This window comes from Arachis hypogaea, chromosome 1, assembly GCF_003086295.3.
Source record: "Arachis hypogaea cultivar Tifrunner chromosome 1, arahy.Tifrunner.gnm2.J5K5, whole genome shotgun sequence".
In the NCBI taxonomy this organism is placed as follows: domain Eukaryota; kingdom Viridiplantae; phylum Streptophyta; class Magnoliopsida; order Fabales; family Fabaceae; genus Arachis; species Arachis hypogaea.
The window spans coordinates 24122730-24194818 of NC_092036.1; the positions used below are offsets into that span (position 1 = coordinate 24122730).

Sequence of the window (72089 nt, forward strand, 5' to 3'; positions counted from 1 at the left end):
GTTTATCACTTGAGTTAAAGTTTCAAACTTTCACTACTCCTTAGAAATGGGGCTTGACCATCATGCAATTTGTGGTCTAAGAAGGCTTGGCTTTATTTTTAGCATTTCACTTTTCTTCTTGATTATTTCAAGCTGGATGCATCATGGGTTAGTTACTGAAGGTAAAAATGTTGAGCATTTTCCAAAGCTGCGCTGACATATTTATACTTATGAAGAAACAATAATGAACTGACATTGATATAATCTCCATGTTCTAACAGGAAGAAAGACTCACAAACAAAGTGGTTTTCACCAGGTAGAATATACTTTGGATGTGAAGTGTATGTGTGCGTGTTTTTTTTTTTTTTATATTATTATTTCTTCTATTTTCTTCTATTGTTTAGACCATGTTCATATTGCATTGAAGGAATTTATACTAACAGGTAGATGAAGAGGCCAGGCACATTCTATATTATTAATCTACCATTTTATTTTAAAAAATATTATTTTTACACTAAAATTAACTATCAAAATCATTCATCATATATTTATATAAAAATATATATATATATTGTTTAATTTATTTTTAATATATATATTTTATATTTCAAAATATATTTTATATTAGTAATTAATTTTAATATATATCTAACATGGTGTTTATTTATTTGAATATCTATAACAATAACTAATACAAGATTAGCCAAAACAACAAATACTAATTTTTTCGATAAATAATTTTAATTTAAATTTTAAAAATAACAAAAATTTCTTATATATAACTGAAACAAGAATATTGTGTGCCATACAAATTTTGTTGTTAAATTAATTATCACATATTTGTATATAATTATATATATATATATTATTTAATTTATTTTAAATATATATTTTATATTTTAATATATATTTTATATAAATAGTTAATTTTTTGTGTACTCATGGTTGGAATTGAAAATACTAATCTCCAACCTTTTAGAGTTCATATAGACGTAATGGTTAACAATTGTCTGTAAAAAACATTGTGCTTCTTTTTATATATAAGTAGATATAATAATAGATTGCATAAATAAGTTATACATTAGTTAAAATAGTTCTTAGGTGAATGTACTTCACTAATCAATGAAATAAGTACAGTATATATATATACCTAATCATTACTCTATAAATAAATAAAAATTTCTCTTTTTGCCCTTGCCTTTTTCATATTAGCATATAAAGTAGAAAAATTTATTAGTGTCAAAAGTTGAATAATAATTATGATGATTTATGCAGGGAGTAATAGAGGAGGATAATAAGATACTGAGGGCACAAATAGGGTCAAAGCCACCAAAATGTGAAAGAAGGTGCAGTTCATGTGGACACTGTGAGGCAATTCAGGTGCCTACTAATACTAACCTCCAAATTCAGAAAGGGAACATAAATCCTCCAAAGCTTTTTAAAATTGCATATGCAAGAGGAGATGATAAATCTAATTACAAGCCTATGAGTTGGAAGTGCAAATGTGGGAACCTAATTTTCAACCCATGAAATAAAATTATTGCAATATAGCTCCAAAGTAATTTCTAGTTTCTGTTATGTAAATGAAAAAGGATACCATGTCAATTCTGTATATGTAAATTCAATTTTAAATTGTTCTTACTTTCCAAGTTCCTGCCTGTGAGGAACAAGGCTTTTGTTTATTTATGTTTATTAGGTCGAGGAACAAACTTTCGGTTTTGTTTGGATGAGGTTGTAAAAGATTTTTTTTAGCAAACTAATTTATTTTAAAAAAATCTTTAAAAAATAAATATAATTTGATATTTATATTTTTTTGTTTTTAATATTTTTAAATTTTTTAAAATATTTTTAATATTTAATTTTTGAAATAAATTTCAATTCTATTTCTACAATTAATTTTTTTTAAGGTCCGTTAATCAATTTGGTTTTTTTCCCAATAATTTCATACCATTTCTCACTACCACCCCCTCTTCGATAAAACTGCAACCATGAAGGCCATGGAAGTTCAAATAAGAAGGATAGAAAGAGGATAACGTGATCATAGTGTATCAAAACATTTAAAGTGGAGATTTACTTTGCTATAAAAAATTTAATGAAAGAAAATGTTCAATAATATACAAATTAAAATGTGTAGTAGTGAAGAATGCTCATGTACGAGATCTACATTTTGGTTCTTCTTTTAAAATAATAAATAAATAAGCAAGAGATCTGCTACTTTAGGTTAGTATCCATGATTTCAGAAATGAAGTAGCACGTCGCTATCACTTACTCCCACTAAATTTTTAAAGTGATGTTGAGATTTACGCTGTCTACTCAGATGGTTCCTAAAATTTTAATTGCATCAATTATATTTTTAAAACTAAAAAAATTATATCCTAAAATTTTAATTGTATTAATTACGTCTCTAAAATTAAAAAAATTGTATCATATTACTCCTAATTCATTTTCTGTTAACGACGCGCTGACGTGATTCAATAGCATAGATCTTTGGTGATATGAGTCATCTCATGATTTGACCACATATAACAGTATAATGACGTATCGGTCAACGACACGTGGCATGCTGACGTGGATGGTTATGCCACATGTTACAATGCTATTTTGCCACGTGTCGGATTATACCACATATCACAATGTTATTTATTCTCGTGTCATCCACTATGTCATTATTATATTGGCACCAAATTGATTCCTTACAAATGACTCATTTTAGTTCTTAAAATTGAATGTCATACACTAAATTAATCCCTTTATCAATTTATTCTCTTTTTTTTATAAATTCAAAATTTTTAATATCTTTGAATACACTAATTTTAATTTTATTTTTTTACAAGTTATTTAAATACAAATACTTTTATAAAATGTTTTAAAAATTTTAGTTTTAATTATACAATTTTTTTCTACAATATTTTATTAAAAAAATTATATGAGATATTGATATTGATTTAGTAAAAAGTGTAAGTTAAGAGTATAATAATATTTCTTAATACAAACTTTTTAATATTTAATACCTTAATAAATATTTTAAGAATACTTGATAAGGCATTTGTTAACTAATATAAATTCATTATTCCCATCCGTTTTAAGAATGTTTGATTTCTCATATAATTGACTTCTCACTAAATTAATAAGATAAATTTATACTATTAATTATAATAATTCATTTTATCTATAACTTAACTAGGCAGACTTTTCATATATTACACTATTAATTAATATAAGCACTTATTGTAACAATAGCTTGAACAATATTAAAATAAATACAAATAAACACAAGAGGCAATAATAAAATTTTGAATTTAGCTAACATGTGCCCTATAATAATACAAATTAAAATTATTAATTAAAAAATTATTATAAGAAATTATATAATAAAAAATATAATTAAAATTAGTGTATCAAAAAAATTAAAAATTTAAATTTACAAAAAAATAACAATAAACTGATGAAGGAACTAATTTGGTGTACGACATTCAATTTCAATGACTAAAATGTGTCTTTTGATGCAAAATAAGAAACTAATTTGGTGCATATGTAATGATGACATAATGGATGACATGTGGACAAATAATATTGTGACACGTGGCAAAATAACATTGTAGCACGTGACATAACCTTCCACGTCAGCATGCCACGTGTCGGTATCATACCATTACACGTGGTCAAATCATGAGGTGACACGTGCCACCAAAAATCCATGTTATTGAATCACATCAGCACGGCATTAACAAAAAACAGGTCACAGATTAATATTGTCAATTTTTCTAATCTCAAAAGACATAATTAATACAATTAAAATTTCAAAAACAATTTTAATACACAACAATCTTAAGAACTACTTTGAAGATGTAATCCACTTACTACAGCAAACAGAAATGAATGTGGCAAAAGCAAGAAAGTTAATAAAACTTGTAATACTAGTAGTATGAATAAGCTTAGTGCACATTATCACAACTTATATTAAATTACGGTTCAGTAATATTATTTTTTAATTTCTATTATCATCATAATTTGATATAGTATCAAAAGGGTAAATTATGAAAATCGTCTTTTGATTTTTGAATAAGCTGATAAAAATACTCTCTACTTTTAATAACAATAAAGTATTATCAAAATATTATACAATATAAAAATTAATTAAAAAGAATTTTTTTAAAAAATAGAAAACAACTTTTATATTTAACATACTATTTATATATTTGATTAAAAATTTTATAAAAATATTTAAATAATTATTTTAAAAATATATTAAAAATTTGACATTATCTGTCCTAAAAGAAGCTAAACTGCTAGCCAGTTGCAGCATCAGAGTATTAAAAATAATAAAAAAATAAAAAATTTAAATTTAAAAATGAGTTACAGAATAAATTTCCTGAGAAGTTATGCAACCATTACATGTAATGTAATCCGGTAATTGGAGACTTCATCTTTAATTTGACTTCACAATAACCTAAGGGCCACATGAAAGACCAATAACTATGACTTTCATCTAATAATAGTGTCTGCTGCTAAAAACGACAACACAGAACACAAACGAACCTCCAACATAAAAGTCAATGCAAATATAACGGATTCTGTCGTTGTTGCTGAAAACTAGAGTTGAGAAGGAGCGGCTAAAAATGAGGTTTCTCATGTTTTTTCAAGATATAGTGGGCGAATTCCAAATTAAGAAAGCTTTTGGGTTTGTAATTTTTTTTCATTTTGAAAAACAAATTCGTTCTTTGTATTATTTTTAAAAACAAATTAAAATGAAATAGATGAGACAAATTGTATTTCCTTTAAAAATGTTCTGAAAATGGTGTAATATTCGATTGAAGTGGTTTTGAAAATCCAAGCAAATCGATTAATTTAAGTTTAACCAATAACTCATCACCAAATTAATACAGTTCAATTCATGGCCACGGATTTGTTATTCTCACTTTTATGTGGGAGTAAGATTAACCAACATAAAATTATTTACAAATTAGACTCTTTTTTTATTTTTGAAAAAATCAATAATTAAAATTTGTCTCTCTATTTTTTACTTTTTACACATTTTTTTTCGTTCAATCAAAATTTTTAAGAGATGAATCAGTTACTTCTGCTAGGATTTATCATTCATTCTTTATCCTTTTCCAGACGAGACAATTCTTTTTAGCATTCCTCCTCCCCCTTCTCTTTTTATATATTGCTGCTTTGTTCTTCTTCCTCACTACTAACTCCGGTCTCGGTCCTTCTCTCGCACCTCTGCCCCTTGCGAACTAGCCTTTTTAAGGTGCAGTTTCCCACTTTTCTTAGGTACTTAACATATTGTCATAATTTACCTCTCCTCATTACTCTCTTCCGATAGACAACCTCTACTCCACACTACATTTGTTATGCTTTTTCTTAATCTGCATTTTATTTGTGTATATTGATTATATTCTGATATTTGCAGAGCTTAAAAAGAACAAAAAAAGGTTAAATTAATTTAAGTTTCGGGCTTGAAATTCCTCAAGGAAGAGAGAAAATTCCTAATAAACAACTTAGTCTTACAAATGTCATTTTCATGCAGAGTATTGCACATTATGCAAAAAGATGCTCAAGAAGATCCTGCAATATTTTTCGATACGCTACATGCAAGGAGACTAGTTAATCAGGTTCTATGCCATCCTTTTGGTGTTACTTGGTGCGTAAATGCAATCTCGTGTTTTTTGAAAGAATAAGTTACAATTTCATCTGGAACCGTAGGTTCTTAAGGCATTTGAAAATAAATTTTCTAATTAGCAATTATGGTTCGTTTATTTATTGTTTTTTGTTCTCGTGTAGAAGCTGGTTTTGATATGATCTTGTATACTGTTAGGTGGATAGAAAATTGGTTAAGCAGACAGTGATGACATCAATATATGGTGTCACGTACATTGGTGCGCGGGAGCAGATAAAGAGGAGGTTGAAAGAAAGAGAATCCGATTTAGATGACGACGAACTCTTTGGCACTTCTTGTTATGCTGCAAAGGTGAGAGGGTGACAATAACTCTATATTATAGATATATATTATCCTTGTAGCATAACATGTATTGCTTGTTTAATCTCATTTCCTTCTCAGGTCACCTTAACTGCCTTAGAGGAGATGTTTCAAGGTGTAGGGAATATTATGAAATGGCTTTGTGATTGTGCAAAAGTATATTACAATCTTCCTTCTACCTACATGTGTGATGCACATATTCTGATTCTTGTTTCATTTTTTTGTTGTCGTCGTTGTATTAGTAATAGAATTGGTATGACAATAACCTTGAATAGGTAATTGCATCTGAAAATCAGCCAGTCTGCTGGACCACTTCTCTTGGACTTCCTGTTGTGCAACCTTACCGGATACTTGGAAGGCATATTGTAAGTATAGTAGAATTTCCATGAAATATACTTCTCAGGATATGTTTGGATGGAGGATTATCGTTTTATTCTTTCAATTTTTAAAAAAGAACTTCAAAATATTGTTTACTGTAAACCTCAATTCGTCATCCCTTCCAAAATCTTCCATGCCAAATATACCCTCAAATTATGAGTTTATGGCTTTATATAGGTTAATGCTATTATTATGTGATGGGTTACAGGTCAAAACTTCACTTCAGATGTTGACATTGCAACGAAAAACAGATAAGGTAAGCTTAACATCATGTATAGATATTTGGATCATTTACTTCGGAGGCAATTAGATTTTATCTATTAACTATTTTATGCTTTGCCCAAGGCATCCCTATTGATTATAATTTATAAGAAGTTATGATATGAAAATAACACCAAGATTCAAAACATAGGGAAGCTAAATAACATTGAAACTATTCAGAAATTTGTACTCCTTCAATGACCCAAATAATAGCTTAGGATTTAAATTTTTAACAATAATATGAAATTGTTTTGTTCTATAAATGTTCTAGGTCATGGCAAAGAGGCAGAGGACAGCATTTCCCCCAAATTTTGTTCATTCACTTGATGGTACTCATATGATGATGACTGCAGTGGCCTGCAAAAAAGAAGGCTTGAATTTTGTAGGTTTTTGCTAGTTAGGTTCTTCCCATTCAGATTTGATTTATAATTATTAAAATGCTTACAAGGAATGATTTCTGTTCATACATTTAGGGGTTCATGACTCATATTGGACGCATGCGTGTGATATGGATAGAATGAACAAAATACTCGGAGAGAAGTTTGTTGAACCCTATGAGACCCCAGTACTAGAAAATGTATGGTTTAGATGTTAACGTCATTTACATGATATGCTATTATTTTTAATATCTGGTATTCTTGGGAATATTTGAGGGGAAATTGATTTTATTATCTTTAGTTTCGTTGGTATTTTCATACTTGCTTGTGTAATTAAATAGTGGATACTTCTTTAGGTATTGTGCTTTATTTTCTACAACTTGAAATCTGGTTTGAATTTCGCAAAAAAAAAAGAAGGGAAAAACCATTCTATGTTTTTAGTAAATGGGGAAACTTATGTGACTAGATGCAAAGGTTGATATTAATGGTTAATTTAGTTTATTTTATATTTTTATAAATATCCTCTTTGTAATTTCTAGGTTACTGCTAGATCTGTTAACCTGTTCTTATTTGTGAGCAGTTACTGGAGAGCTTCCAGGGGTCTTTCTCAACATTAATGTTCCCCCCATTACCGGAACGGGGAGACTTCGACCTAAGGGAAGTTTTAGAGTCACCATATTTCTTCAACTGATCTTTCTGCAGCCCTCTGTAGGGCATGGACTCTTTCTTTAGGGTTTATTGACTGCATTTTGAGTTATTTCGGCATGTGCATAATAGCAACAACAGTTCTTCCGAATGCGTTTGGGATACAGGCCGTTCCTCAGTGACATTATATATCTTTGAAGGAATCCACGGTCTTGAGGAGGACTCTTGTCTGGTATGATAATATAAATTCACTCGTCCCACTGGAATTTTTGAGGGTATATACCTTAACACCAGATAGAAGCTTTCGTAGCTTTTGCAACCATGATGCTTTCAAAAAAAAAATAACCAAGGGATAAAGCTTGGCATTGCTAGTTAGTGAGTGTAGTAGTTATTGATTTCAAGAATTTAGGAAGAGATCTGTAAATAAGTTCAGCTCACAAGTCTCCATGAAATTTATTGTGGACATTATATGCACCAAAAATAGAAAAAGAATATGAGCCCTTTTTAGCTCGTGAAATTTCAGAGACCAGATGAAGTACTTATCTTTCCTTCCTTAAATAAACATCTTCATGCATATGGAAAAACAATGAAGATTTTTCATAAGCATCTACATTTGCAAACCACCTTTAACATGATGAAATATTAAAATGTCATTTCCCTATCACAATGGAGCCCTCCATTAATCCTCTTAATACCACATACCTACTTCAAATAAACCTTTTACAATGGCAACAACAAAATTGTTTTCCAAATGACTCCATTCTGTACTTCAAAAAAAAAAAAAGAAAAAAAAAGAGAAAGTCACTTGTTAGTAGCATTTTGATATCCTGTGGCTGTACCAATGGTAAAGTGCATCTCAATTTGCCATGTCTGCTAAATACACTACTGTTGTAACTTAAACACCAAGTAACCTCATCGTCATCCTTCCACTTCTAGTTGATAAAAGGACGCAGGTCAATGAGTTGTCCAACCAACTCTGCAGGTTCAATGAATCTTACCAGGTTCTTCCAAATCCTCCCTCGATATCTATTATTTCTTGAAATCGGCAACGTTATGCATAAATCTGCTCAGTAGCCATATTTGTCATTTAAAGAAGTTCGTCCATCACCTGATTGTCCTGCACACACGATACAGGAAAATATGAACATTCTGAAAAAATGACAATTCAATCATATAGTAAGGACATTGAAACCAATTATGCTTACCTTGAGGGGGAACCCATGTGTCATCTGTCTGATCGTTCAAAATTGATGATTTTTCAGGCCCAAGCACTCTTTTAGGCTTCCTCTTCTCCTCATCTTGGTTTTTCACATCATCAGTTGCATACAATGCCCTTTTGTGCTTTAATAATAAAGCCACAGCATCCTCAGACATTTTTTCACCCACAGGAGCAGAAGTCGATTGCCGAGTGACATCATTACTATTTGCACCCGTCATCTCAACTTGTTTTCTTTTCCTTAAAATCAGACCAGGAGCAGCAGACTCAATATTAGATTCTCTAATCTTTGCATCATCACCTGAACCCAAAATTTTGTTCCTGTCCTTGTAGTCAATGAACTGGTTGGACTCGTCCGTATCATGCAAAGGGGCTATTGGTTGTTGGTTATCATCTGTAACCCTGTCCTCTACAGCCCCAAGCTACTGGGGCTTTGGAACCGTGTATACAACATTATCACCCTCCACTTTGTCACTTCTAGGTTCTGACTTGTCCAAATCCATAGTTGCATCTCCACCAGGTTTCCCTTCTTGTATGGAGTTATCTGCCTTTGCACAAGTGTCACTAATTTTCTGGGTTTCCACAAGTGGTTTCTTGTTATCGACCATAGTACAAGGTTCAATGATTTTCTGGGTTTGTGCTTGTGGTTTCTTTTTTATGTTAGAGGCAACTTCTTGAGATTTGTTTGATTTGGGTTCTTGTGTTTTTAACTCCCTTTTCTTGACAGCTTCGCCTGTTGGGTCAGCAATCTTCAATAAGTAGTAAATCCTATCCAACTCGGACTAAAGAATTGACAACTCCTTCTCAAGCTGCACACTTTTGTCTTGAACTGACAGCAACAAAGAAATCAACAAGGATAAGCTAACGTGTGCTAATGAAACGTCCAATTTAAGACTTGTAATTGCACATGAACGAGACAACTCATTTTCTAGTATTACTTCCAAACACATCAAAGCACACAATTGCATACAATGAATATGTGCAAATATAAGCAAGCAGCCAGAAAAAGCAAACAAATATCACTCTTATCAAGTTGGGATGAAAGTCCAGACATGTAAGCATCAAGGGAATCATCAACTTCATCTTGTTTGGCAGACTCTGATGACATTTTATTCTTTTCAATTATAAGCAACTCTTTCTTCTCATTCATCTCCTGGATAATGGCATCTTTTTTATCCAGAAGAGTATCAGCAGTCTCAATAGATTGGTTGTCACCAGGCTTCTGGCGAGAAGACGTTTTCTTTGTGCGGTCAAAAAATTCATCATCACCGTCGCTATACAATGCAAGTAATAACCATAGTGCTTTTAGTTTTAGTGCATCACGTTATACATATGGTATATATAAACCAAGATAGCACATGAAATATCATATTTGCTCCATAGTCTAAAATAGCAGCTTCTCAAAAAGGAGATAAAAGCATGTAAATAGCATTAAGCAGTTCAGATTATGAGTATATCCTCTGTCAAAAACAAAAAATCCTAAAAATCACAGCATGTCACAAATTATGTGAGACCCAAAACCTTAGAAAAAGGGATATCATGAGCTAATTTCAAATTCAGTATTTCTGTAGCTTTAATTTCAAATATTTCTTTATTAAAAAAAATTAAAGCAAGTTTTGATTGATCGAATTTAAAAATAAATTGAGATTTTTATCCAATTTTATAATTATTGGATTTGAACATTTTATTGAAAATAATTTGTGAAATTGATGAACAAATTAGTATTTTACACATTATTATTGTTGGATTAGAATTTACTTCTAATTATTATATTATCCCTATTTTTAATTGAAATTACAAAATTACCCTTGTACCCAATTTTACCCTAATCCTATAACTCAACACACACAACCCTAACCCTAAAACCCTACCCGGTTACCCGGTTCCCTTGAACCAAAACACACAATGCGCACCTAACCCTACAGTAGCAGCAGCTGCAAGCTGAACGAAGGAAAGAAAGAGGGGGAAGCAGGGGAGGGGTTCCGTGGAAGCAGATTGAGGGAGAAGAAGAGAGGGGGCGATCTCTAATTGTTGAATGGAGGAGAGCGAAGGGGACCTCGCTGCCGTGCTCAGCCCACTGCGCCTCGCCGCCAGTGCCGTCAATGTCACCATCGATGGAGGAGAAGGGAGAGAGCGCTCGCGAGGAGCTGCTGCAGAAGCCACCGCCGTGCATCCTCGTGCCGTCGCTGGAGATCTGGCCGTCGTCGTTGATCATCCTTGCGCCGCGTCGGAGACAGAACTACGAACTGAAGGGAGCGCGACCCACAGCCACCAACAGAGAAGCAAGAGTGCGGGGAAAGTGAAGCCACCACTGTCACCGTCGCCTGTGGAGCCGCTGCCGCACTTGACCTCCATTGCTGTTGCACTTTTACCGCCGCCATTCTTGCCGCTGGTAAGCTGCGTCGGAAGGAAAGCGCCGCCGCCGTGCCCTGTTAGAACTTCTGGAGCCGCGTTGGAGCTTGCTGCGATAAAAAAAGGACGAGATTAGGGCTAGCGCTTTTGTGCCTGGTAAGGTCCTACAACAGCTGCTGCTCTTGCTCCATTTTGGTTTATTCTGCCTCTGTTTAATGGTTATCCTTGGTGCCGTTCTGTCCGTTAGAGCTGTTGTTGTCGATTTGGAGTTGCTGCGGGATGGGGCCACTAGGAGAGTATTGCTGCTACTGAACCACGGGCTCTGCGGCCGAGACTCTGCCATTGAAGAACACTCTTCCAGTAAGGATTTTAATTGAGGTTTCTATCTTTTTGGATTTCGAGAAGGTTTTAATGCTGCGTGGTTTTTATATTTGATCCACCAGAGCTTCTAGCTGCCGCCGGAGCTGTTGCCGGGCCTATTCGAAATCGTAGCTGCCTAATTGTATTATTTCAGTAAGAAATTATGTTTCGAAAAGTCTCGCGTTAGTTTTCGGTTGTGTTTAGTTAATAAATGAGTTTTGGTAACGTGGGGTCGAGTCCTGATTATTATATGTTGTGATTAGTGTTGCTATGGTTATTGCGAAAGTGGCTGGGAACTGAGGTTTTGGTTGCCATAGATTTTGAGTTGAGGCGAAAAGGACTCTGAGACGTTTGAGTTATGGATTTGCGTGTTGAGGTAGGGGTGCTTTCCGAAAACTATAGTTTATTATTGGAATTATTATATATGGATACTGATGTGATGCAACGTGTATTTGGTAATTGTATCAGCCTTATGTATTATTTGATTGTCTCAAAAGCTTATGAATGTTTGTTGGCTGTGCGGCTTTGTGAAATGGAATGTTTGTAGTTGATTCTTTAAATATTTAAAATTTGAGTTTAATCCGTTGGGGATTAATTTGAGCTGAGTTGACTCTCTTGATAATGTGAAAGATAGAATACTCTTAAAATTAAGCCTGGTTTGCTTTAATTGATTTGGTTTTGATAAATGATTTGTTGCTTAACCGATTCTTTAAAGCTTTGGAAATGAGTTAAATCGGTTGATATCGAGTTGATTTTGAAATAATTTCCTTGAGATATGCCACTGAGGCGACTGTTGGATTTACCTTGTTTTTGAATTGATTTCTGGTTTTGAGTTGTTGAAAAGGAATGAGGAACGATTTAGTTGGAACCCGAACCGGGTGGCAAAGTCCAAGTTTTAGGGGAGGTGCTGCCGAAATTTCTATAAAATCAGAGTCCTTATTGAAATGTTGTTTGGAAAAATGTTGAGTTAAAGACTTCAACTATTTTATTTGAATTATCAAGAAAAGGATGATTCGTGCTTTTGAAATGAGTTATTAAAGTGGAAATTGTGATTTAGTCTTGCTTCTTAAGAAAGGCCTTGTATCTCTTTCAGGAGAAGGTTATTTAGATGAAACTTGTATTTTAAAGCTGTTTGAATGTGAAAAGGGTTTATGCCTTTGAATTTGAATTGGGGGTTTCAATTAAAGAAGTTTCAATGACTTTGAAAGAACCTGAATGCCTATTGACAAGTTTCATTTTGAAATGTTTTGAGAAATGTTTTAAGTACTCTTTGAGTTTTGAATTCTTGCAAGACTAAAACAATTTTGAACAGTTGAAACGTTCTAGAAATTATCATGGGGTTGAAGTTGGTTTTGCCTAAGTAAAGGAAATGGCTTTGAAAGAAGTAAATGATTACATGACTCGGTTTGGCTTAGATCCTATTTTATTACTCAAATCGGAAAGCCAAGGTTTTAATGATTTTAAATGAATTTGGCGGAATGAGTTATGTTATTCTCCCTTAAAGACTTGGGACTCTGCCGGGAAACTTTTGGTTATAAAATTCCATTGTTGGATGGGTGATTTTGAATACTTTGAAATAAATCCTTAACTTGCCATGGTTTTGGAAGTTTTGGAAAGAGAATGCCAAGAGTGGCTTTGTTTTAAAAAGGGAACTCACTTTGAGTAATTTTGGCTTATGAGCCTGAGATGATTTGAGAAATGAAATTTTTAAAGCCAAAACTGAAAAGAGTTGAAACTTGATTTCAAAGTGAATGAATTGAGAAGAGTTATTTATGGCTTAATTGCCGATTGATGAATTTGATAATGTTGAATGGTGGAAGTGCTATTTTGTTATGAGCCGGAAAGGCTGTGTATGCTATTGATTTATGGCTGATTTTTGAATGAGTTATGAGCCGTATGGCTGGCTATGAATTATGAATTTAAGCTGAAGGGCTGTATTTATTGATAAATTGGATGGTTCTAGATTGAACCATGAGCCAGATGGCTGAGATGGCTGAGATGGATGTTGATCCATGGCTGGAACTGAATGAATATATGCTTGAGATACCTGGGTAGTAGCAAGGGTTGTGGTTTGTCCCACTTGCTCCAGGTCAGAGACTGTGACGCCTGGGTAGTAGCGGTAGTAGTGGTGATTCCACTCGCTCCAGGTTGAGCTTTTAAACACCTGCCAGGGTAGTAGCCGCAGTAGTGGTTATTCCACTGGCTCTGGGTTGAGCAGGTAGTAGCAATGGGGTTGTAGCTCAAACCTACTTGCTCTGCGATGGGTGTTTCTGTCCATGGTTAGCTACCAGGACGTGTCGGGTTGGCTATAGAACCGACAGATGATATCATCAGCCACTAGGAACAGGCATGCATCATGTGCATCTATGTGACATTGTTTAGGTGTGCATATTGTACTTGGTTTGCCTTTGTGATTAATTGCTAATTGTTCTACTTGCTGTAACTGTTTGTTTGTGCTTGAACTTCCTATCTGTGTTTGCAATTGGGACTCTGTTGGATTGTGGTGATTTGGTTGATGGTTGAATTGTTTGGACCTAGGGCCGTGGTTGAAATGATCTGGACCGATGGTTGGTTTCGGTTTTGTGTTTCTGATTTGGAAAAGTATGAAAGGCTATTTTGGTTCAGCATAGATAAACCCTTTTGAAAGGCTTTTGATGTTTTTGAGAATTGAACGGTTGCTCTTTCAGAAAAGATTTCTGACTTTACTTTTATTGAAAACCGTTGTTTTTGAAAAGAGGCATAAGACGGTTAATAATCACTGGTGCGGTTATCTTCACGTATCCTATTACAGTAATTCCCAAAAACCTTCTATTGAGAACCCTTTCGAGGATGATGTTCTCACTCCCTACATTTTTCCCCTTTCACGATATGGGTACAGAAGTCTCGAAGAATATAGTTAGTTGTGGTTGAAATGTTCTGTATTGTTTTACATTATTATTTATTGTACCCTCACCTCTATCTTGAGATATTCTGTAAGAGGGATAGGAATTATATTGGATACTGCTTGTAATATTATTTATAAATATATGTATCTATATGGATGTATCCTTTATGAGTTTTTGTAAGTTGTATGGTATGCATGGACGTACGTTGTATAGAAAAAGTATTTTGGGAGCGGTTTTGCGGTTTAAATTTTTAAACAGGCTCATATTTTAGTATTAAATAGTATAAGTGTCATCGTAATGTCTGAGCTATCAGAGTAGCGTAGCCGGAAGCGTGAGCTTTGGTAGTTAGGATGTTACATTATGGTATCAGAGCAGTCCTTCCTGTAGAGCCTGAGGAATGGAGCGATGGTACGCGCGAAATTGTGATCAATACTTTTCACAAATCAAATAATCCCCGGTAATGAATCCAAAAACTTGGTGTTCAATACCATGGCATAAACACAACTTCGCACAACTAACCAGCAAGTGTACTGGGTCGTCCAAGTAATAAACCTTACGCGAGTAAGGGTCGATCCCACAGAGATTGTTGGTATGAAGCAAGCTATGGTCACCTTGTAAATCTTAGTCAGGCAGACTCAAATGGATATGAATGATGATATACGAAAAAAACATAAAGATAAAGATAGAGATACTTATGTAATTCATTGGTAGGAATTTCAGATAAGCGTATGAAGATGCTTGTCCCTTCCGTCTCTCTGCTTTCCTACTGTCTTCATCCAATCCTTCCTACTCCTTTCCATGGCAAGCTTAAGCAAGGGTTTCACTGTTGTCAGTGGCTACCTCCCATCCTCTCAGTGGAAATGTTCAACGCACCCTGTCACGGCACGGCTATCCATCTGTCGGTTCTCGATCAGGCCGGAATAGAATCCAGTGATTCTTTTGCGTTTGTCACTAACGCCCCGCCCTCAGGAGTTTGAAGCACGTCACAGTCATTCAGTCATTGAATCCTACTCAGAATACCACAGACAAGGTTAGACCTTCCGGATTCTCTTGAATGCCGCCATCAGTTCTAGCCTATACCACGAAGATTCCAGTTAGAGAATCCAAGAGATATTCACCCAATCTAAGGTAGAACGGAGGTGGTTGTCAGGCACACGTTCATAGGTGAGAATGATGATGAGTGTCACGGATCATCACATTCATCAAGTTGAAGAACAAGTGATATCTTAGAACAAGAACAAGCGGAATTGAATAGAAGAACAATAGTAATTGCATTAATACTCGAGGTACAGCAGAGCTCCACACCTTAATCTATGGTGTGTAGAAACTCCACCGTTGAAAATACATAAGAACAAGGTCTAGGCATGGCCGAATGGCCAGCCTCCCAAAGAGGGTTCAATCATAAAAACATGATCAAAAGCTTCAAATACAATAGTAAAAGGTCCTATATATAGAGAACTAGTAGCCTAGGGTGTACAGAGATGAGTAAATGACATAAAAATCCACTTCCGGGCCCACTTGGTGTGTGCTTGGGCTGAGCATTGAAGCATTTTCGTGTAGAGACTCTTCTTGGAGTTAAACGCCAGCTTTTATGCCAGTTTGGGCGTTTAACTCCCATTCTTGTGCCAGTTCCGGCGTTTAACGCTGGAAATTCTGAGGGTGACTTTGAACGCCAGTTTGGGCCATCAAATCTTGGGCAAAGTATGGACTATCATATATTGCTGGAAAGCCCAGGATGTCTACTTTCCAACGCCGTTGAGAGCGCGCCAATTGGGCTTCTGTAGCTCCAGAAAATCCGCTTCGAGTGCAGGGAGGTCAGAATCCAACAGCATCTGCAGTCCTTTTTGGTCTCTGAATCAGATTTTTGCTCAAGTCCCTCAATTTCAGCCAGAAAATACTTGAAATCACAGAAAAACACACAAACTCATAGTAAAGTCCAGAAAAGTGAATTTTAACTAAAAACTAATAAAAATATACTAAAAACTAACTAGATCATACTAAAAACATACTAAAAACAATGCCAAAAAGCGTACAAATTATCCGCTCATCACAACACCAAACTTAAATTGTTGCTTGTCCTCAAGCAACTGAAAATCAAATAAGATAAAAAAGAAGAGAATATGCAATGAATTCCAAAAACATCTATGAAGATCAGTATTAATTAGATGAGCGGGGCATTTAGCTTTTTGCCTCTGAACAGTTTTGGCATCTCACTCTATCCTTTGAAATTCAGAATGATTGGCTTCTTTAGGAACTCAGAATCCAGATAGTGTCATTGATTCTCCTAGTTAAGTATGATGATTCTTGAATACAGCTACTTATTGAGTCTTGGCTGTGGCCCAAAGCACTCTGTCTTCCAGTATTACCACCGGATACATACATGCCACAGACACATAATTGGGTGAACCTTTTCAGATTGTGACTCAGCTTTGCTAGAGTCCCCAATTAGAGGTGTCCAGGGTTCTTAAGCACACTCTTTTAGCCTTGAATCACAACTTTATTTCTTTCTTTTTCTTTCTTTTTCTCTTTCTTTTCTCTTTCTTTTTTCTTTTTCTCTTTTTTTTTTCGAAATTTTTTTTTGTATTCACTGCTTTTTCTTGCTTCAAGAATCATTTTTATGATTTTTCAGATCCTCAGTAACATGTCTCTTTTTTCATCATTCTTTCAAGAGCCAACATTCATGAACCACAAATTCAAAAGACATATGCACTGTTTAAGCATGCATTCAGAAAACAAAAGTATTGCCACCACATCAAGATAATTAAACTGTTATAAAATTCAAAATTCATGCAATTCTTCTCTTTTTCAATTAAGAACATTTTTTATTTAAGAGAGGTGATGGATTCATAGGACATTCATAACTTTAAGGCATAGACACTAAGACACTAATGATCACAAGACACAAACATAGACAAACATAAGCACTAAAATTTGAAAAACAGGAAAATAAAGAACAAGGAAATTAAAGAACGGGTCCACCTTAGTGATGGCGGCTTGTTCTTCCTCTTGAAGATCTTATGGAGTGCTTGAGCTCCTCAATGTCTCTTCCTTGTCTTTGTTGCTCCTCTCTCATGGTTCTTTGATCTTCTCTAATTTCATGGAGGATGATGGAGTGTTCTTGATGCTCCACCCTTAGTTGTCCCATGTTGGAACTCAATTCTCCTATGGAGGTGTTTAGTTGCTCCCAATAGTTTTGTGGAGGAAAGTGCATCCCTTGAGGTATCTCAGGGATCTCATGATGAGTGGGGTCTCTTGTGTGCTCCATCCTCTTCTTAGTGATGGGCTTGTCCTCATCAATAGGGATGTCTCCCTCTATGTCAACTCCAACCGAATAACAGAGGTGACAAATGAGATGAGGGAAGGCTAACCTTGCCAAGGTAGAAGACTTGTCCGCCACCTTATAAAGTTCTTGAGATATAACCTCATGAACTTCTATTTCTTCTCCAATCATGATGCTATGAATCATGATAGCCCGGTCTATGGTAACTTCGGACCGGTTGCTAGTGGGAATGATTGAGCGTTGGATAAACTCCAACCATTCTCTAGCCACGGGTTTGAGGTCATGCCTTCTCAATTGAACCGGCTTCTCTCTTGAATCTCTCTTCCATTGGGCGCCCTCTTCACATATGACTCTGAGGACTTGGTCCAACCTTTGATCAAAGTTGACCCTTCTAGTGTAAGGATGTTCATCTCCTTGCATCATGGGCAAGTTGAATGCCAACCTTACATTTTCCGGACTAAAATCCAAGTATTTCCCCCGAACCATAGTAAGATAATTCTTTGGATCCGGGTTCACACTTTGATCATGGTTCTTGGTGATCCATGCATTGGCATAGAACTCTTGAACCATTAAGATTCTGACTTGTTGAATGGGGTTGGTAAGAACTTCCCAACCTCTTCTTCGGATCTCATGTCGGATCTCCGGATATTCACTCTTTTTGAGTGAAAAAGGGACCTCGGGGATCACCTTCTTCAAGGCCACAACTTCATAGAAGTGGTCTTGATGCACCCTTGAGATGAATCTTTCCATCTCCCATGACTCGGAGGTGGAAGCTTTTGCCTTCCCTTTCCTCTTTCTAGAGGTTTCTCCGGCCTTGGATGCCATAAATGGTTATGGAAAAACAAAAAGCAATGCTTTTACCACACCAAACTTAAAAGGTTTGCTCGTCCTCGAGCAAAAGAAGACAGAAGAGAGGAGAAGAAGAAGAAATGAGGAAGAAGGGAATGGCTTTGTGTTCGGCCAAAAAGGGGGAGAAGTAGTGTTTAGGTTGTGGGAAAATGAAGGAGTGAAGGAGGGTTTATATAGGAGTGGGGGGAGGGTGATGGTTCGGTCATGTATGGGTGGGTTTGGGAGGGAAAGTGGTTTGAATTTGAAGGGTGAGGTAGGTGGGGTTTTATGAAGGATGGATGTGAGTGGTGAAGAAAAAGATGGGATTTGATAGGTGAAGAGTTTTTGGGGAAGAGGTGTTGAGGTGATTGGTGAATGGGTGAAGAAGAGAGAGAGTGATGGGGTAGGTGGGGATCCTGTGGGGTCCACAGATCCTGAGGTGTCAAGGAAAAGTCATCCCTGCACCAAATGGCATGCAAAAATGCGTTTTTAGCCATTTCTGGCGTTAAACGCCAGGCTGGTGCCCATTTCTGGCGTTTAACGCCAGCTTCTTGCCCTTTTCTGGCGTTTAACGCCAGTCTGGTGCCCCTTTCTGGCGTTAAACGCCCAGAATGGTGCCAGACTGGGCGTTAAACGCCCAACAGCTAGCCTTACTAGCGTTTAAACGCCAGCACGCTCTCCTCCAGGGTGTGCTGTTTTTCTTTCTGCTTTTTATTCTGTTTTTGCTTTTTTATTGATTTTGTGACTTCTCATGATCATCAACCTACAAAAAAATATTAAATAACAAAGAAAAATAGATAAAAACATAACATTGTGTTGCCTCCCAACAAGCGCTTCTTTAATGTCAGTAGCTTGACAGAGGACTCTCATGGAGCCTCACAGATACTCAGAGCAATGTTGGAACCTCCCAACACCAAACTTAGAGTTTGAATGTGGGGGTTCAACACCAAACTTAGAATTTGGTTGTGGCCTCCCAACACCAAACTTAGAGTTTGACTGTGGGAGCTCTGTTTGGCTCTGTTTTGAGGGAAGCTCTTCATGCTTCCTCTCCATGGTGACAGAGGGATATCCTTGAGCCTTAAACACCAAGGATTCTTCATTCACTTGAATGATCAAATCTCCTCTATCAACATCAATCACAGCCTTTGCTGTGGCTAGGAAGGGTCTGCCAAGGATGATGGATTCATCCATGCACTTCCCAGTCTCTAGGACTATGAAATCAGCAGGGATGTAATGGTCTTCAACTTTTACCAGAACATCCTCTACAAGTCCATAAGCTTGTTTTCTTGAGTTGTCTGCCATCTCTAGTGAGATTTTTGCAGCTTGCACCTCAAAGATCCCTAACTTCTCCATTACAGAGAGAGGCATGAGGTTTACACTTGACCCTAAGTCACACAAGGCCTTTTTGAAGGTCATGGTGCCTATGGTACAAGGTATTGAAAACTTCCCAGGATCCTGTCTCTTTTGAGGTAGTTTCTGCCTAGACAAGTCATCCAGTTCTTTGGTGAGCAAAGGGGGTTCATCCTCCCAAGTCTCATTTCCAAATAACTTGTCATTTAGCTTCATGATTGCTCCAAGGTATTTAGCAACTTGCTCTTCAGTGACATACTCATCCTCTTCAGAGGAAGAATACTCATCAGAGCTCGTGAATGCCAGAAGTAAGTCCAATGGAACCTCTATGGTCTCATTTTGAGCCTCAGATTCCCATAGTTCTTCATTGGGGAACTCATTGGAGGCCAGTGGACGTCCATTGGGGTCTTCCTCAGTGGCGTTCACTGCCTCTTCTTCCTCTCCAAATTCGGCCATGTTGATGGCCTTGCACTCTCCTTTTGGATTTTCTTCTGTATTGCTTGGGAGAGTACTAGGAGGGAGTTCAGTAATTTTCTTGCTCAGCTGACCCACTTGTGCCTCCAAGTTTCTAATGGAGGACCTAGTTTCAGTCATGAAACTTTGAGTGGTTTTGATTAGATCAGAGACCATGGTTGCTAAGTCAGAATTGTTCTGCTTAGAACTCTCTGTCTGTTGCTGAGAAGATGATGGGAAAGGCTTGCTATTGCTAAACCTGTTTCTTCCACCATTATTATTGTTGAAACCTTGTTGAGGTCTCTGTTGATCCTTCCATGAGAGATTTGGATGATTTCTCCATGAAGGATTATAGGTGTTTCCATAGGGTTCTCCCATGTAATTCACCTCTTCCATTGAAGGGTTCTCAGGATCATAAGCTTCTTCCTCAGATGAAGCTCCCTTAGTACTGCTTGGTGCATTTTGCATTCCAGACAGACTTTGAGAAATCATATTGACTTGTTGAGTCAATATTTTATTCTGAGCCAGTATGGCATTCAGAGTGTCAATCTCAAGAACTCTTTTCTTCTGACTAGTCCCATTGTTCACAGGATTCCTTTCAGAAGTGTACATGAATTGGTTATTTGTAACCATTTCAATCAGCTCTTGAGCTTCTGTAGGCGTCTTCTTCAGATGAAGAGATCCTCCAGCAGAGCTATCCAAAGACATCTTGGACAGTTCAGAGAGACCATCATAGAAAATACTTATGATGCTCCATTCAGAAAGCATGTCAGAGGGACACTTTCTGATTAATTGTTTGTATCTTTCCCAAGCTTCATAGAGGGATTCTCCTTCCTTCTGTCTGAAGGTTTGGACTTCCACTCTAAGCTTACTCAATTTTTGAGGTGGAAAGAACTTTGCCAAGAAGGCATTGACTAGCTTTTCCCAAGAGTTCAGGCTTTCTTTAGGTTGTGAGTCCAACCATATTCTAGCTCTGTCTCTTACAGCAAACGGGAATAGCATAAGTCTGTAGACCTTAGGGTCAACCCCATTAGTCTTGACAGTGTCACAGATCTGCAAGAACTCAGCTAAAAACTGATGAGGATCTTCCAATGGAAGTCCATGGAACTTGCAATTCTGTTGCATTAGAGAAACTAATTGAGGCTTAAGCTCAAAGTTGTTTGCTCCAATGGCAGGGATAGAGATGCTTCTCCCATAGAAGTCGGGAGTAGGTGCAGTAAAGTCACCCAGCACCTTCCTTGCATTGTTGGCATTGTTGTTGTTTTCGGCTGCCATGGGTTCTTCTTCTTTGAAGATTTCTGTTAGGTCCTCTACAGAGAGTTGTGCCTTGGCTTCTCTTAGCTTTCGCTTCAAGGTCCTTTCAGGTTCAGGATCAGCCTCAACAAGAATGCTTTTGTCCTTGCTCCTGCTCATAAGAAAGAGAAGAGAACAAGAAAATGTGGAATCCTCTATGTCACAGTATAGAGATTCCTTGGGGTGTCAGAAGAAAAGAAAAATAGAAGGCAGAAGTAGAAAATTCGAACTTATCAAAGAAGATGAAGTTCGAATTTTGCATTAAGGAATAGTGTTAGTCCATAAATAGAAGGATGTGAGAAGAGGGGAAGTAATTTTCGAAAATCAAGTAAAAGATTTTGAAAACATTTTGAAAAATACTAATTGATTTTCGAAAATAAAAGTGGGAAAGAAATCAAGTGATTTTTTGAAAAAGAATTTGAAATTAGAAATCAAAAAGATTTGATTGAAAGTTATTTTGAAAAAGATGTGGTTAAGAAGATATGATTGGTTTTAAAAAGATGTGATTGAGAAGATATGATTTGAAAAACATTTTAAAAAAATGTGATTTTGAAAATTAATGACTTGGTTATCAAGAAAAGATATGATCCAAACATTAAACCTTTCTCAACAGAAAAGGCAACATACTTGAAATGTTGAATCAAATCATTAATTGATAGCAAGTATCTTTGAAAATTGAAAGAAATTGAATTTGAAAAAGATTTGATTGAAAATATATGATTTGAAAAAGATTTGATTTTGAAAAGATTTTGAAAACTTGAAAAAAATTTGCATTGAAAACAAAATCTTTCCTCTTGTGCCATCCTGGCGTTAAACGCCCAGAATGGTGCACATTCTGGCGTTTAATGCCCAAAACTCTACCCTTTTGGGCGTTAAACGCCCAACCAGGCACCCTGGCTGGCGTTTAAACGCCAGTCTGTCCTTCTTCACTGGGCGTTTTGAACGCCCAGCTTTTTCTGTATAATTCCTCTGCTGTATGTTCTGAATCTTCAATTCTCTGTATTATTGACTTGAAAAGACACAAATTAAAAATATTTTTGGATTTTTAATAGTGAGGAATAATCAAAATGCAACTAAGATCAAATAACAATGCATGCAAGACACCAAACTTAGCAGTTTGTATACTACTGACACTAATGCGAATGCATATGAGACACATAAACACTCAAGTCAAGAGAATTCAAAGATCAGAGTAAGAAATCATCAAGAACAGCTTGAAGATTAATGAAGACGCATGCATGAATGCAAAAAGAACAAAAACATGCAATTGACACTAAACTTAAAATGAAACACTAGACTCAAACAAGAAATATTTTTGGATTTTTTCGAAAATTAAGTGGAAAAAGAAAATAAAGGTACCAAAATTCTTAATGAGAATTCCAGGAATCATGCAATGTTAGTCTAAAGCTTTAGTCTAAATAAATTAGACATGGCTGAACAAGCTTCAGCAGGACATTGCATTCAAGAGCTAAATTGATGAAAATCAATCAGCTTTGGTGATGATAAGAACATCACCTTGAAACACTAGAATTCATTCTTAAGAACTCTGAAGAAAAAAATACCTAATCTAAGCAACAAGATGAACCGTCAGTTGTCCATACTCGAACAATCCCCGGCAACGGCGCCAAAAACTTGGTACGCGCGAAATTGTGATCAATACTTTTCACAAATCAAATAATCCCCGGTAATGAATTCAAAAACTTGGTGTTCAATACCATGGCATAAACACAACTTCGCACAACTAACCAGCAAGTGTACTGGGTCGTCCAAGTAATAAACCTTACGCGAGTAAGGGTCGATCCCACAGAGATTGTTGGTATGAAGCAAGCTATGGTCACCTTGTAAATCTTAGTCAGGCAGACTCAAATGGATATGAATGATGATATACGAATAAAACATAAAGATAAAGATAGAGATACTTATGTAATTCATTGGTAGGAATTTCAGATAAGCGTATGAAGATGCTTGTCCCTTCCGTCTCTCTGCTTTCCTACTGTCTTCATCCAATCCTTCCTACTCCTTTCCATGGCAAGCTTAAGCAAGGGTTTCACCGTTGTCAGTGGCTACCTCCCATCTTCTCAGTGGAAATGTTTAACGCACCCTGTCACGGCACGGCTATCCATCTGTCGGTTCTCGATCAGGCCGGAATAGAATCCAGTGATTCTTTTGCGTCTGTCACTAACGCCCCGCCCTCAGGAGTTTGAAGCACGTCACAGTCATTCAGTCATTGAATCCTACTCAGAATACCACAGACAAGGTTAGACCTTCCGGATTCTCTTGAATGCCGCCATCAGTTCTAGCCTATACCACGAAGATTCCGGTTAGAGAATCCAAGAGATATCCACCCAATCTAAGGTAGAACGGAGGTGGTTGTCAGGCACACGTTCATAGGTAAGAATGATGATGAGTGTCACGGATCATCACATTCATCAAGTTGAAGAACAAGTGATATCTTAGAACAAGAACAAACGGAATTGAATAGAAGAACAATAGTAATTGCATTAATACTCGAGGTACAGCAGAGCTCCACACCTTAATCTATGGTGTGTAGAAACTCCACCGTTGAAAATACATAAGAACAAGGTCTAGGCATGGCCGAATGGCCAGCCTCCCAAAGAGGGTTCGATCATAAAAACATGATCAAAAGCTTCAAATACAATAGTAAAAGGTCCTATATATAGAGAACTAGTAGCCTAGGGTGTACAGAGATGAGTAAATGACATAAAAATCCACTTCCGGGCCCACTTGGTGTGTGCTTGGGCTGAGCATTGAAGCATTTTCATGTAGAGACTCTTCTTGGAGTTAAACGCCAGCTTTTATGCCAGTTTGGGCGTTTAACTCCCATTCTTGTGCCAGTTCCGGCGTTTAACGCTGGAAATTCTGAGGGTGACTTTGAACGCCGGTTTGGGCCATCAAATCTTCGGCAAAGTATGAACTATCATATATTTCTGGAAAGCCCAGGATGTCTACTTTCCAACGCCGTTGAGAGCGCGCCAATTGGGCTTCTGTAGCTCCAGAAAATCCGCTTCGAGTGCAGGGAGGTCAGAATCCAACAGCATCTGCAGTCCTTTTTGGTCTCTGAATCAGATTTTTGCTCAGGTCCCTCAATTTCAGCCAGAAAATACCTGAAATCACAGAAAAACACACAAACTCATAGTAAAGTCCAGAAAAGTGAATTTTAACTAAAAACTAATAAAAATATACTAAAAACTAACTAGATCATACTAAAAACATACTAAAAACAATGCCAAAAAGCGTACAAATTATCCGCTCATCAACCGACTAGGCTTCAATTGCATACTTTGAGTGTTTGTCATGTATTAGGTCTTGTCGAATGACGAGAATTAGAGCTTTATGCACATGACGATCTATTGATTTAACGCTGTTAGTCTTGCATTGCATAATTCTTGGTATTAAGTTTGGCCGGCTTAATACTAGTGAATTATGTATATGAAAGCACTGATGGGTTATCATAGATGAAATACGAGTTTTGAGTAAAGCGAATCGCGGGTTTTGGGAACGTTAGAAACTATTTCTCGAGGCTATTCAGTTGTGTGTCTTGAATTTTGTTCGAGTCGACCTGTTCTTTTATATCCTAACTTGAAGTTCTTGTTTGCTAGTCCTTTTGAAAAGTAGTTTGATTTTTCAACTCTATTCCTCTATCGATATGCATTCTTGTTTGACCTTAAGTGCATATGCTGGTTTAAGATCATTGTTGCATCTATCTTCCTCTGTTTGAGTTCTTCTTGATTCATGTATTCCTTGCTATAGCTTTGAACTTGTCCTATTGCGTGGTGCATTTTAACTCCGGATTCCGAGTCCATTATTGGAGAACTTGTTGATTCAGTTTTCCTCTTATTTGACAGTGATTACAGCCAATTTGAGATTTTTATAAAAATTGATGTTGACTAGATATACACTTATCTATATGTGGAACTTTGAAGATTTCTTATACAGTTTAACAACTATTTATTTCTAATACCTCACCTGTACTTTTACTGGTTTGTGGAACTGCATTTACTTCAAATACAATTTGACATTCTAGTAATTTTACTATAGTTCCAATGCACATCTTCAATTGATTATGTATTTGGGGTATTTTTCAAAATTCTAGAAAGAAAGGGGATTTTTCGCTTTTATCCCGGTTGAGTTTCGTTTCGTAAACTTCACTTAATTTGTTTTGGTTTGAGTTTGGTTTAGCATACTACATGGTTTATGCCATTGTTATTCTTTTGAAAATGTTGGACTCATAGCTTTCTTCTTATGAACAGACTTGTTCCTTCTTAAGCTTTTCACCTCTATGAATGTCATACGTGATTCTGTTTTTAACTAATCCTTTACATCTTGTGAACATTACCATTGATCTTGGTTTGTCCTCTCTTATGAATCTCATCCTTATGTGAGTCAGTTTGATTCGTTTCAAATTAGTGCAATGTTTATTCTCTTATTTTCTCTACAAGAGTTTTTAGTCAAAGATTTATCCTTGGAAAATTACTAATGATTGGGTTGTCTTTTCCTATGACTTTTGTATTCTTTTGAATCAAATAAAAGCTTGTTTGATGTCTCATGCCTAGTGGATCTTATTTGAACTATCTTGATTTAAGATCTTTTCTCGTATGGCCTGACTCCTTTTTAGTACATCTTAAATTTCTTGAATGTTCTTCTGAGGTGGTGATTTCAAGAACACTTTTGGAGTCTTGTTTTGAACCTTTTAAAGAAGTTTTGAATTCTCTTTGAAGAAATATTAAACGGAATTCATTTTCTTTTACTTGATTGAGATTGAAACCATTGTTCAATTTTGATGAAGTTAATTTAAAGTTGGCATGCACTATTTTAAATGAGGTTTTGGAAAGCTTCCTTGTTTAGTGGAAATCGGTTCGTTTGTAACACACCACTTATTTTTTTTACCAAATTGTAAGCAAATTTTTACCTCAGAGTTTCTTTTCTAAAGAAAGTTTAACTTCCTCTTTTGTCCTTGCTATAAATGTTATACACGCTTGTTTGAGTATGGACTTTGAGAATTTTTGAACCAGCACTTGATTACTTCCGAGTTTTTTATGAATTACTTTTGGATTGAGTTGGGCACCTAACTATCCTCTAAAATATTTGAGGAAATATTTTAGCTCTTAGCCAAACTTGTGTGCATTTTGTTTTTAAAACCCTATATGATCTACTTCAACATGAAATTGTATTGAAGTAAAGCCACATTTATGCTTTTGCTACTCTCTCGAAGGATGTTTGTTGCTCAACTTTTCTTCTAGACTGCAAAGTGGTTTTTCTGCAAGTTTTCGACTCTTTCATGAACAATGTATTCGAAAGTATTTGTAATCGTGCTCTTGAGTTCTGTGAGCTTTGTCTTGGGTCTGAGATATTCTTTTCTATAAACCTCATACTTCTTCGACTTAGCTTGAGTTTGTTTCAAACTGATGCGCTAGTTTTCTTCCTATTGATCCTATTGAACTTCTTTGATCCAAGGGTTATCTTTGAAGTTGTCAATTGATTTATTTCTAGCAAACGTCATTGTTTGGGCGTATCTGTTTATTTGGAATTTGGATACAATCCCTTAAATCTATGAGTATTACCCTTAACAATTGTCTCTCTTTTCTAAGATCTTGTATTCTTCTGAGTAGACTCGAGAATTGTTTGATATCACGTGCGACTTGTAGATGTAGTAACGCGATGCGTTAGTTCTTTAAGACGTGATATGTGTATACAGAAGTTGAAGCGGTAGGTGTACAATGTTAAGAGATGTCGGTGTTTTGTTCCATGCGAACAGGTTTGCGATCGTTAGGCTTATGATCGGATATGGGGATTGTAAAGTGCTTGATGGAATTGGAAAGTGGAAGCCTTGAGGTTGATATGAGATTAGTGTGCGGATGTTGAATACTTCATTTTAACCCCATCATGTTTTATAGCCTTCGACGCCTTCCCTTTACTATCACATGTTTGAACCATGTCATCTTTTGCATGGAGCCTATCTTGCAACGTTTGCCTTGAAATCACACTCCTACCTTTGCATCTTATGTATACGACCATCCAAGTATTTGAAAATTGTATATATGTTTATATGTTGAGATATTTTTGCTTTTTCCCTAACTGTGTTCAAGGGTGAACTGTTATAAGATTTTTTTTGTTTTGTATCAATTTTCGAAGACGAAAATTTTTATAAGGTGGGTAGAATGTGAGACCCAGAACCTTTGAAAAAGGGATATCATGAGCTAATTTCAAATTCAGTATTTCTGTAGCTTTAATTTCAAATATTTCTTTATTAAAGAAAATTAAAGCAAGTTTCGATTGATCGAATTTGAAAATAAATTGAGATTTTTATCCAATTTTATAATTATTGGATTTGAACATTTTATCGAAAATAATTTGTGAAATTGATGAGCAAATTAGTATTTTACACATTATTATTGTTGGATTAGAATTTACTTCTAATTATTATATTATCCCTATTTTTAATTGAAATTACAAAATTACCCTTGTACCCAATTTTACCCTAATCCTAAAACTCAACACACACAACTCTAACCCTAAAACCCTACCCGGTTACCCGGTTCCCCTGAACCAATACACACAATGCGCACCTAACCCTACAGCAGCAGCAGCTGCAAGCTGAACAAAGGAAAGAGAGACGGGGGAAGCAGGGGAGGGGTTCCGTGGAAGCAGATTGAGGGAGAAAAAGAGAGGGGGCGATCTCTGATTGTTGAACGGAGGAGAGCGAAAGGGACCTCGTCGCCGTGCTCAGCCCGCTGCGCCTCGCCGCCAGTGCTGTCATTGTCACCATCGATGGAGGAGAAGGGAGAGAGCGCTCGCGAGGAGCTGCTGCAGAAGCCACCGCCGTGCATCCTCGTGCCGTCGCTGGAGATCTGGCCGTCATCGCTGATCATCCTTGCGCCGCGTCGGAGACAGAACTGCTAACTGAAGGGAGTGCGACCTACAGCCACCAACAGAGAAGCAAGAGCGCGGGGAAAGTGAAGCCACCGCTGTCACCGCCGCCTGTGGAGCCGCCGCCGCACTTGACCTCCATTGCTGTTGCACTTTGACCGCCGCCATTCTTGCCGTCGGTAAGACGCGTCGGAAGGAAAGCGCCGCCGCCGTGCCCTGTTAGAACTTCTGGAGCCGTGTTGGAGCTTGTTGCGAAAAAAAAAAAGACGAGATTAGGGCTAGCGCCATTGTGCCTGGTAAGGTCCTACAACAGCTGCTGCTCTTGCTCCATTTTGGTTTATTCTGCCTCTGTTTAATGGTTATCCTTGGTGCCGTTCTGTCCGTTAGAGCTGTTGTTGTCGATTTGGAGTTGCTGCAGGATGGGGCCACTAGGAGAGTATTGCTGCTACTGAACCACGGGCTCTGCGGCCGAGACTCTGCCGTTGAAGAACACTTTTCCGGTAAGGATTTTAATTGAGGTTTCTACCTTTTTGGATTTTGAGAAGGTTTTAATGCTGCGTGGTTTTTATATTTGATCCACCAGAGCTTCTAGCCGCCGCCGGAGTTGTTGCCGGGCCTGTTCGAAATCGTAGCTGCCTAATTGTATTATTTCAGTAAGAAATTATGTTTCGAAAAGTCTCGCGTTAGTTTTCGGTTGTGTTTGGTTAATAATGAGTTTTGGTAACGTGGGGTCGAGTCCTGATTATTATATGTTGCGATTAGTGTTGCTATGGTTATTGCGAAAGTGGCTGGGAACTGAGGTTTTGGTTGCCGGTGATTTTGAGTTGAGGCATAAAGGACTTTGAGACGTTTGGGTTATGGATTTGTGTGTTGAGGTAGGGGTGCTTTCCGAAAACTATAGTTTATTATTGGAATTATTATATATGGATACTGATGTGATGCAACGTGTATTTGGTAATTGTATCGGCCTTATGCATTATTTGATTGTCTCAAAAGCTTATGAATGTTTGTTGGCTGATTTTGTTGTGCGGCTTTGTGAAATGGAATGTTTGTAGTTGATTCTTTAAATATTTAAAATTTGAGTTTAATCCGTTGGGGATTAATTTGAGCTGAGTTGACTCTCTTGATAATGTGAAAGATAGAATACTCTTAAAATTAAGCCTGGTTTGCTTTAATTGATTTGGTTTTGATAAATGATTTGTTGCTTAACCGATTCTTTAAAGCTTTGGAAATGAGTTAAATCGGTTGATATCGAGTTGATTTTGAAATAATTTCCTTGAGATATGCCACTGAGGCGACTGTTGGATTTACCTTGTTTTTGAATTGATTTCTGGTTTTGAGTTGTTGAAAAGGAATGAGGAACGGTTTAGTTGGGACCCGAACCAGGTGGCAAAGTCCAAGTTTTAGGGGAGGTGCTGCCGAAATTTCTATAAAATCCGAGTCCTTATAGAAATGTTGTTTGGAAAAATGTTGAGTTAAAGACTTCAACTATTTTATTTGAATTATCAAGAAAAGGATGATTCGTGCTTTTGAAATGAGTTATTAAAGCGGAAATTGTGATTTAGTCTTGCTTCTTAAGAAAGGCCTTGTATCTCTTTCAGGAGAAGGTTATTTAGATGAAACTTGTATTTTAAAGCTGTTTGAATGTGAAAAGGGTTTATGCCTTTGAATTTGAATTGGGGGTTTCAATTAAAGAAGTTTCAATGACTTTGAAAGAACCTGAATGCCTATTGACAAGTTTCATTTTGAAATGTTTTGAGAAATGTTTTAAGTACTCTTTGAGTTTTGAATTCTTACAAGACTAAAACAATTTTGAACAGTTGAAACGTTCTAGAATTTATCATGGGGGTTGAAGTTGGTTTTGCCTAAGTAAAGGAAATGGCTTTGAAAGAAGTAAATGATTACATGACTCGGTTTGACTTAGATCCTGTTTATACCCTGGGTCGAGCTGTCCGACCCGGGATGTTCGACAGACAAAGCGACCGACCTCTTTAGGTCAGGATAACCCGGCCTCTTCTGAAAGAGCTCGGCCAAGTCACAGGAAAGCCCAAACAAAGGGCCCAAATAGACGAACACGTCCCAAATCCAAGAGCAGCCCAAGCCTACAAGGAGAAGGGCGGTTTCCTTGAAGATAAGATGACCTCACCTCAAGATATAGATAAGATAAGATAACTAACTTATCTTATCCACAGAAGGTCACATCTCACCATTATAAATACACTAGAGCACCCAGGTATAACTCATACTCTGATTCTACTCGATACCTGCTTAATACTCTTGCTAACTTAAGCATCGGAGTCCCTTGCAGGTACCCCCCACCCTCCGGGGACGAAGGATCAGCATCATCACCGAGTCCAGCAAGTCGGACACACCAGCTCCGGCCGCTATACACCTGCCGGACACGTCGGCTCCGACCAGCACAGAAGATCTCGTCTGAGATTGACCTACAGTTTCAGGTAATCCCCGGAACATTGGCGCCGTTGCCGGGGAACCTGGAAGTCATCCCATCACCATGGCGGACGACCATGACAACCACCACGATTCAGGTCTGGAAGATAGAACACCGCACAAAAACGCGGATGTCATGCTACAAGATACCCCGAAAACCAACAAGGACAAAGACTCACCAAATTCCGGGGCAATAGAAGCGCTCCTAGATCGCCTAAAACAACTCGAAAAAGAAACCCAACAACAACGAGAAATCGGAAAAGATCTACAAAGAGAGGTGCGGCAACATCGAGAATCGGAAGAAAAACTACAGCAATTGGAAACCGATCTTAAATTAAAAGTCCCCCAGGCCAATCCTGAAGAAAATTCACGTAAAGAACAAGACCCGTTCACCAGGAAAATCATGAAAACCAAAATTCCAAAAGACTTCAAACTCCCAGATATGACCCTATACGATGGCACCACAGACCCCAACCACCACCTCAGCAACTTCAGAAGCAGAATGTACCTTACCGACGCCCCAGATGCTGTTCGCTGTAAAACCTTTCCAACAACTCTCACAAAGACAACAATTCGATGGTTCGACAACCTACCCCCAAAGTCCATCTCAAGCTTTGATGACCTAGCTAAAAAATTCCTTGCCAGATTCTCCATTCAGAATGATAAGGCCAAGCATGCCCCCAGCTTACTAGAGATCAAACAAGGAGATCGGGAGAGCCTCCGCAACTACATGGAAAGATTCAACAAAACGTGCATGGACATACAAAGTTTACCAACAGAAGCCGCCATCATGGGACTCATCAACGGCCTGCAAGAAGGACCTTTTAGCCAATCTATATCAAAGAAGTACCCAACCTCCTTAGACGAAGTACAGGAATGAGCAGAAAAATATATCAACATGGAAGAAAACACTCGGTTAGGAGAGACCTCAAAATCGGGTACCTCCTACCGAGACAAAGACAAGGAATCCAAGAAAAAAGAAGATCGACAAGGGAAGAAAATCAAAAAATACCACAATTACACTCCTCTCAGGGCATCCCTGGTCGAGATATACAAAGAAGTCTGCCATACAAAAAAAATCTCCCCAGCTCGGCCACTCAAAGGAAAAAAGGGAGGAGGAAACCGGAAGGAATATTGTGAATACCATCGAGTCCGTGGACACTCCACAAACAAATGCTTCGACTTAAAAATATCATAGAGAAATTAGTAAGAGAAGGAAAATTAGATCGATTTCTGGCCACCCGAGATGATGATCAAAGAAAGAGACGAAGGGATGAAGATACCGAGCGAACTGAACGATCACCTCGGACACCAGAGAGACATGTCCACATGATACATGGCGGATTTGCAGGAGGTGGGATCTCCAAATCATCTCGCAAAAGATATCTCAAAGAAGTATATCATGTCAAGGGAAAGGAGGAAGCGCTCAACATCCCAGCAATAACATTCACTAAAGAGGACGCCTCCGGCATCATCTCAGGACACGACGATCCCATGGTCATCACTATCATATTGGCAAACGCCAATCTACACCGCACCTTAATAGACCAAGGGAGTTCCGCCGATATCTTATTCAAAACAGCCTTCGATAAACTCGGCTTAGAAGAGAAGGAACTTAAAGCATATCCAAACAATCTGTTCGGACTAGGAGATACCCCGGTTCAACCGCTGGGATACATACCACTACATACAACCTTCGGAAAAGGGAACCAATCCAGGACCCTCAGAATAGACTACATCGTGGTCGATGTAAGTTCAGCTTACAATTCTCTCATAGGTCAGACAACACTCAACCAACTTGGCCCGATAGTCTCGACCCCACATCTATGTATGAAATTCCCCACTACGAAAGGAATAGCCACGATAAAAACAGATCAAAAGATGGCACGTCACTGTTATAACGAAAGCCTAAATCTCAGAGGCAGGGGAGAAGAGTTCCACACAATCGAGCTGGGCGGAGCCCAACAACGAGAAGAGCTTCGTCCACAACCAGAAGGTGCGATAGAGAAGATTCAGATCCGGGATACTTCGGAAAAAACAACCAATATCGGCACAATCCTAAGAGAAGATTCAAAAGAATTACTAATACAATTCTTACGAGATAATGTTGATCTCTTCGCATGGAAAGTCCCAGACATGCCAGGAATAGACTCTAAGCTAATGAGCCATAAGTTGGCGGTCTATCCAGGATTTCGGCCGGTACAGCAGAGACGAAGAAAACTCGGGCCAGAGCGATCCCAGGCTGTGGAAGAGCAAGTACAAGCACTACTGGAAGCAGGATTCATAAGAGAAGTCAAATACCCACTATGGCTAGCCAACGTCGTCTTGGTGAAAAAATCAAACGGGAAGTGGCGAATGTGCACCGATTACACCGATCTCAACAAAGCTTATCCAAAAGATCCATATCCACTCCCAAGTATTGACGCTCTGGTAGATGCTTCCTCCGGATATAGATATCTCTCGTTTATGGACGCTTACTCGGGGTACAACCAAATCCCCATGTACCCACCAGATCAAGAAAAGACTTCGTTCTTAACACCGAAAGCAAATTACTGCTACATTGTGATGCCTTTCGGTCTCAAGAATGCATGAGCTACTTATCAAAGGCTAATGAATAAAGTCTTCTCGGATCACATCGGAAAGGTCATGGAAGTCTATGTGGACGACATGCTAATAAAAACACAAAGCGAAGAGACATTATTGTCCGATCTGGCCCAAGTCTTCAACACCATAAGAAAGCATGACATGCGACTCAATCTCGTGAAATGCACCTTTGCAGTAGAGGCGGGCAAATTCTTAGGTTTCATGCTCACACAAAGAGTAATTGAAGCAAATCCAGACAAGTGTCAGGCCATCCTCAACATGAAGAGCCCAACCTATGTCAAAGAAGTACAGCAACTCAATGGGAGATTGGCCGCCCTATCCCGATTCTTAGCAGGAGCTGCGATAAGATCTCTCCCCTTCTATGTTACTTTAAGAAAGGGAAAACAGTTCGAATGGACAACAGAATGTGAGCAAGCCTTCCAAGACTTTAAGAAGTTCTTAGGACGGCCACCTATCTTATCTCGACCACGAGAAGGAGAACCACTCATATTATATCTCGCAGTAGGAAGCCGGGCAATAGCCTCAGCACTAGTCAGAGAAGACGAGAATGGACAACAACCCATATACTTCATCAGCAAAGCACTACAGGGATCCGAGATGAACTACCAGAAAATAGAAAAATTCGCCTATACTCTCATTTTAACATCCCGACAACTCCGCCCTTACTTCCAGGCTCACACCATTAAGGTTCGAACTAACCAGCCCCTAAAAGGAATATTGCAGAAAATAGATTTAGCAGGCAGAATTCTACAATGAGCAGTCGAGCTGTCAGAATTCGACCTCCAGTATGAAGCTCAGACAGCCATCAAATCACAGTATCTGGCCGACTTTATCGCAGAATTCACAGATGTCCTGGAAACCGTCACAGAATGGAACCTCTATGTAGACGGTTGGTGCACGAAATTGTGATCATCAATGGCGCCATCAACATGGTACGCTGATCATAAAATACAATGCATTAAGGTAAATACACAACATCATCCATCAAGAGGTTGCCTAATCGAGGAAAAGGATTCAAATTACATGGTGGCCAAATCATGCAATTCAAGAAGAGTTACAAGCTCGAAGGCAATTCTCATCACTTGGTATTTTTCAAAAGGTAAGCATGAAGAACTCAAAACCAAGTAGCAAAATATAACCTCAATAATAGAGTCCAACAAAGAATATTTAAAACAATTATGCTAAGATAGCATTCAATTAGTAATAAGCAGCAATATACGGTAAGCAAAATCCATAATCTAACACTTATAATGGAAACAGAGAAAAATGAAATGAAAACTAAACTAAAACTAACTAATTAACTACCTTACTAACTAATTAACTAACTAAAATAAATGGTTATCAATGGTGTTTGGAAGTGTTGGATGAGGGGTAGAAGAAGGGAAGAAGAAAGGAGAAGGAAAGAAATGGAAAGAGGGGAAGAAAAGAGAAGTGTTGAGAAAAGGGGATTCGCGCGTACGCGCACATGGCGCGCGTGCGTGGGTTGTGGTGCAATGGACCCGACGCGTACGCGTACAGGGTACGTCCGCATCGAAGGATTATTCCGAGAGTGGCGCACACGCGTCATGTGCGCGTGCGCGCGAATAGGTTTGTGCCAAAGGCACAACGTTGGCGTGGCGCAGGCACAACTCTCTGGAAAATGCATGGAGGGTGGAACTTCTCAATTCACGCGTACGCACGCATTGCGCGCGCACGTGGATGGTCCAAAATGCTTGTTGCACGCGTACGCACGCAGTGCGCGTACGCGTGGATGGTGCTCTGTTTTTCAAAATTTTCCTATGTTTTTGCACCAATCTAAGCATTCCAAATCTCCAAACAGCTACCAAAACACCATAAAACCTTATTTAACATATTATACTACCAAATATACTTAACTAGCTAATCAAAACATGAATTTAAACTAATTCTATCAATATGTACAAAAGAGAAAATGAAAGGATTTTACCATGGTGGGGTGTCTCCTACCTAGCACTTTTGTTTATTGTCCTTAAGTTGGACTTATGGGAGCTCTTCTCAAGGTGGCTTGTGCTTGAAGCTATCCTTGAACATCCACCAATGCTTGAATCTCCAATAAGCTCCATTCTTCAATTTTAACATCTTCAAGCTTTGATGGAGTTTCGCACAAGCTATGAGCTCCCAAATTTGATTTTCCTTGTGCGATCCGGGGTCCCACACTTTGTTTTGACACCCGTCCTTGAGTTGGTCATCATTATTCCATCCGGGTGGCATGGCCTTGGAATTCTCAAAGAAACTTCCAAACAACTTCCTAGACCTATGCAATTTGGTTCTACACCAAACATTGCTCTTGAGTTTTGAGCTTACAGCCGTCATGAGCTTAGAATGACGTTTCCAACCACTACACAACTCTTTCCTAATCTTAACTCCACAAAGAGCTCTAAGTTGACCATCATTTTCAATTAAACCATATTCAAGTGAGAAATTAAAGCTTAGGGATAAGAGTTTTACCCACTTGACTGTGGTGTTGGATGGTGACTTGGGAAGGGGTGGTTTTAATGATCTTGCAAGCTCCACTCCCTCGTGCTCTTTCTTGACTATCTTCACCTCTTCACTAGCTTCTTCAATTTCAATCTTTTCCCTTTCATCACTTGGCTTGGTGTTGTCTTCAAGAACCTTGATTTCTTGCCCAATGGGAGGTGATTCAATTTTGGATAGGAATTCATTGATGAATAAATCCATCTCTTGATCAACCTCTTCATATTCTTCAATTTCAATATACACCATGCCAACTTTTTCCTCTTGGTAGCTCTCTTTCGATTCACTCTCTTTCGTATTGCTCACCAAGGGTATGGGAGGTTGTGCACACTCTTCTATAATTTCAACTCCATGTCCAATGGGAGAGGATTCGATTGTAGATAGAAATTCATCCATGATTGAATCCATCTCTTGATAAACCTCTTCCAAGTCTTCAACTATGACATGCCTTGGAGGTTGCACACCCTCTTCAACATCAATATCAAGCTTCTTGGAAGAGTTCTCCATGATGCTACATTCCCATGGACTTTCAACATCTCCTAAATCTTCAACCACCTCTTCCTTCTCTTCAATGATCATAGGCTTCTCCAATTGTTCCAACACAAAATTTGACTCCTCCTTCTCCACCGGATTTTCCAATTTCTCCTTCATGCTTTGCTCTTCTTTTAACCTTTCACATGTGGTCACGGAAGTACCTTGAGTCTTCAAACATTGGTGGGCTAAAGTATGCACCACCTTGGTCAAATTGGTCACAAACTCAAGTGTATCCCGCTTCATGGCTTCTTGTCCTTGAAGTAACAAAGTGAGAGGATCGTCTATTGGGGTTTGGGGTGAGTAAGAAGGTTCATTATTTTGGAGAGAGGGTTCATGGTAGGAAGGTGGTTCTTCTTCGTAGAATTGTGGAGATGGTGAGTATTGAGGTGGTTCTTGGTAATAATCATGATAGAGTTGTGGTGGTTCTATAGGTTTTTGCTCATAAAGGTCATAAGAATATGGTATGGGTGATTGGTCATATGGTGGATACGGATTATAGGAAGGTTCTTGGTATGGAGAGGCTTGTGAGTATGGTTGAGGTTCATGTTAAGGATAAGGTTCATAGGCATATGGTGGTGTTTGATTATCATAAAAGGAGTCACCATAGCTATTGAATTGACATGCATTAGGATGAGAGTTATACCTATAAGTGTCCGGAGGTTGTTGCCAATAGGAGTGATCAATTCCTTGAGGCTCCTCCCATCTTGGAGTGTTCCATCCACAATGAGCGTCATCATTGAAGTTCACATTTCCTACAACACAATTAGAACCAAACTCATAGCCAAAGTGAGAATTCATAGTGGAAAAACAAAATAAAACTAACAAAAACTAGAAAACAAGCAAAAGACAATCCTATTCACACTATTCACATATGTACAATAACCAATAACACAACACCATTGCAAATCCCCGGCAACGGCGCCATTTTGATGATTGGATTTTTGACGGTTTAGAATTTCACAAATGAATTCTCGTTGCAAGTATAGTTTCTAAACCAACAATAATCCTTTCATACAAAAGATTGTTTGTCACAAGTAACAAACCCCTAAAATTAATAACCGAAGTATTCAAACCTCGGGTCGTTCTCCCTAGGAATTGTAATGAAGTGTTTTGTTATTGGTTGTGAGTTATTTTTGGGGTTTTAATAAGAAACATGAAAGATAAATGGCAAGAAAGTAAACTAAGGCCTAAAAAGGTCTTGGCAAGGGTTGGTGGTCAAGGATCTCTATCCTAATCACTAACCACAATATGAGAATTGGCAAGGATTAATCTCATTAAATCATCCTCTAACTAGTAGTAAAGGAAAGTCAAATGAGCTATATCAATCCTAGTCCATAAGTCCTAACTCTCCACTAATTCAATTAGTGAGAACTAGAGTCAATGGATCCCAATTATCAATTACTTGGACATTAGTAACTCAAGAGTTCCTAAGTTACCTTTCCAAGCCAAGAACATAAAACTCTACTCTAAAATCCAACCAAGCATTTCATCAAACACTTGGAAGGCATAAAAGGAAAGTATAGTAAATTGATAACAAGAATAGAATCTAACAACAATTATTGAAATGAATTAACAAGAACAATCAAAAGAAACACATTTATTATGAATTACCTTGATTGAATTGAAAGAGAGTAGAAGAAACAAAAGTAGATCTACAACAAAACACAAGAACAACATAAAGGAAATTACAACAAAAGAATGGAAGGAGAATGAATGTAACAACAAGGAATTGAGAAGATAGAAGTAGAAGAAGATGTATTAAAATCTAGATCTAAGAACTAAACCTAATCCTAATCCTAATCCTAGAGAGAAGAGAGAGCTTCTCTCTCTAGAAACTACTTCTAAACTAATCCTAATGAGTGGGAATGAACTAATGGGAGACAATCTCCCCTTTGCTCTTCAATCCTTGGCTTTAAATAGCAGTTTAGGCGCCAAAGTTGGTTGGGATTGGGCCCCACAACCCTTGAGAATTTGTTGGTCACGTTTTCATTAAAAAATCATAAACTAGTACCGACGCGTACGTGCACAGCACGCGTACGCGTCCATGGGGTAATTCGCAAGGTGCGCGCAAGCGCCAGGTGCGCGCGCGTCCATGGGCGAGTTCAACTTCTTTGACTTTTCATGATTTCTCCACTTTGCATGCTTTCCTCTTCACTCCTTTGATCCATTCCTAGCCTTTTCAATCTGAAATCACTAACAAACATATCAAGGCATCTAGTGGAATCAAAGGTGAATTAGATTTAGCTATTTTAAGTCCTAAAAAGCATGTTTTCACTCTTAAGCACAATTGAAGGAGAAGTTATAAAACCATGCTATTTCAATGGATAAATGTGGGTAAAAGGTTATAAAATCCCCTAAATCAAGCACAAGATAAACCCTACAAATGGGGTTTATCATACGCTCAATTGCAATCTCAACTCTTTATCACAACTTCGCACAACTAACCAGCAAGTGCACTGGGTCGTCCAAGTAATAAACCTTACGCGAGTAAGGGTCGATCCCACGGAGATTGTTGGTATGAAGCAAGCTATGGTCATCTTGTAAATCTCAGTCAGGCGGATTCAAATGGTTATAGATGATTTATGAATAAAGCATAAAATAAAGATAGAGATACTTATGTAATTCATTGGTGAGAATTTCAGATAAGCGTATGGAGATGCTTTGTCCCTTTCGTGTCTCTGCTTTCCTACTGTCTTCATCCAATCCTTCTCACTCCTTTTCATGGCAAGCTGTATGTTGGGCATCACTGTTGTCAATGGCTACAGTCCCGTCCTCTCAGTGAAAATGTTCAACGCGCTCTGTCACAACACGACTAATCATCTGTCGAATCTCAATCAGGTTGAAATAGAATCCAGTGATTCTTTTGCGTCTGTCACTAACGCCCAGCCTTCAGGAGTTTGAAGCTCATCACAGTCATTCAATCCTTGAATCCTACTCAGAATACCACAGACAAGGTTTAGACCTTCCGGATTCTCTTGAATGCCGCCATCAATTCTAGCTTATACCACGAAGATTCTGATTAAGAAATCCAAGAGATAAACATTCAAGCCTTGTTTGCTTGTAGAATGGAAGTGGTTGGCAGGCACGCGTTCATAAGTGAGAATGATGATGAGCGTCACATAATCATCACGTTCATAAGTCAGAGACCATGGTTGCTAAGTCAGAGTGGCTCTGCTTAGAATTCTCTATCTGTTGCTGAGAAAATGATAGAAAAGGCTTGCCATTGCTAAACCTGTTTCTTCCACCATTATTGTTGTTGAAACCTTGTTGAGGTCTCTGTTGATCCTTCCATGAGAGATTTGGGTGATTTCTCCATGAAGAATTATAGGTGTTTCCATAGGGTTCTCCCATGTAATTCACCTCTTCCATTGAAGGGTTCTCAGGATCATAAGCTTCTTCTTCAGATGAAGCATCCTTAGTACTGCCTGGTGCAGCTTGCATTCCAAACAGACTTTGAAAAATCATATTGACTTGCTGAGTCAATATTTTGTTCTGAGCCAGTATGGAATTCAGAGTATCAATCTCAAGAACTCCTTTCTTCTGATTCGTCCCATTGTTCACAAGGTTCCATTCAGAAGTGTACATGAATTGGTTATTTGCAACCATTTCAATGAGTTCTTGAGCTTCTGCAGGCGTCTTCTTCAGATGAAGAGATCCTCCAGCAGAGCTGTTGATGAGCGGATAATTTATACGCTTTTTGGCATTATTTTTAGTATGTTTTTAGTATGATCTAGTTAGTTTTTAGTATATTTTTATTAGTTTTTAGTTAAAATTCACTTTTCTGGACTTTACTATGAGTTTGTGTGTTTTTCTGTGATTTTAGGTATTTTCTGGCTGGAATTGAGGGACCTGAGCAAAAATCTGATTCAGAGACTAAAAAGGACTGCAGATGCTGTTGGATTCTGACCTCCCTGCACTCGACGTGGATTTTCTGGAGCTACAGAAGCCCAATTGGCGCGCTCTCAACGGCGTTGGAAAGTAGACATCCTGGGCTTTCCATCAATATATGATAGTTTATACTTTGCCCAAGATTTGATGGCCCAAACCGGCGTACAAAGTCACCCTCAGAATTCCCAGCGTTAAACGCCGGAACTGGCACAAGAATGGGAGTTAAACGCCCAAACTGGCACCAAAGCTGGCGTTTAACTCCAAGAGGAGTCTCTACACGAAAATGCTTCATTGCTCAGCCCAAGCACACACCAAGTGGACCCGGAAGTGGATTTTTATGTCATTTACTCATCTGTGTAAACCCTAGGCTACTAGTTTTCTATAAGTAGGACATTATACTATTGTATTTTGATCTTGGTTCCTCTGGTTCCCTCTCTGGGGCCGAAGCCAATGATCACTTTTGTTCTTATGTATTTTCAACGGTGGAGTTTCTACACACCATAGATTAAGGTGTGGAGCTCTGCTGTACCTCGAGTATTAATGCAATTACATTGTTCTTCTATTCAATTCCGCTTGTTCTTGTTCCAAGATATCACCTGTTCTTCAACTTTATGAATGTGATGATCCGTGACACTCATCATCATTCTCACCTATGAACGTGTGCCTGACAACCACCTCCGTTCTACCTTAGATTGGGTGGATATCTCTTGGATTCTTTAACCGGAATCTTCGTGGTATAGGCTAGAACTGATGGCGGCATTCAAGAGAATCCGGAAGGTCTAACCTTGTCTGTGGTATTCTGAGTAGGATTCAATGATTGAATGACTGTGACGTGCTTCAAACTCCTGAGGGCGGGGCGTTAGTGACAGACGCAAAAGAATCACTGGATTCTATTCCGGCCTGATCGAGAACCGACAGATGGATAGCCGTGCCGTGACAGGGTGCGTTGAACATTTCCACTGAGAGGATGGGAGGTAGCCACTGACAACGGTGAAACCCTTGCTTAAGCTTGCCATGGAAAGGAGTAAGAAGGATTGGATGAAGACAGTAGGAAAGCAGAGAGACGGAAGGGACAAGCATCTTCATACGCTTATCTGAAATTCCTACCAATGAATTACATAAGTATCTCTATCTTTATCTTTATGTTTTATTCGCATATCACCATACCCATTTGAGTTTGCCTGACTAAGATTTACAAGGTGACCATAGCTTGCTTCATACCAACAATCTCTGTGGGATCGACCCTTACTCGCGTAAGGTTTATTACTTGGACGACCCAGTACACTTGCTGGTTAGTTGTGCGAAGTTGTGTTTATGCCATGGTGTTGAATACCAAGTTTTTGGATTCATTACCGGGGATTATTTGAGTTGTGAAAAGTATTGATCACAATTTCGTGCACCACGTTTTTGGCGCCGTTGCCGGGGATTGTTCGAGTATGGACAACTGACGGTTCATCTTGTTGCTTAGATTAGGTATTTTTTTTCAGAGTTCTCAAGAATGAATCTAGAGTTTCATGATGATTTGTTGAAGTCTGGCTGGCTGTGAAGCCATGTCTAATTCCATTGGACCGAGGTTTCAACTTATCATCACAAGAGCTTGTTGATTTCTATCAATCTTGCTTTTGGAGCAGTGATCTGCTAAGGCTTGGCTGGCCTTTGGCCATGTCTAGTGTTTTGGACCGAAGCTTTCTTTGAAAGCTTGGCTGGCTGTGAAGCCATGTCTAATTCCTGGACCGGAGTCTTAGACTAAACATTGCATGATTCCTGGAATTCTCATTAAGAATTTTGATATCTTTTTCCACTTAATTTTCGAAAAAAGCACAAAAAAATTACAAAATCATAAAATCCAAAAATTTCTTGTTTGAGTCTAGAGTATAATTTTAAGTTTGGTGTCAATTGCATGCATTCATTCATGTGTCTTAAGGATCTTTGACAAACCCCATTTTGAGGGTTTATCTTGTGCTTGATTTTAGGGGATTTTATCACCTTTTACCCACATTTATTCAATGAAATAGCATGGTTTTATAACTTCTCCCTTAATTGCGCTTAAGAGTGAAAACATGCTTTTTAGGACTTAAAATAGCTAAATCTAATTCTCTTTGATTCCACTAGATGCCTTGATATGTTTGCTAGTGATTTCAGATTGAAAAGGCTAGGAATGGATCAAAGGAGTGAAAAGGAAAGCATGCAAGTGGAGAAATCATGAAAAGTCAAAGAAGTTGAAATCGCCCTTGGACGCGCACGCGCACCTGGCGCTCGCGCGCACCCGCGAATTACCCCATGAACGCGTACGCGTGCTGTGCGCGTACGCGTCGGTGTTGGTTTATGATTTTTAATGAAAACATGGCCAACGAATTCTGAAGGGTTGTGGGGCCCAATCCTAACCAACTTTGGCGCCAAAGAGGCTATTTAAAGCCAAGGATTGAAGTGCAAAGGGGATTCCAACTCATTAATTCATTACACACACATTAGGATTAGTTTAGAAGTAGTTTCTAGAGAGAGAAGCTCTCTCTTCTCTCTAGAATTAGGATTAGGATTAGGTTTAGTTCTTAGATCTAGATTTTAATTCATCTTCTTCTACTTCTATCTTCTCAATTTCTTGTAGTTAGATTCATCTTCTTCTATTCTTTTATTATAATTTCCTTTATGTTGTTCTTACATTTTGTTGTAGATCTAGTATTGTTCTTTCTACATTCTTCCAATTCAATAAGAGGTAATTCACAATAATTGTTCTTCTTACTTTTCTATTGTTGATCTCTTGTTTTTGTAGTTGTAGATTCCTTTAATTCTTGCATTTAATAATGTTTACTTCTATTGCATTCTATGTGTTTGATAAATTGTCTCTTCTAGATATAGTGTAGATTTTGTTCCTCTTGGCCTAGGTGGAGTAATTAGTGACACTTGAGTTATCTAATTCCTTTGTTGATTGATAATTGGAGAGATTGCTAATTGGTTTGGAGTGCACTAAAGCTAGTCTTTCCTTGGGAGTTGGCTAGGACTTGTGGCTCAAGTCAATTCATCCACTTGACTTTCCTTTATTAGTAAGGGTTAACTAAGTGGTAGCAATGAACAATTCTTATCACAATTGAGAAGGATAACTAGGATAGAACTTCTAGTTCTCATACCTTGCCAAGAGCCTTTTATAGTTGTTAGTTTACTTTCTTGCCATTTATCTTTCATGCTTCATATCAAAACCCCAAAAATAACTCAACCAATAACAAAACACTTCATTACAATTCCTAGGGAGAACGACCCGAGGTTTGAATACTTCGGTTTATAAATTTAGGGGTTTGTTTTAGTGACAAACAACTTTTTGTATGAAAGGATTGTTGTTTGGTTTAGAAACTATACTTTACAACGAGATTTCATTAGTGAAATTCTAAACCGTCAAAAATCCAATCGTCAAAATGGCGCCGTTGCCGGGGAATTGCAATGGTGTTGTGTTATTGGTTATTGTATATATGTGAATATTGTGAATAGCTTGATTTTTGGATTGCTTGCTAGTTTTTGCTAGTCTTAGTATTTTGTTTCATTATTTCTTATTAGTTTTTGTTCCTTATTTTCTCTTTCCATTATGAATTCTCATTTTGGCTATGAGTGTGATTACAACTATGTTGTAGGTGATGAGGACTATAATAGAGATATGTATCAAGGATGGGACAACCAAAGGTGGGAGGAGCCATATGCATATGATCAATCCTCATGGCAACAACCCCCACCAATGCACTATGAAGAAGAGCCATTCTATGATGCATACCAATCAAATGGCTATGGTGAATCTCCTTGTGATTTTCAAGAACCACCACCATATGCCTATGATCCATATCCTCAACATGACCCTCAACCACACTCACAAGCCTATTTTCAACAAACACCTCCATATGACCATGATCCTTACCCACCATACCAACCTCCTTTTGAACCATATGAGCCATACATGGAACCACAATTCCAAGATTACTACTCCCAAGAACCACCTCAATACACACCACCACCTTACCAAGAAGAACCACCTTCCTATAATGAACCCTTTCTCCAAAATGATGAACCCTCCCATCCACCCCAATCTCTAATGGATGAAACCCTCGGTGTTCTTCTTCAAGGACAAGAGGAGATGACAAGGGATGTGCAACAATTCATGACTGCCTTGGATGAGGTGGTAAACTGGCTAGCATCCCAACTTTTGGACACTCAAGAAACTCCCATAGCTACATGTGGAGAATCTAAAGAGGAGCATAGCTTAAAGGAGAGATTGGAAACTTCGGTGGAAAAGGAGGAATGCTACTTTGTGTTAGAACAATTGGAGGAACCTATGACCATTGAAGAAAAGGAAGAAGTGGTTGAAGACTTAGGAGATGCGGAACTTCCATGGGAGCCTAGAGTTATAGAAAACCCCTCCAAGAAGATTGAAGTTGATGTTGAGGAGGAATGTGCACAACCTCCAAGGCATATCCCATATGAAGACTTGGAAGGAGTAAAGCAAGAATTGAGTTCCCTTGGTGATGAAGATCATGCATCCAATATTCTTGGTGAAGAATCCTTTGAATTTGAAGAACCTTCTCCCAATGAATTTGAAAGTGATGTGGAGGTAGATTTCTCTCAACCTCCCATTTATGACTTGAGTGATGGAGAAGAGTTAGATGAAGTTGATGAACAAAGGATTGAAAGTGAAAAAGTTTTTGAAAAGGTGGAGGCAATCAAGGATGAAAACAAGGGAGTAGAGCTTGCAAGCACATTGGAGATACCTCTCCCCAAGCCACCACCATCCACTCTCTCATTCAAGTGGGTAAATTCCTTGTACTCAAGCTTTATTATTCCCCTTGAATATGGTTTGCTTGAAACGGATGGTCAACTTAGATATATTTGTGGCTTTAAGAGTAAAAAGGAGATGGTTAGTGGTTGGAAGCATCATTCTAGGTTCACTATGGTCACATGTCCAAAGCTTGATAGCAAAGGTTGGTGTATAACTAGAGTACATGGGTCTAGAAGGATGTTTGGTCACCTTGTTGAGAATTCACCTTGCTCACCACCCACATGGATTAATGATAATCAACTTGGAGATGGGTGTGAAGACAAAATATGGGATCCGGGAACATATGAGGATCAACATTGGGAGCCCATGGTTTGTGAAGAACTCCATCAAAGCTTGGAGATATTAATCTTGAATGATGGAGCTTATTGGAAGTCCAAGCATTGGTGGAAGTTCCAAGATGAATACAAGCACAAGCCACCTTGATGAGGAGCTCCCCATAAGTCCAACTTAAGGACAATAAATAAAAGTGCTAGGTGGGAGACACCCCACCATGGTAAAATCTTTTTATTTTCTCTTTTGTATATATGGGTAGAATTAGTTTAATTTCATGTTTTGGTAGTTTGTTAAGTGCATTTGATAGTTTAGTATGTTAAATAAGGTTTTATGGTGTTTTGGTAGCTGTTTGGAGGTTTGGAATGCTTGGATTGGTGTAAAAATATACCAAAAATTTTTGAAAAACAGAGCACCATCCACGCGTATGCGCACTACACGCGTACGCGTACACTGAGCATTTTCGACCATCCACGCAAGCGCGCCATGCACGCGTACGCGTGGGTTGAGAAGTTCCACCTTCCATGCATTAACCCGAGAGTTAGGCCCGCACTGTGCGCGCGTTGTGCCTTTGGCACAACCCCACTTGCGCGCATGCGCACATGGCGCGTACGCGCCACTCTCGAAATACACCATCCGCGCGCGCGGCATGCGCGCGTACGCGCGGCTTTCCTTCCTTCACCACATTTCATTTCTTCTCCTCTTTCCATTTCTTTCCTTTTCCTTTCTTCTTCCCTCCTCCTACCCCTCATCCAACACTTCCAAACACCATGGATAACCATTTATTTTAGTTAGTTAATTAGTTAGTTGGTTAATTAATTAGTTAGTTTTAGTTTTGTTTTCATTTATTTTCTCTCCTTTCATCATAAGTGTTGGATTATTGACTTTGTTTACTACACATTGTTGCCTCCTTATTGCCTAAATGCTAATTTAGAATTAATGTTCTTAGATAATCTTTGTTGGATCCTATGATTGAGGTTATATTTTGCTACTTGGTCTTGAGTTTTTCATGCTTATCTTTTGAAAAATACCAAGTGATAAGAATTGCCTTCGAGCTTGTAACTCTTCTTGAATTACATGATTTGGCCACCATGTGATTTGAGCCTTATTTTGTGATTAGGCAACCTCTTGATGATGGATGATGATGTGCATTTACCTTAATGCATGGTATTTCATGATCATATGCATCCATATGTGTTTGACTTGAATGCTTTCATGCTTCTTTAATGCTTGTTTGACCTTACAAGTTTACTTAAAGCATCTCAAGCATACTAGAATGAGTAAAGTGCATGCTTCTTTGGTGACATAGCTTTTTTTTAATGTGTGTTCTAAACCGCGCAATTTAGAATTCACACACCTAATATTTCTTAATGTCACACTCATTCACTCACTCAATTCTAGTGATTTACCTCATTCCAACAAGTATGCTTCCTTGATTTTGTATTGTCTCATCTTATGGTGTTATATTTTTGTTTTTCATGAACAATGCACCACAAGCAAACATGGAAGCAAGACTAAAAACACGTAGCAATCCGGAGAGTCGCCGTACCCCCTTGCTCATCTTTGAGTGCACCGAGGACGGTGCAAACTTTTAAGTGTGGGGAGGTCGTCCGACCGTTCGGCGATTTTGGGTGACAAATTTCTAATCCCAACACTTTTGCATTTCATTTTAGGTTTTTAGGATTATTGTTGCATTTTCTTAATTTTTGCATATGTATACACAATAAGCATAGTCAAAATAATGAAAATTTTCAAGGATTTCTATCTATAGGGCACCAATTGATTTGAGTGAAAACTTTTCATAGAACTTGCTTGAAATATATATATATTGTGGATCATGTTTTTGAGCTAAGAACACAAGCTTGTGAGTTTTGAGCCTAATGGTGTGGTTACACCTTATAACCACTTATTTTTCCATTCTTGTGTGCATTATTCTCTTCTATGATTGTAATCTTTGATTTGTTTGATTCTTTATGTCCATTATTTTGTGTATTCATGCATTTATATGATTGAGGCCATCATTTCATTAGCTCACTTATCCAAATAGCCTTACCTTTTATCTTCCATTGTTAGCCAATTTGAGCCTACGATTAACCCACTTGGTTCTTTAATTTAGCACATTACAAGCCTTAAAGCGGAAAACAATAAATGTCCTTTTTTGGATCTTTGATTAGCTTAGGCTAGTGTGTGTGAGTATCATTCAAGTGTGGGAACCTTGGGACATTGGGTGAATAAAAGGGTAGTTTTGTATTATTAGTGTAAATATTGGGAATTGGGTACATGCTCATGTATTGATCAAATGTATAGACCTTATGCATTGAGGTTCTTGTATATAGAAAGAAAAAAATGAGAAAAAAATAAAAGAAAAAGAAAAGAAAAATAATATGGAAAAGGAAAAGAAAAAAATAGAAAAAGAAATAAAAAGAAGAAAAAGAAAGAAATAAAAAGGGGACAAAATGCCCCAAAGCAAAGTGTAGCTCAATAAAATCAATGCATGAGTGTTGTGAAATGAAAAGGGATGCATGAGTATGTGAAAAAGTGAGAAATGGGTAGTTAGGTTAGCTTTGAAATTGTATAGGATGTCATAGGTTAGGTGGGAAGTTTAAGCTTATCAAAGATTCAAATTTCAAACTCACTTAACCAAATATGCATCCTACCTTGACCCTAGCCCCATTACAACCTAAAGAAAAGACCTCATGATACTTGTATGCATGCATGAAATATATGTTGATTGTTAGAAGAAAAACAAATCTTGGAAAGCATGAAATAGGGGAGAATTGAGAGAATCAACCCTAAACACTTGAGCGAATAGAGTGCAAACACTACCGGTGAGGGTTTGATGCTCGATTACATGTTTCCACCTATGATCATCTATTTTCGTGCAAGTTTGTAAAAATATTTAATAGCTCAATTCAATTGTGGTTTGGCATGGTTGTTAATACCTTTTGCCCTTGTGCATATATGCTTCTTGGGAATTGATTTATTTTGACCAAGCAATTGCATTCATTTAGATAAGTTGCATATAGGTAGATTGCATTTAGTTAGTACCATCGAATAAATTCCATACCCTTACTTCATTCTTGGTCAATCTCTGTGGGATCGACCCTTACTCGCGTAAGGTTTATTACTTGGACGACCCAGTACACTTGCTGGTTAGTTGTGCAAAGTTGTGTTTATGCCATGGTGTTGAATACCAAGTTTTTGGATTCATTACCGGGGATTATTTGAGTTGTGAAAAGTATTGATCACAATTTCGCGCACCAAGTTTTTGGCGCTGTTGCCGGGGATTGTTCGAGTATGGACAACTGACGGTTCATCTTGTTGCTTAGATTAGGTATTTTTTTTCAGAGTTCTCAAGAATGAATCTAGAGTTTCATGATGATTTGTTGAAGTCTGGCTGGCTGTGAAGCCATGTCTAATTCCATTGGACCGAGGTTTCAACTTATCATCACAAGAGCTTGTTGATTTCTATCAATCTTGCTTTTGGAGCAGTGATCTGCTAAGGCTTGGCTGGCCTTTGGCCATGTCTAGTGTTTTGGACCGAAGCTTTCTTTGAAAGCTTGGCTGGCTGTGAAGCCATGTCTAATTCCTGGACCGGAGTCTTAGACTAAACATTGCATGATTCCTGGAATTCTCATTAAGAATTTTGATATCTTTTTCCACTTAATTTTCGAAAAAAGCACAAAAAAATTACAAAATCATAAAATCCAAAAATTTCTTGTTTGAGTCTAGAGTATAATTTTAAGTTTGGTGTCAATTGCATGCATTCATTCATGTGTCTTAAGGATCTTCAAGTTGTTCTTGATGATTTCATTGCTCTGATCTTTGAATTCTCTTGACTTGAGTGTTTATGTGTCTCATATAGTGTCAGTAGTATACAAACTGCTAAGTTTGGTGTCTTGCATGCATTGTTATTTGATTTTAGTTGCATTTTGCTTATTCCTTATTATTAAAAATCCAAAAATATTTTTAATTTGTGTCTTTTCAAGTCAATAATACAGAGAATTGAAGATTCAGAACATACAGCAGAGGAATTGCACAGAAAAAGCTGGGCGTTCAAAACGCCCAGTGAAGAAGGACAGACTGGCGTTTAAACGCCAGCCAGGGTACCTGGTTGGGCGTTTAACGCCCAAAAGGGTAGCATTTTGGGCGTTAAACGCCAGAATGTGCACCATTCTGGGCGTTTAACGCCAGGATGGCACAAGAGGGAAGATTCTGTTTTCAATGCAATTTTTTTTTCAAGTTTTCAAACTTTTTCAAAATCAAATCTTTTTCAAATCATATCTTTTCAATCATATGTTTTCAAAATCAATTTCTTTCTATTTTTAAAAATACTTGCTATCAATTAATGATTTGATTCAACATTTCAAGTATGTTGCCTTTTCTGTTGAGAAAGATTTAATGTTTGAATCATATCTTTTCTTGATAGCCAAGTCATTAATTTTCAAAATCAAATCTTTTTAAAATGTTTTTCAAATCATATCTTCTCAATCACATCTTTTTAAAACCAATCATATCTTCTTAACCACATCTTTTTCAAAATAGTTTTCAATCAAATCTTTTTGATTTCTAATTTCAAAATCTTTTTCAAAAATCACTTGATTTCTTTTCCACTTTCATTTTCGAAAATCAATTAGTGTTTTTCAAAAATGTTTTCAAAATCTTTTACTTAATTTTCGAAAATTACTTCCCTTCTTCTCACATCCTTCTATTTATGGACTAACACTATTCCTTAATGCAAAATTCGAACTCCATCTTCTTTGATAAGTTCGAATTTTCTACTTCTGTCTTCTACTTTTCTTTTCCTCTGACACCTAAAGGAATCTCTATACTGTGACATAGAGGATTCCACATTTTCTTGTTCTCTTCTCTTTCTTATGAGCAAGAGCAAGGACAAAAGCATTCTTGTTGAGGCTGACCCTGTACCTGAAAGGACCTTAAAGCAAAAATTGAGAGAAGCCAAAGCACAACTCTCTGTAGAGGACCTAACAGAAATCTTCAAAGAAGAAGAACCTATGGCAGCCGAAAACAACAACAATGCTAACAATGCAAGGAAGGTGCTGGGTGACTTTACTGCACCTACTCCCGACTTCTATGGGAGAAGCATCTCTATCCCTGCCATTGGAGCAAACAACTTTGAGCTTAAGCCTCAATTAGTTTCTCTAATGCAACAGAATTGCAAGTTCCATGTACTTCCATTGGAAGATCCTCATCAGTTTTTAGCTGAGTTCTTGCAAATCTGTGACACTGTCAAGACTAATGGGGTTGACCCTAAGGTCTACAGACTTATGCTATTCCCTTTTGCTGTAAGAGACAGAGCTAGGACATGGTTGGACTCACAACCTAAAGAAAGCCTGGACTCTTGGGAAAAGCTAGTCAATGCCTTCTTGGCAAAGTTCTTTCCACCTCAAAAATTGAGTAAGCTTAGAGTGGAAGTCCAAACCTTCAGACAGAAGGAAGGAGAATCCCTCTATGAAGCTTGGGAGAGATTCAAACAATTAATCAGAAAGTGTCCTTCTAATATGCTTTCTGAATGGAGCATCATAGGTATTTTCTATGATGGTCTCTCTGAACTGTCCAAGATGTCTTTGGATAGCTCTGCTGGAGGATCTCTTCATCTGAAGAAGACGCCTACAGAAGCTCAAGAGCTGATTGAAATGGTTGCAAATAACCAATTCATGTACACTTCTGAAAGAAATCCTGTGAACAATGGGACTAGTCAGAAGAAAGGAGTTCTTGAGATTGACACTCTGAATGCCATACTGGCTTAGAACAAAATATTGACTCAACAAGTCAATATGATTTCTCAAAGTCTGTCTGGAATGCAAAATGCACCAAGCAGTACTAGGGAAGCTTCATCTGAAGAAGAAGCTTATGATCCTGAGAACCCTTCAATAGAAGAGGTGAATTACATGGGAGAACCCTATGGAAACACCTATAATCCTTCATGGAGAAATCATCCAAATCTCTCATGGAAGGATCAACAGAGACCTCAACAAGGTTTCAACAATAATAATGGTGGAAGAAACAGGTTTAGCAATAGCAAGCCTTTTCCATCATCTTCTCAGCAGCAGACAGAGAGTTCTAAGCAGAATACCTCTGACTTAGCAACCATGGTCTCTGATCTAATCAAAACCACTCAAAGTTTCATGACTAAAACAAGGTCCTCCATTAGAAATTTGGAGGCACAAGTGGGTCAGCTGAGCAAGAAAAGTACTGAACTCCCTCCTAGTACTCTCCCAAGCAATACAGAAGAAAATCCAAAAGGAGAATGCAAGGCCATCAACATGGCCGAATTTTGGGAGGAAGGAGAGGCAGTGAACGCCACTGAGGAAGACCTCAATGGACGTCCACTGGCCTCCAATGAGTTCCCCAATGAGGAACCATGGGAATCTGAGGCTCAAAAAGAGACCATAGAGATTCCATCGGACTTACTTCTGCCATTCATGAGCTCTGATGAGTATTCTTCCTCTGAAGAGGATGAGTATGTCACTGAAGAGCAAGTTGCTAAATACCTTGGAGCAATCATGAAGCTAAATGACAAGTTATTTGGAAATGAGACTTGGGAGGATGAATCCCCTTTGCTCACCAAAGAACTGGATGACTTGTCTAGGCAGAAATTACCTCAAAAGAGACAGGATCCTGGGAAGTTTTCAATACCTTGTACCATAGGCACCATGACCTTCAAGAAGGCCTTGTGTGACTTAGGGTCAAGTGTAAACCTCATGCCTCTCTCTGTAATGGAGAAGCTAGGGATCTTTAAGGTACAAGCTGCAAAAATCTCACTAGAGATGGCAGACAGCTCAAGAAAACAAGCTTATGGACTTGTAGAGGATGTTCTGGTAAAAGTTGAAGACCATTACATCCCTACTGATTTCATAGTCCTAGAGACTGGGAAGTGCATGGATGAATCCATCATCCTTGGCAGACCCTTTCTAGCCACAGCAAAGGCTGTGATTGATGTTGATAGAGGAGAGTTGATCATTCAAGTGAATGAAGAATCCTTTGTGTTTGAGGCTCAAGGATATCCCTCTGTCACCATGGAGAGGAAGCATGAAGAGCTTCTCTCAAAACAGAGCCAAACAGAGCCCCCACAGTCAAACTCTAAGTTTGGTGTTGGGAGGCCACAACCAAACTCTAAGTTTGGTGTTGAACCCCCACATTCAAACTCTAAGTTTGGTGTTGGGAGGTTCCAACATGGCTCTGAGCATTTCTGAGGCTCCATGAGAGTCCTCTGTCAAGCTACTGACATTAAAGAAGCGCTTGTTGGGAGGCAACCCAATGTTATATTTTATCTATTCTCTTTTGTTATTTTATGTTTTTTGTAGGTTGATGATCATGAGAAGTCACAAAATCAATGAAAAAAGCAAAAACAGAATGAAAAACAGAAAGAAAAACAGCACACCCTGGAGGAGAGCGTGCTGGCGTTTAAACGCCAGTGAGGCTAGCTGTTGGGCGTTTAACGCCCAGTCTGGCACCATTCTGGGCGTTTAACGCCAGAAAGGGGCACCAGACTGGCGTTAAACGCCAGAAAAGGGTAAGAAGCTGGCGTTAAACGCCAGAAATGGGCACCAGCCCGGCGTTTAACGCCAGAAATGGCTAAAAACGCATTTTTGCATGCCATTTGGTGCAGGGATGACTTTTCCTTGACACCTCAGGATCTGTGGACCCCACAGGATCCCCACCTACCCCACCACTCTCTCTCTTCTTCACCCATTCACCAATCACCTCAACACCTCTTTCCCAAAAACCCTTCACCTATCAAATCCCATCTTTCTCTTCACCACTCACATCCATCCTTCATAAAACCCCACCTACCTCACCATTCAAATTCAAACCACTTTCCCACCCAAACCCACCCTCACTTAACCGAACCCTACCCTTCCCCCACTCCTATATAAACCCTCCTTCACTCCTTCATTTTCACACAACATACACACCACTTCTACCCTTTTTTTGGCCGAACACAAAGCCATTCCCTTCTTCCTCATTTCTTCTTCTTCTACTCTCTTCTTTCTTCTTTCGCTCGAGGACGAGCAAACCTTTTAAGTTTGGTGTGGTAAAAGCATTGCTTTTTGTTTTTCCATAACCATTTATGGCATCCAAGGCCGGAGAAACCTCTAGAAAGAGGAAAGGGAAGGCAAAAGCTTCTACCTCCGAGTCATGGGAGATGGAGAGATTCATCTCAAGGGTGCATCAAGACCACTTCTATGAAGTTGTGGCCTTGAAGAAGGTGATCCCCGAGGTCCCTTTTTCACTCAAAAAGAGTGAATATCCGGAGATCCGACATGAGATCCGAAGAAGAGGTTGGGAAGTTCTTACCAACCCCATTCAACAAGTCGGAATCTTAATGGTTCAAGAGTTCTATGCCAATGCATGGATCACCAAGAACCATGATCAAAGTATGAACCCAGATCCTAAGAATTATCTTACTATGGTTCGGGGGAAATACTTGGATTTTAGTCCGAAAAATGTAAGGTTGGCATTCAACTTGCCCATGATGCAAGGAGATGAACATCCTTACACTAGAAGGGTCAACTTTGATCAAAGGTTGGACCAAGTCCTCACAGTCATATGTGAAGAGAGCGCCCAATGGAAGAGAGATTCAAGAGGGAAGCCGGTTCAATTGAGAAGGCATGACCTCAAACCTGTGGCTAGAGGATGGTTGGAGTTTATTCAACGCTCAATCATTCCTACTAGCAACCGGTCCGAAGTTACTATAGACCGGGCTATCATGATTCATAGCATCATGATTGGAGAAGAAATAGAAATTCATGAGGTTATATCCCAAGAACTCTATAAGGTGGCGGACAAGTCTTCTACCTTGGCAAGGTTAGCCTTTCCTCATCTCATTTGTCACCTCTGTTATTCAGTTGGAGTTGACATAGAGGGAGACATCCCCATTGATGAGGACAAGCCCATCACTAAGAAGAGGATGGAGCAAACAAGAGACCCCTCTCATCACCAAATCCCTGAGATGCCTCAAGGGATGCACTTTCCTCCACAAAACTATTGGGAGCAACTAAACACCTCCCTAGGAGAATTGAGTTCCAACATGGGACAACTAAGGGTGGAGCACCAAGAACACTCTGTCCTCCGCCATGAAATTAGAGAAGATCAAAGAATCATGAGAGAGGAGCAACAAAGACAAGGAAGAGACATTGAGGAGCTCAAGCACTCCATAGGATCTTCAAGAGGAAGAACAAGCCGCCATCACTAAGGTGGACCCGTTCTTTAATTTCCTTGTTCTTTATTTTTCTGTTTTTCGAATTTTAGTGCTTATGTTTATCTATGTTTGTGTCTTTTGATCATTAGTGTCTTAGTGTCTATGCCTTAAAATTATGAATGTCCTATGAATCCATCACCTCTCTTAAAAAAAATGTTCTTAATTGAAAAAGAGTAGAATTGCATGAATTTTGAATTTTATAACAGTTTAATTATCTTGATGTGGTGGCAATACTTTTGTTTTCTGAATGTATGCTTAAACAGTGCATATGTCTTTTGAATTTGTGGTTCATGAATGTTGGCTCTTGAAAGAATGATGAAAAAGGAGACATGTTACTGAGGATCTGAAAAAATCATAAAAATGATTCTTGAAGCAAGAAAAAGCAGTGAATACAAAAAAAAAAGAGAAAAAGAGAAAAACGAAAAAAAAAGAGGGAAGAAAAGAAAACGAAAAAAAACGAGAAAAAGAAAGAAATAAAGTTGTGATCCAAGGCAAAAAGAGTGTGCTTAAGAACCCTGGACACCTCTAATTGGGGACTCTAGCAAAGCTGAGTCACAATCTGAAAAGGTTCACCCAATTATGTGTCTGTGGCATGTATGTATCCGGTGGTAATACTGGAAGACAGAGTGCTTTGGGCCACGGCCAAGACTCAATAAGTAGCTATGTTCAAGAATCATCATACTTAACTAGGAGAATTAATGACACTATCTGGATTCTGAGTTCCTAAAGAAGCCAATCATTCTGAATTTCAAAGGATAGAGTGAGATGCCAAAACTGTTCAGAGGCAAAAAGCTAAAAGCCCCGCTCATCTAATTAATACTGATCTTCATAGATGTTTTTGGAATTCATTGCATATTCTCTTCTTTTTATCTTTCTTGATTTTCAGTTGCTTGAGGACAAGCAACAATTTAAGTTTGGTGTTGTGATGAGCGGATAATTTGTACGCTTTTTGGCATTGTTTTTAGTATGTTTTTAGTATGATCTAGTTAGTTTTTAGTATATTTTTATTAGTTTTTAGTTAAAATTCACTTTTCTGGACTTTACTATGAGTTTGTGTGTTTTTCTATGATTTCAGGTATTTTCTGGCTGAAATTGAGGGACCTGAGCAAAAATCTGATTCAGAGACTAAAAAGGACTGCAGATGCTGTTGGATTCTGACCTCCCTGCACTCGAAGTGGATTTTCTGGAGCTACAGAAGCCCAATTGGCGCGCTCTCAACGGCTTTGGAAAGTAGACATCCTGGGCTTTCCAGCAATATATGATAGTCCATACTTTGCCCAAGATTTGATGGCCCAAACCGACGTACAAAGTCACCCTTAGAATTCCCAGCGTTAAACGCCGGAACTGGCACAAGAATGGGAGTTAAACGCCCAAACTGGCACCAAAGCTGGCGTTTAACTCCAAGAGGAGTCTCTACACGAAAATGCTTCATTGCTCAGCCCAAGCACACACCAAGTGGACCCGGAAGTGGATTTTTATGTCATTTACTCATCTGTGTAAACCCTAGGCTACTAGTTTTCTATAAGTAGGACATTATACTATTGTATTTTGATCTTGGTTCCTCTGGTTCCCTCTCTGGGGCCGAAGCCAATGATCACTTTTGTTCTTATGTATTTTCAACGGTGGAGTTTCTACACACCATAGATTAAGGTGTGGAGCTCTGCTGTACCTCGAGTATTAATGCAATTACTATTGTTCTTCTATTCAATTCCGCTTGTTCTTGTTCCAAGATATCACCTGTTCTTCAACTTTATGAATGTGATGATCCGTGACACTCATCATCATTCTCACCTATGAACGTGTGCCTGACAACCACCTCCGTTCTACCTTAGATTGGGTGGATATCTCTTGGATTCTTTAACCGGAATCTTCGTGGTATAGTCTAGAACTGATGGCGGCATTCAAGAGAATCCGGAAGGTCTAACCTTGTCTGTGGTATTCTGAGTAGGATTCAATGATTGAATGACTGTGACGTGCTTCAAACTCCTGAGGGCGGGGCGTTAGTGACAGACGCAAAAGAATCACTGGATTCTATTCCGGCCTGATCGAGAACCGACAGATGGATAGCCGTGCCGTGACAGGGTGCGTTGAACATTTCCACTGAGAGGATGGGAGGTAGCCACTGACAACGGTGAAACCCTTGCTTAAGCTTGCCATGGAAAGGAGTAAGAAGGATTGGATGAAGACAGTAGGAAAGCAGAGAGACGGAAGGGACAAGCATCTTCATACGCTTATCTGAAATTCCTACCAATGAATTACATAAGTATCTCTATCTTTATCTTTATGTTTTATTCGCATATCACCATACCCATTTGAGTTTGCCGGACTAAGATTTACAAGGTGACCATAGCTTGCTTCATACCAACAATCTCTGTGGGATCGACCCTTACTCGCGTAAGGTTTATTACTTGGACGACCCAGTACACTTGCTGGTTAGTTGTGCGAAGTTGTGTTTATGCCATGGTGTTGAATACCAAGTTTTTGGATTCATTACCGGGGATTATTTGAGTTGTGAAAAGTATTGATCACAATTTCGCGCACCAAGTTTTTGGCGCCGTTGCCGGAGATTGTTCGAGTATGGACAACTGACGGTTCATCTTGTTGCTTAGATTAGGTATTTTTTCAGAGTTCTCAAGAATGAATCTAGAGTTTCATGATGATTTGTTGAAGTCTGGCTGGCTGTGAAGCCATGTCTAATTCCATTGGACCGAGGTTTCAACTTATCATCACAAGAGCTTGTTGATTTCTATCAATCTTGCTTTTGGAGCAGTGATCTGCTAAGGCTTGGCTGGCCTTTGGCCATGTTTAGTGTTTTGGACCGAAGCTTTCTTTGAAAGCTTGGCTGGCTGTGAAGCCATGTCTAATTCCTGGACCGGAGTCTTAGACTAAAAATTGCATGATTCCTGGAATTCTCAATAAGAATTTTGATATCTTTTTCCACTTAATTTTCGAAAAAAGCACAAAAAAATTACAAAATCATAAAATCTAAAAATTTCTTGTTTGAGTCTAGAGTATAATTTTAAGTTTGGTGTCAATTGCATGCATTCATTCATGTGTCTTAAGGATCTTCAAGTTGTTCTTGATGATTTCATTGCTCTGATCTTTGAATTCTCTTGACTTGAGTGTTTATGTGTCTCATATAGTGTCAGTAGTATACAAACTGCTAAGTTTGGTGTCTTGCACGCATTGTTATTTGATTTTAGTTGCATTTTGCTTATTCCTTATTATTAAAAATCCAAAAATATTTTTAATTTGTGTCTTTTCAAGTCAATAATACAGAGAATTGAAGATTCAGAACATACAGCAGAGGAATTGCACAGAAAAAGCTGGGCGTTCAAAACGCCCAGTGAAGAAGGACAGACTGGCGTTTAAACGCCAGCCAGGGTACCTGGTTGGGCGTTTAACGCCCAAAAGGGTAGCATTTTGGGCGTTAAACGCCAGAATGTGCACCATTCTGGGCGTTTAACGCCAGGATGGCACAAGAGGGAAGATTCTGTTTTCAATGCAATTTTTTTTTCAAGTTTTCAAACTTTTTCAAAATCAAATCTTTTTCAAATCATATCTTTTCAATCATATGTTTTCAAAATCAATTTCTTTCTATTTTTAAAAATACTTGCTATCAATTAATGATTTGATTCAACATTTCAAGTATGTTGCCTTTTCTGTTGAGAAAGGTTTAATGTTTGAATCATATCTTTTCTTGATAGCCAAGTCATTAATTTTCAAAATCAAATCTTTTTAAAATGTTTTTCAAATCATATCTTCTCAATCACATCTTTTTAAAACCAATCATATCTTCTTAACCACATCTTTTTCAAAATAGTTTTCAATCAAATCTTTTTGATTTCTAATTTCAAAATCTTTTTCAAAAATCACTTGATTTCTTTTCCACTTTCATTTTCGAAAATCAATTAGTGTTTTTCAAAAGTGAATTAATTAAAAGAAATTTTGAAAAAATGGTAATTGATTTTCGAAAACTAAGATTGAGAAAGAAATAAAGTGATTTTGAAAAAGATTTTGAAATTGGAAATCAAAGAGATATGATTGAAAACTATTTTGAAAAAGATGTGATTAAAAAGATATGATTGAAAACTTATGGTTTTAAAGAGATATGATTGAAAAGATATGATTGAAAAACAATTTAAAAAAAGATTTGATTTTGAAAATTAATGACTTGGCTAACAAGAAATTTGAAAGATATGATTCAGACATTAAACCTTTCTCAACAGAAAAGGCAACATACTTGAAATGTTTGAATCAAATCATTAATTGTTAGCAAGTATTTTTGAAAATGAAGAGAAATTAATTTTGAAAAGATATGATTGAAAAGATATGATTTGAAAAAGATTTGATTTTGAAAAATTATGGAAACTTGAAAAAAATTTGAATTAAAAACAAAATCTTCCCTCTTGTGCCATCCTGGTGTTAAATGCCCAGAATGGTATCCATTCTGGCGTTTAACGCCCAAAATGCTACCCTTTTGGGCGTTAAACGCCAGTTTTCCTTTCTCACTGGGCATTTTGAACGCCCAGCTTTTTCTGTGTAATTCCTCTGCTGTATGTTCTGAATCTTCAATTCTCTGTATTATTGACTTGAAAAGACACAAATTAAATTTTTTTTTGGATTTTTAATGATGAGGAATAATCAAAATGCAACTAAAATCAAATAAACAATACATGCAAGACACCAAACTTAGAAGTTTGTATACTACTGATACTAACAAATTGAGAATGCATATGAGAAATAACAAAACACACAAAACAAGAGAATTTAAAGATCAGAGCAAGTAAATCATCAAGAACAACTTGAAGATCAATGAAGACACATGAATGAATTCGAAAAATGCAAGAGGAATAGAAACATGCAATTGACACCAAACTTAAAATGAGACACTAGACTCAAACAGGAAATATTTTTGGTTTTTATGAATTTTGTAATTTTTTTTGGTTTTTTCAAAAATTATATAGAAAGGAAAATAAAGAGATTCAAAATTTTTAATAAGAATTCCAGGAATCATGCAATGTTAGTCTAAAGCTTTAGTCTAAAGAAATTAGACATGTCTAGCCAAGCTTCAGCAGGACATTGCATTCAAGAGCTAAATTGATGAGAATCAATCAGCTTTGGTGATGATAAGAACATCACCTTGAAACTCTAGAATTCATTCTTAAAAATTATGAAAAATACCTAATCTAAGCAACAAGATGAACCGTCAGTTGTCCAAACTCAAACAATCCCCGGCAATGGCGCCAAAAACTTGGTGCACGAAATTGTGATCATCAATGGCGCCATCAACATGGTACGCTCAATTGCAATCTCAACTCTTTATTACAACTTCGCACAACTAACCAGCAAGTGCACTGGGTCGTCCAAGTAATAAACCTTACACGAGTAAGGGTCGATCCCACGGAGATTGTTGGTATGAAGCAAGCTATGGTCATCTTGTAAATCTCAGTCAGGTGGATTCAAATGGTTATAGATTATTTATGAATAAAGCATAAAATAAAGATAGAGATACTTATGTAATTCATTGGTGAGAATTTCAGATAAGCGTATGGAGATGCTTTGTCCCTTCCGTCTCTCTGCTTTCCTACTGTCTTCATCCAATCCTTCTCACTCCTTTCCATGGCAAGCTGTATGTTGGGCATCACCGTTGTCAATGGCTACAGTCCCGTCCTCTCAGTGAAAATGTTCAACGCGCTCTGTCACAGCACGGCTAATCATCTGTCGGTTCTCAATCAGGTTGGAATAGAATCCAGTGATTCTTTTGTGTCTATCACTAACGCCCAGCCTTCAGGAGTTTGAAGCTCGTCACAGTCATTCAATCCTTGAATCCTACTCAGAATACCACAGACAAGGTTTAGACCTTCCGAATTCTCTTGAATGCCGCCATCAATTCTAGCTTATACCACGAAGATTCCGATTAAGAAATCCAAGAGATAAACATTCAAGCCTTGTTTGCTTGTTGAACGAAAGTGGTTATCAGGCATGCGTTCATAAGTGAGAATGATGATGAGCGTCACATAATCATCACATTCATCATGTTCTTGGGTGCGAATGAATATCTTAGAACAAGAATAATCTGAATTGAATAGAAGAACAGTAGTAATTGCATTAATACTCGAGGTACAGCAGAGCTCCACACCTTAATCTATGGTGTGTAGAAACTCCACCGTTGAAAATACATAAGAACAAGGTCTAGGCATGGCCGAGAGGCCAGCCCCCATAATCTAAGAACTAAACGTCCAAAGATGATCTAAAGATCTAAAGTGATCAAAAGATGTCAAATACAATAGCAAAAGGTCCTATTTGTAGAGAACTAGTAGCTTAGGGTTTACAAAGATGAGTAAATGACATAAAAATCCACTTCCGGGCCCACTTGGTGTGTGCTTGGGCTGAGCATTGAAGCTTTCATGTGTAGAGACTTTTCTTTGAGTTAAACGCTAGCTTTTGTGCCAGTATGAGCGTTTAACTCCCATTCTTGTGCCAGTTCCGGCGTTTTACGCCAGAATTCTTGAGCTGACTTGGAACGCCTGTTTGGGCCATCAAATCTCGGGCAAAGTATGGACTATTATACATTTCTGGAAAGCCCAAGATGTCTACTTTCTAACGCAATTGAGAGCGCGCCAATTGGGCTTCTGTAGCTCCAGAAAATCCACTTCGAGTGCAGGGAGGTCAGAATCCAACAGCATCTGCAGTCCTTTTCAGCCTCTGAATCAGATTTTTGCTCAGGTCCCTCAATTTCAGCCAAAAAATACCTGAAATCACAGAAAAACACACAAACTCATAGTAAAGTCCAGAAAAGTGAATTTTAAATAAAAACTAATAAAAATATAATAAAAACTAACTAAAATATACTAAAAACATACTAAAAACAATGCCAAAAATCGTATAAATTATTCGCTCATCAACGGTTCTTCAAATAAAACTGGAAGCGGTGCAGGCGTAATAATAGAAAGCAACCAAGGAACCCAAGTCAAGCTCTCTCTCAAGTTCGGATTCCCGACCTCAAACAACCAGGTGGAATATGAAGCATTGTTAGCTGGTTTGAAGCTGGCTGAAGAGGTGGGAGCTCAAAAACTCAACATTTACAGCGATTCACAGGTGGTCACATCACAAATAACAGGGAGCTACCAAGCCAAAGATCCCACCATGAAAAAGTATTTGGATAAGACCAAGGAACAGCTCGGACAAATCGGAGAATATAAGATCTGCCACATACCCCGTGAACAAAATGCTCGAGCTGACGCACTCTCGAAACTAGCCAGCACCAAACCAGGTGGCAACAATAGAAGTCTCATCCAGGAAATGTTATAGAACCCGTCAATTTCCAAAGAAGAAAAAGTCCTAACCATAGTAAACCAGGACCAAGGATGGATGACCCCCATAATCAACTACCTCAAAACAGGAACACTCCCGACAGAAGAAAAGGAGGCAAAAAAGCTAAAAAGGGAGGCACAGTACTACACCATCATAAACAACATACTGTACAAAAGAGGGATCTCAGTACCATTATTAAAATGTGTTCCGACCTCCCACAAAAGGGAAGTATTAGAAGAAATACGTGGCGGCATTTATGGCAACCATCTCGGAGCACGGGCTCTTGTCAAAAAAGTACTCCGGGCAGGGTTTTATTGGCCAACATTACAGAAAGAAGCCATAGAATTTGTAAAGACATGTCCACCATGTCAGAAACATGTCAACTTTCACATCGCCCCGCCAGAAGAGCTCATCAGCGTGACTTCTCCTTGGCCGTTTGCAAAATGGGGACTCGATCTTCTCGGCCCCTTTCCCCAGGGATCAGGACAAGTTAAATTTCTCATAGTAGGGGTAGACTACTTTACAAAGTGGATCGAGGCAGAACCCCTAGCTAACGCCACCGCCCAAAGAAGCAGGAAATTCCTATATAGGAACATTGTTACAAGGTTCGGAGTTCCATATTCAATAACCACAGTCAATGGCACTCAATTCACAGATGCAGGCTTCAGAAAACTAGTAGCTGACTTGAATATAAAGCACCAGTACACCTCCGTCAAACATCCACAGGCCAAAGTTGCCAACAAAGTCATATTGGCCGGGTTAAAATCGAGATTACAAGATGCAAAGGGAGCCTGGACAGAAGAGCTTCCACAGGTCCTACAGTTAGAAAAGGTAAAGGATCTCATTATTGGATGCACTCTTTTTCCTGAAAAGGTTTTTTAATGAGGCACCAGGTTGAGACCTAGACACTATCTAACTTAATTTAAAAATTTCCACATGTATATATTTTGCACTTTTCTTTGAATGAAATTTATTTAGATATTCTACAAGATTTCAAGACGCATTATCTGAAGTATTCATCATCCGATTATAAAGCAACAGATCGGCAGAAAGTGAAAAACAATTTCACTACACGATCACAATAAAGATAACCGTCCGATAAAGTTGAAAACGCGATTTACCCAAAAGACGATCTAAAGATGCCAACCACTTTCTACAAATCGGCAAAGATGAACACAGAATAATGTAAGAAGTTATCGAAAGTAATCCAAAAAAGAGCCTGACGAGGCCTTACGGATAGCTAAAATAATAACTTAAAGACTGGCCGACGTTTAGAAGTCGGACCAAGTCAACCCAAGTTATAAGTAAACCCTGGAAAGAGGTCTGGCCAACCCTATTAAAGAGGATTACTTTAACTTAAGAAGAGATCGACCTAACGAAGTCGGTTTCCTACAAAACAAAGTTATAAAAGTAATCCCTGAAAGAGACCTGACAAAGGTCCAAGAAAGAGGATTACAAAAATAACTTAAGAAGAGATCGACCTAACGAAGTTGGTTTCCTACAAAACAGTTATAAAAGTAATCCCTGAAAGAGACCTGACAAAGGTCCAAGAAAGAGGATTACAAAAATAACTTAAGAAGAGATCGACCTAATGAAGTCGGTTTCCTACAAAACAAAGTTATAAAAGTAATCCCTGAAAGAGACCGGACAAAGGTCCAAGAAAGAGGATTACAAAAATAACTTAAGAAGAGATCAACCTAATGAAATCGGTTTCCTACGAAAACAAATTTATAAAAGTAATCCCTGAAAGAGACCTGACAAAGGTCCAAGAAAGAGGATTACAAAAATAACTTAAGAAGAGATCGACCTAATGAAGTCGGTTTCCTACGAAAACAAAGTTATAAAAAGTAATCCCTGAGAGAGACCTGACAAAGGCCCAAGAAAGGGGATTACAAAAATAACTTAAGAAGAGATCGACCTAATGAAGTCGGTTTCCTACGAAAACAAAGTTATAAAAAGTAATCCCTGAGAGAGACCTGACAAAGGCCTAAGAAAGGGGATTACAGAAATAACTTAGAAGGGACCAACGCAAAAGAATCGGTTACGGAGCGTCAAAAATGCATACAAAGCCGAGAAAACCGAGAAACAAGTCGGACCCACATAGACACAAACTCAAAGGAGAAGAGAAAACAAAGTCAAAAACCTTGACATAATCTACAAAAGTTAAAAAAGCCTCGGCGGCCATCAACACATACTAAAGATAGTGAGCTACTTTTGTTTTTCAAAATAAAAGTTGCTAAAACAAGCAACTAGAGACCGTCAGCAAAAGAAACAAAGTTTTAAAAAGCCCACAAGACGGGCCAGCTACATAAATGTCCAGAAAGAGATCAGCAAGCATCAGGAGCCTTCTTGGCAGCCTCAGGACAAGGGGAAGGAGGGTGAGTCTGAATAGGCACAGCATCTATAGTTCCATCCAACCGGTTCAGAACCTGGCAATCCGAATCAGGTGCAACCAGAGGAACAGAAGAGGTCGACACTTTGGCAGAGGACACAGGGGGAGGATCAGCATCATCATCAACCTCGTCATCAGGGACAATCCTGCCATCCCTGACAACGTTGTCCAGGCTGAAAAAGGCGAGATCGGCCTCGAGAGCAATGACCCGAACTTGCTCTTTCAAGTTCTCATAAGTAGCAGTCACGCTGCCAACAAGATGACCTTGGAGCTCAGAATAATCTTCCCGGGCATTGTCCAACTCCCCTCTCAGACGCATCACCTCTCGATAAGTCGTAACGTAACTCTCCTTATGCATCAGGGCTGTGTCCTCGGCCAACCTCAAAGAAGCTGCCAGTAAAAGGGAACTAGCTTTCTCATTCTCTAGATCCTTCTCCAACTTGGTCACCTTTAATTCAAGTTCCTCCTTCAGCCCCTTCATCCGGTCAAACTCCTGCTTTGCCTCCTCCATAAATGCTTTGGTAGCATGGAGGGGAAGATTCTGAGCAGTTTGGTATATAGCAGCCGCCATATATGCCATCTGTACGTGATTTTGGGCCATAAATTCCAAATGATGGAGGATGGACACATCGTCCATGGAGAGGGTGCCATAGGGACCGATTTGCTGATCCACAAATTCAATGGCATTAAAGTCGGGAGCATTGAGGTCGAAAGGCTCAGCCGTTTTTTGTTTTTTATTGGGAGGAACAACAGAAGGAGCAGCAGAAGTAGGGTGGGTGAGGATCCACCAGACGAACTCGGAGAGTAGGGATCACCTTCTTCACCCCAAGGGAACCCGGCACAGACGGCTTCATGTGCACTTGAGAGGATCCTTCCCTAGCCGCCTTGGCCGAGATGTTTTTGGCAGCAGTCGCCCTCTGCGCTCTTTTAAAAGCTTTCATGGATTCATTATTCTTCATCGCTTCTGCAAATAAAACAGAAATTAAGCTACAAGTCGAAAAAAATAGTTACGAGTAATATAGAACAGATAAAAAAGGAAACACAAAATACCCAGCTCAGTTTGAAGAAGAGAGGGATTGGTTAGAAATTTATTTGTGTTGAGATGGGGAGGTTAACCCCAGTGTTCTTCCAAGACAGTCACAAAGGCTCGTTCAGTCTCATCCAACATTTTTCATGTATATCGGGACACCCTCACATCTTTTTGCCATTCCAAGGGAAAAGCAGGCTCGTCATTTTCATCCAGAAAGAAGGGCCGAGCTCCTTCAACAGCTCGGACCTTGAAAAAGTAGTTTTTAAAATCACGGAATGACTCGTCAAACATGGAAAAAACCTTATTTCCCTGGGTAGATCGAAAGGAGACCCAAGCTGCCTTCTTTTTTACGACTCCAGGCTTAGTCAAGACAAACAGATAGAAAAAGAGAAATTGTGAGGCAGGGATACCAAAGCCATTGCACAACCATTGAAAGATTTTTATGAAACCCCAAAAATTAGGGTGAAGTTGAGAGGGGGCGACATTACAGGTCGGTTTCAAATTTAGTAAAAGGAAGGGTGATACCCAGCTGACCAAAGAAAAAGTCATAAACATAGAAAAAAGGGCGATCGTCAACAACCCGAATAGAAAAGCAAACTCTCTCGTCAGAAGAGGGATGGACAAGCTCATAGTTTTTCTCATCGCCAGGATTACTACAGACACTGTGAAACTGCCTAAGCGGCGCGCAAAAATCAGAATCAACCAGAGAGACACACATAAGAACCATCGAGTCCACCCAATCGGCCATACCCTCAGGAACATGGGAACGCATCTCTACAACGTTATTTCGGGAAGACATGAGGCCAACTAAATCCTACAAAAAGAAAAGAAGAACGGATTACTTAAAAACATCTCAGACGAGGGGTAAAACATCTCGACGGGCGGATAAACAGAAAAGGAAAACCCCAAGACTCAAGCCAAAAAGTCCTGGGGCATCCCTTGGAGGCAATAACAAAGCAAGGTTTTCAAGCTATTTCTACAGCTTACGTCCCGGCACTCATCAAAAAGAAAATAAAGTCTTAAAGGAAGTAAAAATACAAAATCACCACCTTTCTACAGTTTATCAGCAAAAAGCATTATTTCTACAGTTTATCAGCAAAAGGCATTATCAAAACACCAAAAATGCCAAACAGCAAAGACGCAAACCTTCTTTTCGGAATCAAGCAAAGAACCATCACCAAAGGCACAAGCAGAAATGGCGACAACATGCAAAAATCCTCAAAGAAAAAGATTCAAGCAACAAGAAAAAAGATTCGCACCCAAAAAATGAAGAAATTCCAGAGCACGCAACAATCAGGCATGGTAAAAGCAGAAAGACCCAAAAAAAACTTCCTCTGAGCAAAATGCAAACTTTCCACATATAAGGAAATAGAAGAAAGAAAAATTGAACCTGGAGAGAGCAGAAGAAAACCTCGAAAGCAGAGAGCTGCGAAGGAGAAAAGCTGGAGATCACCTTCTTCCACAGAGAGCAGCGACAGAACAGGTGGGAAAAACTACGAAAGAAACAGAAAATGAGAGAGTAAAGGGAGAAGTTACGAAGAAAGAGTGAAGAAGAGAAACAGTTTTTTGAGTGAGAAATTCAAAATAAAAGACCACGAGAAAACAGGGCAATTAATGCCAATTAAATGCAGATATTAAAACCCTCTCGCATTCCAAAAAAAAGCGCTGATATAAAAACGCGCGCTTTTAGAGGAGAACGTTCTACATTCAAAAGCTGCTATACAGGAATCGACAAAATGCTTGAGTTCGGCTTCACCAAAGAAGGACCGAAGTCAAAGACTTGACCTCAAGGAAGTCCAAGCTCAAGCAGGGGCACTATTTATACCCTGGGTCGAGCTGTCCGACCCGGGATGTTTGACAGACAAAGCGACCGACCTCTTTAGGTCAGGATAACCCGGCCTCTTCTGAAAGAGCTCGGCCAAGTCACAGGAAAGCCCAAACAAAGGGCCCAAATAGAGGAACACGTCCCAAATCCAAGAGCAGCCCAAGCCTACAAGGAGAAGGGCGGTTCCCTTAAAGATAAGATGACATCACCTCAAGATAAAGATAAGATAAGATAACTAACTTATCTTATCCACAGAAGGTCACATCTCACTATTATAAATACACTGGAGCACCCAGGTATAACTCATACTCTGATTCTACTCAATACCTGCTTAATACTCTTGCTAACTTAAGCATCGGAGTCCCTTGCAGGTAACCCCCACCCTCCGGGGACGAAGGATCGGCACCATCACCGAGTCCAGCAAGTCGGACACACCAGCTCCGGCCGCTATACACCTGCCGGACACGTCGGCTCTGAACAGCAGGTAACCCCCGGAACAGATTCTATTTTATTACTCAAGTCGGAAAGCCAAGGTTTTAATGATTTTAAATGAATTTGGCGGAATGAGTTATGTTATTCTCCCCTAAAGACTTGGGACTCTGCCGGGAAACTTTTGGTTATAAAATTCCATTGTTGGATGGGTGATTTTGAATACTTTGAAATAAATCCTTAACTTGCCATGGTTTTGGAAGTTTTGGAAAGAGAATGCCAAGAGTGGCTTTGTTTTAAAAAGAGAACTCACTTTGAGTAAATTTCGCTTATGAGCCTGAGATGATTTGAGAAATGAGATTTTTAAAGCCAAGACTGAAAAGAGTTGAAACTTGATTTCAAAGTGAATAAATTGAGAAGAGTTATTTATGGCTTAATTGCCGATTGATGAATTTGATAATGTTGAATGGTGGAAGTGCTATTTTGTTATGAGCCGGAAAGGCTGTGTATGCTATTGATTTATGGCTGATTTTTGAATGAGTTATGAGCCGTATGGCTGGATATGAATTATGAATTTAAGCTGAAGGGTTGTATTTATTGATAAATTGGTTGGTTCTAGATTGAACCGTGAGCCGGATGGCTGAGATGGCTGAGATGGATGTTGATCCATGGCTGGAACTGAATGAATATATGCTTGAGATACCTGGGTAGTAGCAAGGATTGTGGTTCGTCCCACTTGCTCCAGGTCAGAGACTGTGACGCCTGGGTAGTAGCAGTAGTAGTGGTGATTCCACTCGCTCCAGGTTGAGCTTTTAAATACTTGCCTGGGTAGTAGCCGCAGTAGTGGTTATTCCACTGGCTCTGGGTTGAGCGGGTAGTAGCAATGGGGTTGTAGCTCAAACCTACTTGCTCCGCTATGGGTGTTTCTGTCCATGGTTAGCTACCAGGACGTGTCAGGTTGGCTATATAACCGACAGATGATATCATCAACCACTAGGAACAGGCATGCATCATGTGCATCTATGTGACATTGTTTGGGTGTGCATATTGTACTTGGTTTGCCTTTGTGATTAACTGCTAATTGTTCTACTTGCTGTAACTGTTTGTTTGTGCTTGAACTTCCTATTTGTGTTTGCAATTGGGACTCTGTTGGATTGTGGTGATTTGGTTGATGGTTGGATTATTTGGGCATAGGGCCGTGGTTGAAATGATCTGGACCGATGGTTGGTTTCGGTTTTGTGTTTCTGATTTGGAAAAGTATGAAAGGCTATTTTGGTTTAGCATAGATAAATCCTTTTGAAAGGCTTTTGATGTTTTTGAGAATTGAACTGTTGCTCTTTCAAAAAAGATTTCTGACTTTACTTTTATTGAAAACTGTTGTTTTTGAAAAGAGGCATAAGACGGTTAATAATCACTGGTGCGGTTATATTCACGTATCCTATTACAGTAATTCCCAAAAACCCTCTACTGAGAACCCTTTCGAGGATGGTGTTCTCACCCCCCTACATTTTTCCCCTTTCAGGATATGGGTGCAGAAGTCTCGAAGAATATAGTTAGTTGTGGTTGAAATGTTCTGTATTGTTTTACATTATTATTTATTCTACCCTCACCTCTATCTTGAGATATTCTGTAAGAGGGATAGGAATTGTATTGGATACTGCTTGTAATATTATTTATAAATATATATATCTATTTGGATGTATCCTTTATGAGTTTTAATAAGTTGTATGGTATGCATGGACGTATGTTGTATAGCAAAAGTATTTTGGGAGCGGTTTTGCGATTTAAATTTTTAAACAGGCTCATATTTTAGTATTAAATAGTATAAGTGTCGTCGTAATGTTCGAGCTATCAGAGTAGCGCAGCCGGAAGCGTGAGCTTTGGTAGTTAGGATGTTACAAATTAAGCACAAAAAGAAAATAATGATGGAAAAAATTAGAGGTACAAGTTCTGAAATGCAAACAAGAAACAAAGTGCTACTCAATACTTTCTTACAATTAGAGAATATAGGAACTGCAACTTAGCTTCTTCATGCACTTCATCATAATAAACACAAGTTTATAAAAAGGAGCACCATCTTACACCATCTTGAAGGTGAAATATTAACATCATTCTCGTTTTACTAACATCTAAATTTTCACAAATTTTACAAGCAACTTAGGTCTCTTGCTACAATTCACACCTCATTTTCAAGATTTTTTCAAACCAGTATTCCTAGAACATTTGTATTATATCAAATAATACCAAACATTATCGAAACTTCAGACACCAGTTAAAATGTTGCATGATAAATTTCATGTTCCGGATATTTAGGGTGGATGCTTCACAGACCAAATGAAAGCCATAAAATGCATTCCTCATAAATGCTTACCATCTTATGCCATTGTCAACTAAAGAGAAACAATTTTAAATAGTTCATCAATATTTACTGGTCAGAAACATGTGTTCATGGATACTTAAAAATTATTGAAAAATCCATTGAAAAATTCCACTTTTGTTACAGTTGACTGGACAAGCATTGTCTATTTACATAGATCATTACATAGATAGAAATACTGAGTTAGGTACAAGTTATACTTGCATCGAGTCTCAAATTTATCATGAAATCCTACCAGAACAAGAGCATCCAAATTCACATAATTTTCATAGAAAAGACAATAAAATAAAATAAAACCTTACAAGAGTAGTTCACAAGGACAGAGGTGCGAGAGAAGGACCGAGACCGGAGTTAGTAGTGAAGAAGAAGAATAAAGCGGCAATATATAAAAAGAGAAGGGGGAGAAGGAATGCTAAAAAGGATTGTTTTATCCGGGAAGGGTGAAGAATGAATGATAAACCCTAGCAGAGATAACGGATTCATCTCTTAGAAATTTTGATTGAACGAAAAAGAAAATGTGTAAAAAGTAAAAAGCAGAGAGGCAAATTTTAATTATTGATTTTTCCAAAAACAAAAAAAGAGGTCTAATTTATAAATATTTTTATGTTGGTTAACCTTACTCCCACATAAAAGTGGGAGTAACAAATCCGTGGCCTCAATTCATGGCAAAAAAATCAGTTCTGAGTGAACCAAAAAAAAAAAAGGTTTGATTTTTTATTAGTATAAAACACAAAAAAAAATATTTTTTCAATATGCACGGTCAATCCAAACTTATCACAAAATAATGTTGTTTTAAATAGCAATTTTGTTCATCCCTTAATTTAAAACACAAAACTCAGGCTTAATAAAGATAAAAAATTTCCTAAGAGGATGGGCTTTACTAATAAAAAGAGGTAGCTTGTGCTTATTTAAGTAAGGAGATCACTTTAATAAAGATACTAAAAATGTCTTTTTTTTTTAAAAGACGTTTACATATGTCATGTTATTATTAGACATTTTTATTAAACTGGTTAATAATTTATTTTTTAATAAACTAGAACAAAATCGGTTTATTATAGCAATAATAATAAACCCAATTGTTTGTATTATAATTATTAGACCCGATTTGATCCGATCGAATTACACAATCTAAACTGAATATTTTTAAATGTTTTGATAAAAAAATAAATATATCTCTGATTTTTTATTTTGTAGACATTTAAATCTCTAAAATTTTAAAAATACAATTAAATCTCTAAAAAAATGGATTTATTGTTATTGTTATAAAAAAAATCGATTTTATTCAAATTTGTTAAGAAATTTAAAATAACCGCTTCGTTAATACGTCCAATAATAATGGAAAACGTAAGCGTCTTTACAAAAAGACGTTTTAAGCGTCTTTATAGGAGCATCCCCTAATAAGTAAATAATTATTTCTACGAATCTCTCCAACTATCTCTATCTTTTTTCTGAAAGATAAATCCTAACAAACTCCCAAAATAAAGAGAACGGTTATCCACGAATAAAGGTGGAATTACTCGAAAAAGTGGTTATCAACTCTACTATAAATATATGGACACTTTTCAAGTATATTTATGCTCTAATCTACTAAAAATCTGTCAAAAATTCTTGCTAATTTAAGCATCGAAGTCTCTTGTAAGTACTATCCCTACTTCCCCATAAGTCCAACGCTATACCTAAACCTCATATTCAAGCCCAAATCAACGTTTTAGGTAATCCTTGAAACAAATTTGATGTGGCACTTTAACATCTTTCTCTAGCAACTCAAACATTCAACCATATGGCTGCGTTTGTTTATGGTGGATAGGACACAAAGACATGGACAATACATATGTAAAACGTGTTTGAATAGAGAGACATGGACAGTGGACACAGTGTCTATGAGACACTTTTTTCATTTTTGCGTCCACTTCTA

General features: G+C 38.2%; 3 protein-coding genes and 1 non-coding gene across 7 annotated transcripts in view; 3 read left to right on the plus strand and 1 right to left on the minus strand.

Moving 5' to 3' along the window:
- The window catches only part of LOC112754391 (EPIDERMAL PATTERNING FACTOR-like protein 2), a 1783-nt gene extending 155 nt beyond the window's left edge, over nucleotides 1–1628 (plus strand). The window contains exons 1-3 of the mRNA XM_025802347.3: nucleotides 1–161; nucleotides 261–295; nucleotides 1255–1628. The exon at nucleotides 1–161 is cut by the window's left edge and continues 155 nt beyond it. Coding sequence (XP_025658132.1) covers nucleotides 47–161; nucleotides 261–295; nucleotides 1255–1509 — 405 coding nt within the window. The 5' untranslated portion in view covers nucleotides 1–46 and the 3' untranslated portion in view covers nucleotides 1510–1628. The remainder of the gene's footprint in view (nucleotides 162–260; nucleotides 296–1254) is intronic.
- A 3867-nt stretch (nucleotides 1629–5495) lies between these two features.
- LOC112707056 (DNA-directed RNA polymerase 1A-like) lies at nucleotides 5496–7751 on the plus strand. Its single transcript, XM_025758648.2, has 8 exons — nucleotides 5496–5597; nucleotides 5801–5953; nucleotides 6044–6118; nucleotides 6238–6327; nucleotides 6549–6596; nucleotides 6873–6987; nucleotides 7075–7178; nucleotides 7559–7751. Exons 1-8 carry the CDS (start codon nucleotides 5496–5498, stop codon nucleotides 7667–7669), a joined length of 798 nt encoding a protein of 265 aa, XP_025614433.1. The 3' UTR covers nucleotides 7670–7751.
- Nucleotides 7752–10700: 2949 nt separating this feature from the next.
- LOC112800847 (uncharacterized) lies at nucleotides 10701–48025 on the plus strand. Of its 4 annotated transcripts, none has more exons than XR_011862094.1 (5): nucleotides 10730–11347; nucleotides 11439–11551; nucleotides 11635–11704; nucleotides 11815–11927; nucleotides 40431–41062. XR_011862094.1 is itself a non-coding variant. In XM_072196560.1 (5 exons), exon 5 carries the CDS (start codon nucleotides 44139–44141, stop codon nucleotides 45729–45731), a length of 1593 nt encoding a protein of 530 aa, XP_072052661.1. In that variant the 5' UTR covers nucleotides 10730–11347; nucleotides 11439–11551; nucleotides 11635–11704; nucleotides 11815–11927; nucleotides 44116–44138; the 3' UTR covers nucleotides 45732–48025. The 4 variants fall into 4 exon arrangements, 1 of the variants encoding a protein (XP_072052661.1); XM_072196560.1 differs by lacking the exon at nucleotides 40431–41062 and adding an exon at nucleotides 44116–48025; XR_011862093.1 differs by lacking the exon at nucleotides 40431–41062 and having other exon boundaries at nucleotides 11815–12084.
- A 2973-nt stretch (nucleotides 48026–50998) lies between these two features.
- Nucleotides 50999–51106, minus strand: LOC112717303 (small nucleolar RNA R71). The gene has a single exon (XR_003160616.1). It is a non-coding gene; the product is annotated as a small nucleolar RNA R71 (small nucleolar RNA).
- Nucleotides 51107–72089: the final 20983 nt, after the last annotated feature.

Coding starts and splice junctions, on each gene's coding strand:
- LOC112707056 (XM_025758648.2), top strand. CDS start 5,496: ATGTCATTTTCATGCAGAGTATTGCACATTATGCAAAAAGATGCTCAA. Junction 6,119..6,237: donor GGCTTTGTGATTGTGCAAAA/GTATATTACAAT, acceptor AACCTTGAATAG/GTAATTGCATCTGAAAATCA. Junction 6,988..7,074: donor AGAAGGCTTGAATTTTGTAG/GTTTTTGCTAGT, acceptor TCATACATTTAG/GGGTTCATGACTCATATTGG.
- LOC112800847 (XM_072196560.1), top strand. CDS start 44,139: ATGTATCAAGGATGGGACAACCAAAGGTGGGAGGAGCCATATGCATAT.